The sequence below is a fragment of the Berghia stephanieae genome, chromosome 9 (assembly GCF_034508935.2).
Source record: "Berghia stephanieae isolate SIO BIC M18660-M18661 chromosome 9, UCSD_Bste_1.3, whole genome shotgun sequence".
In the NCBI taxonomy this organism is placed as follows: Eukaryota; Metazoa; Mollusca; class Gastropoda; order Nudibranchia; family Aeolidiidae; genus Berghia; species Berghia stephanieae.
The window spans coordinates 22,212,100-22,284,188 of record NC_088368.1 but is presented as its reverse complement, the minus strand read 5'-3'; the positions used below and the strand labels follow the sequence as shown (position 1 = coordinate 22,284,188).

The following is a 72,089-nucleotide window of genomic DNA, read 5'->3' as shown; positions in this document are numbered from 1 at the left end:
TTGTTGAATAAACCAAACAAGAAAAAAGAACAACTAGGAAATCTAAGACCAATTGTTCTTCTTTCAACATCTTAGAAAACTGCTCAGCGTATTAACACTCAACAGAAAAAGATCAAAGATGGAGGAATATCTGTCACCATTCTCAATGATTCTGATAATTTTGAATGTTTTCATCAATCACCATTGGACGAATTTCATTTTATGATATGGGAGATAACTGATGTATATCGTTCAAGTACATTAATTACATGATTAATTCCCTTGCCCTTCCTGATATTTAATATTGTTGTGAGGTCTTTTATTGAAGTTTTCATTGCAAAGAATAAACATTCAAAGTTGGCTTTAACCCGCAGGTTAGGTGAATAGTTTTCACAAAATTACTGTCTATCAGACTATAGATATAACAAACTTGTCTTTGCTCGTTTTCTTTTTTTATCATCTCTCTCTCTCTCTCTCTCTCTCTCTCTCTCTCTCTCTCTCTCTCTCTCTCTCTCTCTCTCTCTCTCTCTCTCTCTCTCTCTCTCTCTCTTCTTCTTCTCTCTCTCTCTCTCTTTTCTTCTTCTTCTTCTTCTTCTTCTTCTTCTTCTTCTTCTTCTTCTTCTTCTTCTTCTTCTTCTTCTTTTTTCTTTCTCTTCTCTCTTCTCTCTTCCTTTTCTTGTCTCTCTCTTCTCTCACACTCCCTTTCTCTCTCTCTCTCTCTTCTCTCTCTCACGTCTCTCTCTCTCTCTCTCTCTCTCTCTCTCTCTCTCTCTCTCTCTCTCTTCTCTCTCTCCTCTCTCTCTCTCTCTCTTCTCTTTCTCTTCCTCTCTTCTTCCTCCCTTTTCCTCTCTCTTCTTCTCTTCTCTCTCTCTCTCTCTCTCTCTCTCTCTCTCTCTCTCACACACTCTCTCTCTCTGTGTGTGTGTTGTGTGTGTGTGTGTGTGTGTGTGTCTTTTTTAGTTTCTCTCTGTCTGTTTCTCTAGAAATAAGGTAAGCTCTTTGGGTCTTATGACTTTGAAGGATTTCATCAATTGCCATTAAAAGAATTACTTTCTATAACATGGGAGACAACCTACGTATATTTTAAAAGTACATTAATGACATGATTAATTCCCTCGCCTTTCCTGATATAATTTGGATGTCGTGCAATCTCCGATGACTGGACCCATTGAAGTGGTGGGCGACAGGTTTGTCCTCGTCGTTTTCAATAGACGGTAGATGTTGTCCAAACCTGTCGCTTAGTCTCTTGCCAGTTTATTCCACGTATGTCTTGTGGCAACGTTTGCAGATTATAGCGTAAATTAGGTTATGTCTGAATTCGCCTCCCCTCTTTTCATTTAATTAATTGCGCACATTTTATAAATATATATCGGCCTTTTTCAAAAAACTGCCAAATTCCTGTCCTGTGACGATAATTTGCTCTTTGACATATTTGATGCATATATTGTTAGCAAATACTTGCTTACACACTCTCACTACACATTACTAACTTGTATGAAACATAAAAAACAAAAATCGAGAGAGATTCAGGATAGATATGACGTATTGTATTGACGGGGGTAGAGGAAAATACCCTGTCCTTTTTATTGCATGATGGCTAGAAGTCGAATTCTTAACAATATGGAGTGTCTTGTTGTATACAAATATGAATTCAGCTGATGTAAATTGCCATCTTCTAACATCCTCATAAAAGTTTGTAACAATGAGACTTTAAAAAAAATTATCATATATTACTAAAGTTTGTCCCCAAGGGGGTTACTCATTCTTGTAACGGCAGTGAAAATTAACCAATTAAAATCCTCTTAACAATAGAAGTGCAACTAACAATGTTTTATCGCCGTACCTCTTTTCCATCATGGCCGAAACTACAAACACATGGTTTTTTTCATCTAGTGTGATTTCCAGATCAAAACCGCTTCAAGAATGGAGAGTACTGTTCAACACTAGACCATGACCCTCATTCCTGTTACTGGGGCTTGTTATTTAAATTAGAAATTGAATCAAAAATCAAAAGTATCAGTATATAGCTTTTTTAAGGCTCTAAATAATAGTCATACTTTAATGTTGGAGTAAAGCATATTTTAGGGATAGTATGAATCGAAGCGAGATAAACTCATCCCTGTTACACTTATTCCTGTTACACCTTGTTTTGAAACAGGAATGAGGGATGTATCAGGAATGAGGATAACATAACAGGAATGAGTAACAGGAATGAGGAATGTGAACTTTCATAAAATGAAACACACGTTTTATTGTAACTAAGTCCTTTGGAGCATAATGGCCCATAGAATCGGAGCTTATCCCTGTTTCTGTAGCATGAAACAGACATTTAACTTATGAATACGATGTTGGTCTATAGCAAATTACATTCCCCAGCAGCACTGGTACCATAATATACACCTAGGTGAAGCAAAGTGAAGCAACCAGAATTAATTTCCTTGATTAAGGAAACCACTCTATGGTTGTGGAGATTTTCGAACCTGGTACCTCCAAGTCGGGAGTCCCTTTCGGTAACCACTCGGCCACGGCGCCTCCACATGGTTTATTGATTCATAGCATATTCTTTTGTTTCATAAGGATGTGTTTGGCAATGTGTTTTGTAAACCACTGAAGTGTTACAGGCCTATGTCCATTAAAGTGGTAACATTCAGGGTTACAATGTTACCATTAAAAACATTTTTTATTGTATACATATTCATTTCTTCCATTGCTGAAAGACTATTTTTAGTGCAAAGTTACCTTGCCAATACCAAATGCCTAATGTCCAAACATAGTTTGTTGTCTGTTAGGCTCAGATACATTTTAGATGATTACTATGATTTTAACGTCCCGGTATCGCTTGTACAAATGCAACATTGTATCACATAATAGTCTTCTTTGTTTCTTGACTTTAATTCTTGTTACACCTTGTTTTGTAACAGGAATGAGGGTGGCGAAATGGAACTTGATACCATTGTTCATTTTCAAGGGTCATAGCTTTGTTGTAACGATTGTATTATTTTGTTTTCTTCATAAAGGCTAAAAAAGCCGTGACGTCAGACAAGATGGAGATCCTATTCGACGTGCTGTTTGTCTTAAAAAAGAACAAGACAAATACCAGAGCGACAAATCGAGTGGAAAGAAAAAGTCCATAAAAGATAAGACACCAAGAGAACAACGCAAACAGAGAAAGAATTGGATAAAAAATAATCACACACACACTACAAACCGGAAACAGCAAAATCTTGATCTGAGTTACACTCCATCCTCACACTCAAAATCTCCACTCCAGTATGTCTCTCGTCAAAGATATCAAGCTACTAAAACAGGCTGTTCTCCTCTCTTTCTCATTCGAAAAAAGAAATTCAAAAAGTACAAAAAGCGCTTGGACAGGTCATTAAAAAAACACAAACTTCCGTTGACACCCCGATCAAAAACTAGAAAACTTTTGAAAGATAGCATAAAAAAAAACAAGAAAGGTGGCAAAAATTCAGTGAAAAGAACATTACAATATCATTTTGCACTCCTATAAGACATCAAACATTTGAGGAACAGAAGGCACATGTACAAATCCGTGAAACAATTTGCAGCTGGTATGACTCTCAAAAATATAAACTCTTGGAAAATTTCGGAAACGACGTCAAATGCCTCCAAAATTTCCAGATCTTGTCAAACAAATAGTACGAGATTTTTTCCTGAAAGGTGACACTTCTAAATTAGCTCCAGCAAAGAGAAACACAATAACAAGAAATAAAGTCAAGAAATAAAGAAGACTAATATGTGATACAATGTCACATTTGTACAAGTGATAAATCTTTTGAAACCCATATGTGTCATTTTCTTCATTCTACCGACTTAAGCCATTTTGGGTTGTTACTCCAAGAAAAAGGGACAGAGAAACATGTGCATGTAAAAATGTGAAAACATTAACATGCTTGCTTCAGCGCTTTGGAGAAAAGGAGTCAAGAATGTTAAAAAATGTTGTTGGTCACATCAATTAAATTTCATCCATTTCTACAAAGCGATTTGAAGCAACAGGTTTTCAAAGGTAATGATGGAGTCATGCCTGAAGTTGCACCGGTTGACTTAAACAGTGATTCAAGGGATGAACATGACCAAGATGACATAGACATTAAGGTGATGCCGACTGAAATCGATTACAATGGTTTTATCAAAAGATTGAATGAATGCAAATCATTTGATGAAGTGGTTGATGAATGTGAAAATCAAGCATTAAGTGTTTGTGAAATAGTTGGGGCCAGCAGAAGTGTAATCAAAACTCGCATTGGTATTGACAACAAGTTTACACATCTCATTCCAAATGATATACCTAGATCTCTGTGTGATGGGAAACGGTTATATTCAGTCAAGCTGAGGGCCGATGGGGATTGTCTGCCTGCCTGTGGTGCAGTGTATGCATTTGGCAAAGACACACAAACAGACGAAATACGAAAAAGATTGATACAATAGCTGGCTTTACGCAAGGACCATTATCTAATTTGTCAGATTCAAACCTTACTTCACTCAATGACAACATCCAGACAGTTGTTGATTTTTTGTCACAAACTTGGACCATTATATTCACGATTTTCACATAAGTGATAAAGATACCCTGGAAGAGTTGTTCAAACTGGACGTTATGTCATTAAGTAAACCAAAATCATACATGGGTATGTGGCAGCTTCTTGCTCTTTCTAGTGTTTTAAAATGCCTCTTTTGTCTGTTTATCAAACATTCCGAACTGCCACAAAAGAGTTATCTTGAGTCAATTGATTCAACCTAGAGTTAAGTTAACAATGTTGGTGCTCTTTTGTGGGTCTCTACTAACATAAGCCCCAAATCAATGTATTGGCGCCCTAACCATTTGGTCCCCTTCTGAGTTTCAATCACTAAGCGTATTGAATTTATAATCCTTTCGAATAAATATGTTGTAATTACTCATTCCTGTAACAGAAAACTCATTCCTGTTACGTCCACTCATTCCTGTTACACAAACTCATTCCTGTTAAGAATGACTTTTTCATTTTTTTTATGATAAATATAAATACTTGAAAGGAAATATTATTTGTAGTAGTTTAACACTTATGGACCTGGACTATGGTAAACAATTTTTATTTTTGTCATTTTCCTATAATTTTTTGGAGATGATGATTGCTCAAATAATATCCTTTGTTTTAAAAAACTGATTTCTGAATGCCTTTTGTAAAACAATAAATGTCATTTTGTTGTCAGAATTAGTATCAATGCTCTGTGTTTATTGTTTCTCAATGTTTTATTTCAATAATTGTCCAAAAATGTGTTAACTTATGTAATGTGACATAATTTTATAAGCGTAACAGGAATGAGTCACATGTGGATCGTGATTCACAAATACTTTAATAAGTGACCACTGGAAACTCATTAAGCCCTGTTATTACAATTTTATGTCGCCGCGTACATATCACAGAAAGCATACACAAAATGAGTATGTTGGAATTACTTGACTTTTTAAAAATTTGAAGACTCGAATTTGGCGTTTTTTTTTAAAAATATATTGTTTTATTTTAATTTGTTCTTCCTCACAAAGGAGCATACTATTTCCTGCCCATCAATGTTTTGTTTATTCATCTTAACAACGCCACTACCACATTATCACATTCGTTTGCAGTGTTTCATTCATCCTGTTTTGTTGATAAAGGGGAAACCCGAAACATCCATTTTATCTATTTTCGTAATTAAATTTAATCTTACATTCAATTTCACATTGTTATTTATTTCTTCGAGTTTCGAACAGCAACATTTACATTACATCAGTGATATATTGTATGTCACAACTGGAAAAGACGCGAGTTCTATTATAGGTTATTGTAGAAAACGGTAAGGGCTGCCTGAAGCCGGTGATCGTAAAATACTAACGAAAGAGTGAAAATGGAAAGGCTGCAACCACCATTGAGTACAGACGATACAAGTTATTTGTTTTCCACGTTTATTTGTGTATTGTTGTGTTGACGAAGGGTTTGTACCCGAAACGTCCATTGTCTGTTTTGTTCCCTTACGAAGCCTTTCCATTTTCACTCTTTCGTTAGTATTATAGGTTATTATAATACATGATTACACACATTTTCTAACTTCATTTTTTGACAGCTTCATTGTGCCATAAATATACGCAACAGTTCTGAACAATTCTATTGTGGATTTTGATATTGTTTGTTGTTTTTCTTGTGTCGTTATGTTGACATAGAGACCGAATGAATGGTAACGATTACATTCCCAGCCCATGATGTAATGGCGCTGAATGCTTTCATTGGTGGACACTTTTTAGGCTTCGTACACATTTTCTAACTTCATTTTTGAATTTATTTATAAATATACTATATTAAATTCTATTGTATTTTATATTTATTGTATTTATTTTTATAGTATATATATTAATAATGAATAATTAAATTATTCACCATATATATTAATGTTTATTTAATTTAGCGAAAGTGTCCACCAATGAAAGCATTCAGCGCCATTTTGTTGTTGGCTGAGAATGTAGTAATTACCATTCATTCGGTCTCTATGTCAACATAACGACACAAGAAAAACAACAAACAATATCAAAATCCACAATAAAATGTTTCAGAACTGTTGCGTATATTTATAGCACAACGAAGCTGTCAAAAAATGAAGTTAGAGAATGTGTGGAATCATGTATTATAATAACCTGTAATGTGTTTTCCAACCACCACATCATCTACTACTACAACCACCACCAGAATATCATCACTAACACTACTACTACAACCACCAGCCCCACATCATTATCACTACCACTACTACTACACCACCACCAGCACATCATCATCACTACCACTACTACAATCACCACAACCATATCGTCATCACTACCACTACTAGTGCAACCACCACCACCATATCATCATCATTACCACTACTACCACAACCACCACCACCACTACTACTACAACCACCACCACATCACTACCTCAACTACTACAACCACCACCACAATAGCATCACTACCACTACTACTACAACCACCACAACCACATCGTCATCACGACCACTACTACTACAACCACCACCATATCATTACCATTACCACTACTACTACAACCACCACTACCACCATATCATTACCATTACCACTACTACTACAACCACCACAACCACATCGTCATCACTACCACTACTACTGCAACCACCACTACCACCATATCATCACCATTACAACTACTACTACAACCACCACAACCACATCATCATCACTACCACTACTACTACAACCACCACCACATCATCATCACTATCACTACTACTACAACTACAACCAACACCACATTATCATCACTACCACTACTACTACTGCAACCACCACCACCATATCATCATCATTGAAATATTTTTTTTTAATTGAGCTTTATATAGTGCAATATCTACTAAATGTGCTCAAAGCGCTTTACAAGGGGTCCCTGGTCAACATTTAACATGTAGGACGGGACATGACGCCTGTTAGGCGATATTACAATTTTTCGGACAAAGACAACTCTGTTAACGGCCAGGTACTCATTTTACACCTGAGTACGGTGAGAGAATGTGAGTAAAGAGCCTTTTCCAAGGACTCAACTATGCGCGAGGCTCGAACCCAGGACCTTCCGATCCGGAAGCGAGTGTCATACTACTAGACCACATAGCCGCATCATTACCACTATTACTACAAACACCACCACCACCACATCATCACGACCACTACTGCTACAACCACCACCACCACCATATCATTACCATTACCACTACTACTACAACCACCACCACATCATCACTACCACTACTACTACAACTACAATCATCACCACCACCACATCATCATCACTATTACTACTACAACTACAACCACCACCAACACCACATCACCTCACTAAAACTCAGTACTACAATCACTACCATTAGGTTTTGGAGCTTTACTTCATTTGAAATAAGGAAACTTCGGAATTGTATTTGGCATTGTGTTTATATATCATAATATAATTCTAATCAGTTATCTATTTAGAACTAGATACTATACAACATGTATGCCAAATACCACCCCAATTCCCCTTTCTTGTGTGCGGGAATTCCTCTTTCGGCATTGAAATTGAGTGTGAGAGAGTCATCACTACACACATAAACAACAGAAACAATTTAAAAACAAGACTATGACACGCAACCACTCTCACCCGAGGCTATACTTTTTATCCTTTTCTCTATATAGAATAGGACAAGACAAACAATAGCTTGACTCTCGCTACACTTCGCATTGATGTTTGTCGTCTCACGAGTTCAACTCCCGGTCGACCTGTCAATATTCCTTTTTGCCTCGGACGTAATCATTAATAGAATGTTGTGTGGTTTTGACCGTGAAGAAAACCTTAAGAAGTCACATTTATATCATTTTAGAGAGATCGTTTTGAATAATTTTGAGTTAAACGAGCGAGCAGCAACTTGTTTTCATGAACGGCCGATCAGCGCTTGTTTACTATAGTAACGCGATTCCCAGCCAACATCAAAATGGCGGATATTTTTCTCATCGAGGCCGCTGGTTGGTTAGCCAATAAGAGCACCGTACGGTTTCCATTGGGTAAATTCCTTGATATATATATATATATATATATATATATATATATATATATATATATATATATATATATATATATATTATATATATCATAGAATTAAACGATGTGCTCAAAGCGCTTAAGGGGTCCCTGGTCAACATTTAACATGTAGGACGGGACATGACGCCTGTTAGGCGATATTACAATTTTTCGGACAAAGACACCTCTGTTAACGGCCAGGTACTCATTTTACACCTGAGTACGGTGAGAGAATGTGAGTAAAGAGCCTTTTCCAAGGACTCAACTATGCGCCGAGCGCGAGGCTCGAACCCAGGACCTTCCGATCCGAAAGAGAGTGTCATACTACTAGACCACATAGCTGCATCATTACCACTACTACTACAAACACCACCACCACATCATCATCACGACCACTACTACTACAACCACCACCACCACCATATCATTACCATTACCACTACTACTACAACTACAACCACCACCACATCATCATCACTACCACTACTACTACAACTACAATCATCACCACCACCACATCACCATCACTATTACTACTACAACTACAACCACCACCAACACCACATCACCTCACTAACACCAGTACTATAATCACTACCATTAGGTTTTGGAGCTTTACTTCATTTGAAATAAGGAAACTTCGGAATTGTATTTGGCATTGTGTTTATATATCATAATATAATTCTAATCAGTTATCTACTTAGAACTAGATACTATACAATATGTATGCCAAATACCACCCCAATTCCCCTTTCTTGTGTGCGGGAATTCCTCTTTCGGCATTGAAATTGAGTGTGAGAGAATCATCACTACACATATAAACAACAGAAACAATTTAAAAACATGACTATGACACGCAACCACTCACACACGAGGCTATACTATTTATCCCTTTCTCTATATAGAACAGGACAAGACAAACAATAGCTTGACTCTCGCTACACTTCGCATTGATGTTTGTCGTCTCACGAGTTCAACTCTCGGTCGACCTGTCAATATTCCTTTTTGCCTCGGACGTAATCATTAATAGTGGTTTTGACCGTGAAGAAAACCTTAAGAAGTCACATTTATATAATTTTAGAGAGATCGTTTTGAATAATTTTGATTTAAACGAGCGAGCAGCAACTTGTTTTCATGAACGGCCGATCAGCGCTTGTTTACTATAGTAACGCGATTCCCAGCCAACGTCTCAATGGCGGATATTTTTCTCATCGAGGCCGCTGGTTGGTTAGCCAATAAGAGCACCGTACGGTTTCCATTGGGTAAATTCCTTGATATATATATATATATATATATATATATATATATATATATATATATATATATATATATATATATATATATATATATCAAGGACAACTATACTGAAAGGACAATCATATGGAATCTTCAGGCAACGCTAGTGGGGGCCAACAAAAAATATAGAAAATTTACACCAAAATAACAGCAGGGGCATTATATGGCAAGATCTACCTTTTTAGAGAGTGATTGTGAATTCTGGGTCCAAAAAATAATTAATAATTATTATTATCAGCAGTGAATAGGAGTAGCCAAGAAACGGAAAGGATGAGTAGTTAGATATTCTAAAAACTGACCTTATAGTGATTGATTCAGGATGATTTCTTTAGAAGCTTGATTAATTAATGTAAATGTAATGTGATTATGAGGAAGAGGATGAACAATTAGATGAAGAGGAAAGGAGATGTACAATATCAACAAAGGGAGGTAATCTGCGAAGGATGATCCCAAGAAAAATATGAATACCGAAATATCTACTAAAGGATGCACTACATAGTAGTTGTAATTAGGATCTCTCGAATTTATTAATTTTTTGAACACTATTTCATCCCTATAAGGGACGATCGGTCTGCCAGGTAGAATTTTCATTGGAACACCTGCAGACCAATGTCTTTCACAAATAACAAATTTTGTCGGATGTAGCTCAATATCATCACCAGGAGGGATTTGTTTAACCATGTTTACCGATCTGGTTCCTCTTTATAGTCAATCTGTACACACAACATTTGTTGGCTTTATTGTAGTTACCATTGTAATTCGCAACACCACAATTTTCCCCATCTTGAATTTGCTAACAAATCACGTCCATGAACATCAGACCCACAAGAGGCAAAAGTTCATGTGAGGAAAAACATTCAGAGTACTGGTTCATTTAATATAGTCAATGGAGTAGCATCAAATTCATAGTTCCATTCCATTCCATATTCATAGAGTTAATTAATAAAGTAACATATCAGATCAATATATATTCAGAGTACAATAGTCGGATTGTTAATAAGGGGCGCGTCTTTTTCTTCTTTTTCTCAGCTAGCTGTTCACGATGTACAGCTGCAAAAATTTGTATGAAACTCTGGATCATTTTGTCTTAATAAAAATGTTTTATCACGACTTTAAAAAAAAACAATAGGAAAGTATTTCGCTTATTACAGCTATATTAAAATCGATAACGGGTGAGGATCTGAACTCAAAAATGATTTATAGTGTCGAAATTATGATTTTCCGCTTATCCATTTTTGAAAGAATTTGTTAAAATGGAATGTTCAGTTAATTGAAACTTATATGATGTTCGTACAGAATCTGAATATGAAGGAACGACAGACAAGTTTACATTTTATAACAATCAATATATGTGTTTGATGAATACAAATAAAAGTGAACATTACGCACTTCCAACATTATTTTGAGTTCAAAGTTTTGAGAAATAGCTTGGTATTTATGCCAAAGAGGATTACATAAATATAATGTAGACCAGTCAAAAGTAGAAATTCATCAATTTATGATACAGTGTTTCCACAAAATGTGCTTGTGTTCAACAACAACGTAACAACAATAACATGCAAAACAGAGTTGATTGTGAAATTCCAATTCCATAGATGTCCTCTTTAATGGCTTATCGATAGATACAAGTAGACTTCTTTTCGCAGCTTTACGAGAAAGGAACCGATAGAGATTCCGTATCATATCGTATTGTTTAAGAGCTTATAGGTTTAAAAGAAAACTTTAAACGCTGTGTAAATCGGTCATGCATAGATACAATTTTTCAAAGTTAAATATAAACATTCAATGTTAATTTGACAATTTTGAGTATTTAATCACTAGTTCAAATAAGTTAAAACTAGAGATGCATATCAGTCTTCGGTAATTGCGACATGATGTAAATAAAAGGCAATAAATTATAAAGTCAAAATTGGATGCAAACTACATAAGTTGTTACTTTATGTTAATGTGTTTTGCTTTTATTCGGAAAATAGTAATTTTTGTAATAGTATGATGTGAACTACTGTGTCACAAGATGTTTTTGAAAAACGATGAAGTCATCTCTTACTTTGTGGTGCGAAACTGTTTAAATATTTAGCAGTGTAAAATCTCTAATTGTATGACAGCGGTTTTAAAGTGGCTTTTTATAGGTTGTGAAGAAGAAATCTTTTTTTTTTTTGTGATATGGCATCACAATTCAATACGGGCCAAAATCTTTATTCAGTTTTACAAATTGATTCGGAAGTTGACACAAAGTTTTGCAACTTTTGATAGAGGGACATCTGAGAAAAACTAGAAAAACATGCGCCATTCATAAAACATCTGACTACTATAGTTCATTCCTTACAGTACAGTCAATGAGTAGCATCAGAATCAGATCCATAGTTCCCTTCCATAGTCATAGAGTTGTTTAATAGAGTCTCATCTTAGATCAATGAGACAAAACTATATATTCAGACTACTAGTTCATTCCTTTCAGTCAATGGAGTAGATCAGATCCATAATTACTTTCCATAGTCACAGAGATAATAGTAATAGAGTGAGTGAGTGAGTGTAACTGTAACAACAGTTCAGTAACATCTCAGATCAATGAGGCAAAACGATATATTAAGAGTCTTAGTTACTAGTCCCATACGATTGACAGTCATATCAGCAACACAGATCCATGTAATGGGCATAACTATATATTCAGAGTCAGAGTCCAAGTTCCATCATATATGAATATGATATGGTAATATCAGACCCACTAACTAGCAACTTCTAGATAGTAGAAATAGAAAGGACTGTTCAAGATAAAGTTGTGAAGTTGACGTGACGAGCAAATGGGCCCTCTAGACGTATACACTAGACTAAAACAATAAAGACAATATTTGTCAGTTAACCATATAGAAAAAATATATAAATATAAAACCGCAGGCCATAATTCATAATAAAATAAGGAACAGTAATCCGATTCGGATTCCGAATCAGGCGGAGTCTGATTCTGATTATCTGTGCGACTCGACAGAACAAGCACGACAATGGGCCCCACTATCGTCTGCAGGAACTACAGTTGATAATTCTTAACATGTCTTAAATAATTATTACGCAATTATTATTGGTACTTACCACTTTTCAAAGATTCTGGTTCGATAAATTAGCCATAGATATTAAAAGGTATTAAAATCAGATTCGTACTTTCGATTTCAAAAAAGATAACAAACCCAATCACTCAGTTTGTAAGAGGGCGTCATAGAAAAAGAGTTCATAGTTTCCTGTGATAATTTTGATAGTTCACTACTTTTTGTATATTTTCATATCATTCAAGACATAAGAAACATTATTTAAAACTTATGGTCGCCAATTAACCAATTTATTATAAAGTACCGAAATTATAAGAACAGAATAAATTATTGCGCATTCAAGGAAATTGTACCAAGGCAGAAAAGCGGTAGTTTGAATTGAAATTGAAATATATATATATATATATATATATATATATATATATATATATATATATTATATATATAAGAGAGAAGAGAGAGAAGAGAGAGAGAGAGAGAGAGAGAGAGAGAGAGAGAGATTTATCATGTAAAGTGCCTTGAGTTTGTGCAGACGGGGAAAGGCTCTATGTAAGTGTAATTTCTTATTATTATTATTATAATATATTATTATTATTATTTATTATTATTATTATATTATTATTATTATATTATTATTATTATTATTATTATTATTATTATTATTATTATTATTATTATTATTATTATTATTATTATTATTATTATTATTATTATTATTATTATTATTTATTATTATTATTTATTTTATTATTATTATTATTATTATTATTATTATTATTACTTTTATCATTATTATTATCGTTATTTTTTATTATTGCTCTTATCATTGTTATTATCGTTATTTAGTTATTATTATTATTATTATTATTATTATTATTATTATTATTATTATTATTATTTATTATTATTATTATTATTATTATCATTATTATTATTATATTATTATTATTATTATTATTATTATTATTATATTATTATTATTATTATTATTATTATTATTATTATTATTATTATTATTATTATTATTATTATTATTATTATCGTTATTTTTATTATCATTGTTATTATCGTTATTATTATTATTATTATTATTATTATTATTATTATTATTATTATTATTATTATTATTATTATTATTATTATTATTATCAGCGGCGTGGCGTATTGATATGGTGGTGCCATGATTAGAAAAAAAATTCTAATACAGTGAACACGGTTAAGAGGAGAGAGCACGACATATTAAAAACTCTCTTTTATGGAAGGGTGGGGGAGGGTCGATGGTTTCTACGAGTGGACAAAACTTACAAAAACAAATAATTCATGAAAACAACAAGCCACAACACTGAGATACAAGTCCCATATGAAAAGGTCTTTGTAATTATTCTTTGTCCACCGTTTAAAGGATTGGATTTGGTAGATAATGCAATCAATATGTTATAAATGTAAATCAAAAGAGAAAAAAAAACCTATGACAGAAATTACTTACTTTTAGTACTTGTAAAAAAAAATCTGCACTGCGATGTTTCATCTCTGCAAATCTTTTTATAATGTGTTTATTGAAATCTGGAATGGCACTATTTCAGCTTTGTGAATTGACAGAATCATTAATGAATTTAACCGCTCCTGTTTCATTGAATTTCGCAACAACAAAATTTCACTCTTTTAAGGGTGCGAAAACAACGTTCAGGAGGTTAAGAAATACGATGGAAGTGGTTAAGGTCACTATAGCCTATAGATGTCCATGATTTGTCAGTGTTTGTTGTATCTGTAAAAAGTAGACAATAAAAACAAAAGACTAAACTAACTGTGAGCCATTCATGCCTGTCATACCATGCCACTGAAAAAGAGCGTTTTCGAGATTTCCACACCTGTGTTAATTCAAAATCAGTTGGTTGGTGAGGAACTAGTCTTTATATTTCTAATTTGTCATCTAGTGTCAATCTCCCAAACGGTCGGTGAAGTAAAGAGTCAACTTGATTCATTGCAATTCATTGCTTAACAAAACAAAACTTCAAAGTATATCTCAAATAATGGAAATCAGTGGAATACGATTAATGATTGCACAAATAAAAGGTAGATTCAGATCTTAAAGCATCACAAAGAAAAAATCACTCCACTTAAGTACTTAAAAATCTAAAAACACACCAAAAGTATAACGGTTGACAGTCTTTGGTTTCTTTCTCTGACTGACACAAATACACACGCACAAACACACACACACACACACACAAATAAACACTCATACACACGTAACCATCAACTCGGCACTACAAGCAAGAAAAATGTTGGTAAATTCGTCCACAATGCTTCGTTGCTAAAAATTACTTTTTTCAATAATCGTGAAAAAGAGGTGGGGGGTTTGATATGTCATATTTTAAAGTTTTATGATGTTTTTCTTTGCTGCTTACAAATAAACTTGACAATGATCAGTGTTTTTGACAGTTAATGTAATATTTTGGATGGCCGAAGTTACACTACATTGGCAATTGCCTAAAATAAACGTTTTTGAACTTTGAACCTAATTTGGCGCATCCCCCCAGTCCAACGGTGGAGCTCTCAGATCCTGGCACAAGTCGAGGGGTTTTCCGCTATTTGAAGATAGTATAATTCGACCTAGTTTCTCGCTCAATCAGCTGTCGCGATACTAATGGATATAGCATTAATTGGAGCTCGGATTGCTTTGCACCACGGTGTTTGATTTAGTCACTACTTCGCGGAGTGATGTCACCAACACACCAGTCGGCGCAGTGCGTGACTCGGAATCTTGAATAGAGTGGAGACTAAAAAGGCAGTATGTTGTTGGCGAGTTGGCGAAAGACAGTGGAGTTAAAATCTCTGTTTTATTTTTAATTAAATTGTGCTGTTAATGATTTTTTAAAAGATTGGTGCGGTGCCTGGCACCATTCGACCCAATGGCCCCACGCCACTGATTATTATTATTATTATTATTATTATTATTATTATTATTATTTATTATTATATTATTATTATTATTATTATTACTTATCATTTTATTATTATTATTATTATTTATTATTATTATTATATTATTATATTATTATTATTATTATTATTATTATTATTATTTATTATTATTATTATTATTATTATTATTATTAGCATTATTATTATTACCATCATCACCATCATCACCATCATCATCATCATCATCATCATCATCATCATCATCATCACCAAATAACAATGTGAAATTGAATGTAAGCTTCTTTGTCCAAAAAACGTATAAACGCCTAACGGGCTGCTTGTATCGTCCACTAAATACATCAAGCCAGGGAAGAGATAAAATATAAAAGCTGTGACCTTTTTTTTTCAACACTGTTAAATACTATTTAAATGATATCTATTGTTACACTATTTGAAACAACCTTGAATGCAATTTGTTGTGAATATTTTCCCCACGAGGAAGAGAATCTACACACCATTACTGTAAACATTTTAAATGTTTGTCATATTTTATTGCAAACGATGAAAAGATCAAAGGAATTTGGCATTGTGAGAAAACTGGTCTATGACAATCGGAATTAAAAATTCATAATGTCACTTAAAATGCAAAAAAAACCACGGCACCGCATTTCGTAACTTTGGAGGAATTTTCGATATTCCGTACCCACAGGACTTGGGGATGAGATAATATAATTATCTCTCTCTTAGACCATAACAACCACCACATCATCATCACTACAAACATTACTACTGCAACAACCACCACCATAGCATCATCACCACCATTACAACTACAACCACCACTACCACATCATCACAATCACTACTACTTCCACCATCCCCCATCATCACTACCACCACTACTACAACCACCACCACAATATCACTTACTTACCTTACCCGGGTTCCATCTCTTTCCAGAGGTCGGATGTCATGGCCTTCCATCCTTCACGGTCCATTGCAGCCTCGTTACAGTCTGCCATGCGCCGTCCTGTAGCTTCCTTGATGCCATCTGTCCAGGATTTCCTTTGTCTTCCTCTGCCCCTTTCCTTCAATTCTTCCCTCCATTATCCTTTTTCGAGACTATCATGTCTTAGCATATGTCCAAAATATGACAGCTTTTTGTGCTTCACAGTCAAAAGAAGTTCTTTTTGTTTTTGGCCCATTATGTCGAGGACTTCGATGTTTGTTTTTCTTGCTGTCCAATGTATTTTCAGCATTCTCCTGTACGTCCACATCTCAAAAGCTTCAATACGTTGTTCTGTCTGTGCGGTTAGTGTCTTCGTTTCACAACCATAAAAGAAAATGGACCACGCATAGCATTTGGTGCATCTCATTCGTGTTCACCACTACTAGGTTACTAATACCACTACCACTAAGAGGAATACACTCAAATGTTGACATTAAACATTCAAAATAATAATTATGACAATACATAACAGAGAGAAGACTTAGAGGGGAAAAAATATAATCCCTCAAATAAATAACTATGCATTTGACTGTTTCCCTCCCAGCCAAGCACTACGATCAGGGCCGGGAAATAACCCAGTAATTTAATTCCAAGACAAAGACAGAAAACAAAGTGGAAAACATTTATAAGGGGATAGAAGACCAACTAAGAGCCTCCTTGCCCACTATGGGAGGTCAGGAACTACTCAACATGGAAACCTCGAAAACATAGAAATCTCGAAGAATATTAGCAAGTTAATGATTACGCACCCCGTACCGAAATAATCGACCAACAACAAGGAAGAAAACCAGGATCTGTCTTCAGCATCGTAAACGAACAGTATGTAAGAGCTGGATGGTCCTCGGGCGTCTATTCGCGCACCGATGTCTGAGGACAGATCCTGGTTTTCTTCCTCGTCGTCGATCAATCGTTTAGGTTCGGGGGACGAATAAATCGTTAACTTGCTAATAGCCCTGGTCCCGACTTGTCGGAGATTTCCATGCTGTAATGTGCGTAAATCATTTCACATCTTCACAAATGGGGAGACCTTCCGATCATCAATCCTCTCTCTTTTATGTCCGTAGTCCTAAGAATCTGCCTATACAACCTCATACTGAAGAAACCTATTCATTATTAGTCCTCCAAGGAACTGAGTACATACTCACTCCCCAATGATTTAGGAACCAAAAAGAGCAGAGGGTTTGATGTCATGACTTCCAGTCCTCCGGAAGAGTGATTTTACGCCTCCAATTCCAATTCAATAGGAACCAGGGTCCGTTGTCATGAATGAGGACTAGCTCCTAAGTCTCTATCCCTGACTTTAGTCAATGACATGAAAAATCGGATTTCATGTGAGCTGACTAAGCAAGTCCGGGACTAAAATCACGGAACCTTCGGACTAAGTTTGGCCACGTTTTAGTCATTTGCCGGAGCAAGACTTCATACTTTCGTCTGAGACTAGTATTACTAGGAAATGTCATAGCGTCAACAAGATTGCAGCCATTTTTAGATTGATTGCGCTTCGCTTCGGAAAGAAAATTCGTCGGTTACGAATGGCAGAGGCAAAAACTGTCCTGATGCCATTGACACTAGATAGCTTTAAAAAACTATACTAGTATAAGATAAGTGCAGATCGTCGAAAGTACACCTTTTTGAGAGTAAAAAAATTTAAAATGAACCTATCGGCTCAGAGTTGAGAGTGGACGAGAGTGAACAACAACAAAAAATTATTCGAAAGTATAGTGGAGACAAAAGATATTGTTGACATTGCAATTGACTTAAATAATGTGATTGATCAGAACACACTTTTTCTTTTGTGTAATTTATTATTATTATTATTATTATTATTATTATTTATTATTATTATTATTATTATTATTATTATTATTATTATTATTATTATTATTTGTTAAATTTCCTTCAGTTTCAATCTCGGTGTTCGTTGTCTCAATGGAACTGCTATTGGCCTAAATATAGAATTGACAGTCGACGATGAAAATCATTGCAGTCCATAACAGTCGACAGTCAATATCACGTGTGTTGCTAATTTCCTCTATTGCATTGTATGTATGAAGGCATGTGTATGTTATCCGCCTTCGTGTAGTAGAGGTGATGTTACCCGCACAAAATAGCTGAAATAGACATGCCCTTAATGACAGAACGGCAACATAACATTGCGCACACGTCTCTCTTATCAACTGGGGAAATCTATCGTTTGGTTAATGAGAAAGCACTTTAAAAATGTTATTATATACATACTTTTATAAAATAAAAATATAACCAATAAACTTATTTTGATGAAAAGTCACAGTGATACACCTTTTAAATCGTTTCTCAGCCATCTTTTAATCTTATCTGATTTACCGAACCGTGAAGTCAATGATTTCACGGCGGGCAATCTTAATCTCGGGTGCATTCCTTATTATTTTTCATTCTTTGCAACACATCACTGTGAACTTTTTATCAAAATAAGTTTATTGGAGGAAATATACTACAGGAGAGAGCATTCAGCCAGCGATATCATATCACTGGCTGAGCAACGAGGTCATGCTACGGTGATATCGAATTGAAAAAATTGATGGCATATTGGAGAGAGAGGACCTAGTTTATTAGTAGTTCGTATATAGGAGGAGAAAGGGTTGATTGACTGCAATAAATACTTCATTTTAATAAAAGAAAATTGACTGATAGATTAAATTAAAACTGATCATTATTCAGGTTACTCTTCTTTGTATTCATTAATTCTTTCTCATAGACATCAATTATTTCTCTTTTATATGGACTTGTATTCATATTTTTAACACACACCATCTACACACATACACAATACATATTATTATTATTACTCTTAGTCTTAATATTATTATTTTTATCATCGTCATTGTTGTTGCTGTTGTTTTTCATATTATCAGCGTTATTTTCATCATCATCAGTATTCCTGTTACTGTATTAATGACGATGATGATAACGATAGAAATCCCATCATCATCTCATTTTTGTCCGTTGACAATACAATAGAAAACAAATTACTTGGAATAATAATATTAAATAACAACTTCTGGCTTGTATTCAGTACACACACACAAAGAGGGATTGGGTGTTCTTTGTTAAAGTAATGATTTGGAAAGTGCGGCAGTCATTTCTGTGCTATATATGCAGAAGGGAAGGACCGAGAGATTATGAGCCATTTACACATGGGGTTCGGTCCACAGAGGGCAAATCGCATGCTCACCGGGCTGAATGCATGTGTCGAGGGATAATCACGCGGGACAGCAGGCAAATCCTCTGTCACTCTGGGTTATCAAGACTGGTTGATTTCTTGCAGACAAACCCCTTTCACCTTTCTGCTGTTGTCTAGGTCGGATGATTGAAATGATCGACATTTCTGGTATTTGTAGCTCACTTGGAGATATTCCTGAACATAAAAAATGTTTGGGTTTCTTTTTTTTTTGTTGCAACTATATCATACAAGTAATTGCAGATTCGTAACCAGCGACCTCAAATTAGTCGAGTCTATGCGTACAGATCACATTTTAATGCTTGGATTAAAAACAAAAAACAAAACAAAAACAAAAACAAAACATTTTTTAATTTTTTTTTATTTCAATGCAGATAAAGTCAATTCGCTATGGCATATCTCACATAATATTATAGTAGTTTAAAGAAAAACGCATATATATATAATAATATTATTAATAATAATAATAAAATAATAATAATAATAATAATAATAATAATAATAATAATAATAATAATAATAATGATGATGATAATAATAGTGCCAGTAGAAAATTAGATGGTTTACGTCAAAATATTTAGACCAAAAACAAAACAACCACTCTGCAATAGTGGGGCTTTTGATAAGTACTGGCCCATGGGCACCAGCGTCCATAGGTCAATACTGACCAGTAGACACTTCGTAAAAGAAATGATCATAAAGGATGATAATGATGATGATGATAGTGATAATTTGTGTGAAAAACTCATATACCATATATAGAACATTTCAGACCTGCCAACCCTTCATACTCCAAAAGTAGAATCAGATGGTCAGAAAACAAGAACTTAAGACAAAAAAAATAGAAATTTCCTAACAATGGATAATTCTGTATTGAAATGACTACCAACTTTGTCACCAAACACATAAAGACAGTATTCCAGCACAGCTGACCAAACTACATATCACATCTATTAGGTAATGGAATGGGGAAGGGGAAGGGGGAAAGGAGTGCAATTAATTTTCCTATTTCGCTCTCATTTGGTATTCAAAAAAAAAATTTTTTAATCCCCATTTTAACCCCCCCCCCCCCTCCCCCCCTAACTCATTTTTTCTTCTTATCTATCACTATCATCATTAATTTTTGAAAATCGGAATTTTAGAAACAATGGCTAAATTGTGGAAATGGAAGAGTAAAAATAGGAATGATTCCACCAAAAGCGGAAGGGTTGGCAGGTATGAATTTTATGTCATTACAACAAGTCAACATAACCCAAATTTCTTTCATTAACATTCAGTCGTATTCCAGCACTCTTGCCGATTCTAGCCTCCATGCAGCGTTGAAATAAATACGATCCTGTCCTTGTCTTCCAGTTGATAATCAAGTTCGCCCTAAAGGAAAGAATAGTAAAAAAAAAAAGGTGAAAAATGATAAGTCAACTGATAAATTAATAGACTTACAGCATTTTAGTAGATGATATACTGAAGCGGATATGTAACATTTTTTAGTCATATCGTGCACTTCCGGATAGAAGCATGAAAATTTGCACCCAGGGGTTTTTGAGTATGCTGAATTCAAAAATCGCGGGAACCAACTTGTATCTCCGGTATTTCCCGCCAAAAATTAAATATTCAAAATGGCTGCCATCAAACTCGGATTTGCCTGTATTTTAATTATAAATGCACCGATTTTAGAGATTTTGGTGTCTATATATATGTTTATAAGGGCGGGGAATACGATAAAACACTTTTAATTCCATTATATTAATAGTTTCCTCCCAAAGTGAAAAACAACATATTATAATGTTTAAAAATCCAAATTGATCTCATATTTACGAATTGTGCCATCATAGTAATCGTTCTCAGCTAATAACTGACAATAACTTTGGTTTTGTTCATGTGAAAATCACACATTTTTATCAGGAAGAGAGCGCTACAACTATTGTCTTTTCTTCCAAGCACAAAATTTCAGCATTAGCCCATGATCAAGTTCATGAACAACTAAATGCAATGGTGAAGGGAGATGGTGGTATAATAGGAATAACGGAAAGTGATATAGCCTTGAGAAGGTGGATGATAGCAGGACCAGAAATGGCTAGACTATTAATGGAGTACAATGACAACCAGTCCAAAAAGCTAAATGACACTGAGCGCCACCATGAACAAATACCAAGTGTGCAAAAGACTTTCCTGTCTCATGTTAAGAATGTCACTGACGTAATGGAGGAACTTGGTAACCCATTTGCTGATACAAGTACAGATCTGTACTCACTTGAAACAAAACAAATGTCTGAAAGGGTAATAGAAGCTGTGAGGTGTGCAGAAGACATGGGGAAAATGCAGTATCAGCAATTTCTTGAGGACCGCATCAGTAGCAGTGCAACTGCTTTCAATGACACAATACATAAGAACAATCTTCCTCTTCTGAACTCTGTTGCTACAAAGAAATCAAATGCAACCTCTAAGATTTCCAATCTTCAGAATGATGTCCAGCTCTTCTCCCGTATGTATATATCATGCCAATCTCGGGACAGTGATATGGATGCCTTCTTTGCTCACGAAAATCATGCCTGGCCTCCATCATTGGCATCGAATGGCATAATGCACCATACAAGCAAATCAGATTTATTGGAATGTTTGGAGTCACTTGTTCCGCAACCAGAATCCATCCCAAAAGTTGGTCAGAATAATTGACGGTGCTGCCCTTGTGCATATGCTTGATCCACATAGATCCAGTATTCCGATTAGGACATTCAGGGACTATTCACAGTTGTTGTTTTTGCCCTATATAAAGCATTTACTGCAAGACGTGGTTCGCATTGATGTTGTTTGGGACGTTTACAAGGAGAATAGCTTGAAGACACAAACACGACAGGACCGTGGCAGCGGTAATCATATCCGGGTTGATAACAGCACTAAGATTCCTTCAAACTGGAAAAACTTTCTTCGCTGCGATGCAAACAAAGAAAACTTCTTCAAACTCTTCTTAGCTAGTGCCTTACAAGAATTTGAAACTCCAGCACAGAAACAAGTCATCAGTACACATGGCCCGAATGCTGTATCATCTCTTATAGCTGACGTGTCAGGCTTGTTTTGCACACAAGAAGAAGCAGATACCAGACTCTTGTTCCATGCTTCTCATTCCTTCTGTCATGGTCTCAGCAAGGTGATGATACATGCAACAGATACTGATGTGGTGGTCATTGCAGTAGCAGTATCAAGTGTTTCCCATAACTGAAATTTGGATAGCATTCGGACATGGTAATAAACTACGTTACATCCCTTGCCATCTAATTGCAAGTGAACTAGGTAAAGATGCATCTTATGGACTTCTTTTTTTCCATGCTGTATCAGGCTGTGATACTGTTACAGCATTTCGTGGAATTGGAAAGAAAACGGCTTAGGCTATTTGGCGCAGTATGCCTCACCTAGATCAGGTCTTTGCCCGCTTATCCCATGCTCCAAACCAATTATTCCCAGAGGATTTATAGCAGATGGAAAGATTCGTTGTTCTCTTGTATCAGCGCACATCCCCCATCAGCAGGGTAAATGATGCCAGAAAGCAGATGTTTACTCAAAATTGGAGAATAGACAACATTCCACCAACATCCCATGCATTGGAACAGCATGTCAAAAGGGCTGTGTACCAAGCCGGGCACGTCTGGGGACAATCACTTGTAGGAAACCCTGAACTTCCATCACCACAAACGTGGGGCTGGCACAGAGAAGCAGATGATTCTACATGGACTCCGTACTGGACCACTCTTCCAGAGGCAGCCAATGTATGTCAGGAACTACTTAAATGTGGATGCAAAAAGTCTTGTACTAAGAGATGCAAGTGTGTTAAAGCAAACCTCCAGTGCACATTTTTGTGCACATGTTCAGGACAGTGTAATAGACAAATTTGAACCCAGACGCAACATGTATTGTTTAATGTTCTTAGTTTTTCAGCTATTCTTCCTGATAAAACTGCTTATTGTTACATGCACAGAACTGTTTTAACATTCTTTATGGAAGACTTAAAATATTTGTATGGTTGCTAAAGTCATAATCATGATAATCAGCTGTGAACGATACCTGTAAGACTGATAAATAATGGTCAGTTTAGATTTTTAAGCATGTTAATATATTGATTTTTTTCATTTTCATTGTAAACTATTACTTTAATACATTTGAAATATATTTTATTGCATTCCCTGACCTCAAAAACATATGAATAGACACCAAAATCATTGAAATCATTTAATTATTAATTAAATTATAAATAAATCCAGTTTTTGAAAGCGCGGGTGGTTGGATGGGAGCATCACCCTTGAATCATATACCTATGATGTTCGCATGGGTGTACGATCCGATAGTGATGTCGTTTCTTCTTCTCTTTACTAGCCTATCCTGCTTCTTTGGTTTGTGATTGTATTTTTGACAGGGGATATTTTTTTTTTTCTGTAAATCTTCTGCCTGTTTGTTCTTGGTTATTTGTAATTTAGCTTATGATATTTTTAGGTTATGATTTTGATTTACATTTGTACTATTTTTGTTAGATTGCTTGTTTTTTTGTTTCAGCGGTCTCTCATATAACCTCAATTGTGTTGGAAGAGACCTAAAGCAACAAACAAAAAAAACAAAAAAAGTTTTTGAAAGCGGCCATTTTGAAATTAATTTTTGGCGGGAAAATTTTGAAAGCTATACATTTGAAATAGGTTTTATTGTATTCTCTGACCTCTTAAACATATGAAAAGACACCAAAATCATTGAAATTGGTGACTTATTAACTATTTACAGACACATCCAATTTTTAATGGCGGCCATTTTGAATATTTAATTTTGGCTGGAAATTCCAGAGCTACAAGTTGGTTCCCGCCATTTCTGAATTCAGCATACTCAAAAACCCCTAGGTGCAAAGTTTCATGCTTCTATCCGGAAGTGCACGCCAAAATCACATATCTGCCCCAGTAATATCGATGAGGTAAGATGTAAGGCATAGTTGAAAACCAGATAGGAGGTCCAACCAGCTGTTTAGGAGGCTACATCCAACAAGGATCTGCCTTCGAGGGGAAGATGTAGATGATAGCATTAAAATTAAAATTGAATGAAAGACTGCAAATAAAACAATAAAACTTTTCATGCCACCTTGTACCTTTAGAAACAATAAAGCAGGAGAGAGAGAGAGAGAGAGAGAGAGATATATATATATATATATAGAGAGAGAGAGAGAGAGAGAGAGAGAGAGAGGGAGAGAGAGAGAGAGGGAGAGAGAGAGAGAGAACAAACTGACTTACCATCAGCTCCCAATCTGCATCATTTATGAGGACAAGGATACCAGGTCGTCTGAAAAAGTGATCAAAGATAGAAAATCAATCTTCTTATAGCTAAAAGGGTCACTGTTATCCTCAATTTTCAATTGTCCTAAGTACTTAACTTATAATAATAATATGGAAAGCTTCCAGCATATCCGCAAACACCAAGCTTAAAACATTTAACACTAATGTTAAAGCAATCCTGCTCTGTGAGAGACTTGGCGAACAACCTTGACCACATCAGCCAAGATACAAACTTTTGTCAATCGATGTCTTCGACAAATCATCACGTTGAAATGGTTTGACAAAGTGCTAAATGCTGACCTTTGGACAAGAACCAACCAAGAGCAAATGGATGTCCAGATCAGGCACAGAAAGAGGTGATGGGTTGGCCATACACTGCGGAAAGAGCCCTGTAATAAAACCAAGCAGGCTCCCGAATGGAACCCACAGGGCAAGAGGAAACGGGGTCGTCCAAAACAGACTTGGAGAAGCCTTCACCAAGATTTGTGCGTCTCCAATCTTACCTGGAGTGAGGCAAAGGTCTATGCCAAGGACAGAAGAAGATGGAAGAGTGCTGTTGAGGCCCTATGCTTTGCCAGGAGCCAAGAGGCATAAGTCAAAGTAAGTCAAGTACTTAACAATATTCAATTTTCATGACTGATGACACAGATTAGTAAAGAATTACACATGCATCCTTTATGGCTACTCGCACAGAATATCTTATATTTATCTTGCTGTCCTTATCTCGATGACACTCCTGTGTGCACAAACAATTAATAAAATGAGTATCAGCTATGGATACATGCAAGAGATTTTGTACTCTAGTGCCTTCAACCCATGGAACAGAATTTTTCAAAGGACAGTAAATATTTCTTGGTACTCTCTAAAAAGGAAGTTAGGCTGCTTCAAAATACTTTCTTCCAGCAATTATTGTAATGGTACCAGCTCCCTTCCAATCACTGCTAAGTGGAAAGAGGAGTTGGAAAAATGCTTAAATCTTCCTGGGGACCAGGGTTCAAAACTGATCCCATAGCATGTGTGTCTGAGTTAGGGCCTGGATGGCAAAATTTTCTTTGGGTTGGACTCAAACAATTTGGAATAAGTTGAATATATACTTAAGATACAAATATTTGTAAAGAATAATACAATGACAAAAGTTGATTAAAGCGAGCTTTTATAAAACGCAATATCCACTAAATTTGCTCAAAGCGCTTTACAAAGGGTCCCTAACCAACAGAAACAGGTAACACGTAGAACGAGACATGATGCCTGTTAGGCAGTATACAATTTTTTCAACAGAGACAACTCTGTTAGCAGCCAGGTACTCATTTTACACCTGAGTACAGTGAGAGAATGTAAGTAAAGAGCCTTTTCCAAGGACTCAACTATGCGCTGAGCGAGGCTCGTACCCAGGACCGAGTGTCATACCATAAGACTGTAAAAATGTATTTGGCTCCCAGTACTTACACAGTTTCCCCTTGTATAAATAGTTCTGGTCGTTCTTTCACAATGTTGTCACAAATCCAAGGTAGCAGTGATCGGATTGTCCCTATTCATACCATATAAAAGGAAAAAATAAATAAATAAATAAATGGACAGTATAATAAAAAGGTTTTGTAAAAGTTACTTGAGCCCCGTTATTATCAAATCTTATTTTATCTTCTAAAAGGCTCACTAGCATAATATATCTTTTCAATGCCATATACATGGCATGACACAATCCCATTTGCTTTTGATTTTTGGTAAACATCAATCAATTTCGTATTTGTTGACACTACAATTCCATTTCAAATTGTAATTCACTGAATAAAAATACTTTTTGGACTACCACAGACATTACAACTAGAATTTGAGTTGTCAAGAAAAACTGTAAGCTAGGGGGGATAATTTGCTTTTGTCAACAACAACAAAATAAATATGAACCTTTATTAATATTAAGTACATTTAACCTCACTCGATGCATTTCACAATGTTCCGTTTATTCCCCCAGCAGACAACAAGGAACCATATTTCCAATTCATACAGTACCAGTCCACTGTTAGACATCCTTTTTATACTAACACTCTGTCTGGCCGGGGAGAGGGCAGCTTTACAGTTGGAGCCATCCATCACTCCTTTAAAAAAGTGGTTTTAAGCTCAGTGTCTATCTTTAACCACTCTCCCGACTTCTTGAGGTCATGGGTTCAACATACATACGCCGCGAAGTTAGTTTACCAACCATATTAGCTTACTAGCCGTATTCTTGACAAAAACATATAACATAGAGACGATTGAGACATTGAGTGAGCTCCGATATTTGAGGCGAATATTAATTCAGAAAAGTAAGTAGAACAGGCAATTATGTTGATAAAAACAAGAATTGAAGTGAGTAGAAAAGTGCCATCGCGGCGATGGGGGCTTGAACCCATGACCCTACTGTTATGACAACTACCGGTCCGAAGCCATCCACCACTCCAAAAAAAAAAAAAAAAGAAAAAAAAAGTGGTTTCAAGCACCATGTCTATCTTGAAACTTACATTCACTTTCTTGTTTAGGCAGTTGTACATCATGTTTCTTCACATTCCCACATAACAACTCAGCCCCTCCACTGAAAATTAAATATAAATATGTAAAACAACACATATTAAATTGACTCTACATGGTGTTAAAATGAAAACCCAAAATTTGTGACTTAATGAAGAAAGAAGTTGTAGACTAGTTTTATAAATCTGAAAAAGGCAGTTGGATTCTTAAATCGGAAAAGAATGAAAATAATCTCTTTAAGACAACAATAAAACCTTTTTAGTACCTAGACGTCTATATTAAATCAGTGATAAGATGAAGATACAATTTATGAATGAAAATTATACTCACAGACGAGAGAGCACTTCACACAGACTCTCTCTCTCTCTCTCTCTCTCTCTCTCTCTCTCTCTCTCTCTCTCTCTCTCTCTCTCTCTCTCTCATATACACACACACACACACACACACACACACACACCATCGTCGGGAAATCGTATTTATTTGTCCTAAGCCCTAGCAGACTATGAATGAATCCAACGGCTTCCACGGTTGACATGACAATTAAATAGTTTGTCTAACTTGCCTGAACTCCAAGTTGATTGATAAAGCCATCTATGGTGATAAATTGTAGTGGCACCTAGTGACGCATGGTATAGTTTTGATGATTTTTACACACTCACTAAATTCAGAGTTCAGAGCACTCAACACACTTGCTGCTGACACATAACACACAACCTAAATTTCGAATTCCTGATTCTTATGATTTCGGTTGACTTTTTAATTTTTTTCTGCAGGCGTTCTCCACTGCGGGAAAATAAGAAGCAGTGGTACATAGCGTCAAAATGGCTGCAAAGCAACGATCAATTCGCTCTGCAAAAATGAACAGTGGACGTGAAATTATGCGTCCAATCATTAGTTCGGATGTGATGGGGAACCGCAATGTTGAAGTCGTACCTGTAGGTGCTTGGGTAGAGCCTGTGTATGACGAATGTCAGCCCGATGCTGTCGTAAGTTACTTGCAAGCCACGTCTAACAAGTACAGGCTTGTACTTGTGTTTTCAATTTTTGAATTTCAATCAATTACAATTCAATCTGCAACTGCAATGGCAATAATTAGAATTATTTATTAGATTTTAATTTTTAATTTTGATACTTCATTCGTCGATTTTATTAAGTGTTTCAGTCATCTTCAGTCTTCATCTAATGATAATATATAGCAACAACAATAATACTAGAGAGCTGAGCCGGTGTTACCAATACTTAGCTTCTATAACCAGGACAAATCATTCGTTTGGATAGAAAAATAAATAAAAACTTACCGCTTACCGTCAAAAGCAGTTTAGATTTGAAGCTACATTTGTTTTCTATCAAAAAACATTCGGTACTAGACAATCCTTGATGAATTTCAAAAGTTGTGTTTGAAATTATATCCTAAATATTTTTATGATTCATTCCTCGCGAAATCGTGTTTTTTTTTTCGTCTGTCGAATGGTTGGTGCCCCTAGTGCCAAGTGCCCTGCCGCCTGCCGCGCAAAACAAAGGTTTTTTAAAAAGTTTATTGAGAAAAAGATACGGAAAAAAGTGTCCCTAGATAGGTATGCAATTTGGTGCATTAGTGCAGTAAAAATTGGTGCGCAAAATTAGTTCGTAGCGGATGCGAGACTGTGTGTGTGTGTGTGTGTGTGTGTGTGTGCGTGTGTATGTGTGTGTGTGTGTCTCTTTTTTTTTTTTTTCGGGAGTGCCTACGTACACGGTAACGGGGCATCTAGCCTCAGGATCTACGTACACGTAAACTGGTTTACCGTTGCAACACAAGCAATAGATGGTCCTCGCTGTCGTGACCGCGCGCGCGTGTGTGTGTGTGTGTGTGTGTGTGTGTGTGTGTGTGTGTGTGTTATTTTTTAAAAAATCAAAACAATTTTAACCATTAATGGCGAGATTCCATCTTACACTCCCCAAACTCCAGATCTTAGTCTTAATGTTATCATTAAAAGACAAGCTTTGCGATGTATAGTTTAATTGAAGCCCGAGTCGAAATATACTCTTACTACTGCTCTCTTGGTGGAAACGATCTATTCTGCATAAGCAATCTGGAGAAAAAAATCAGTGTCACTGTAAAAGGTTAAAATTTCCCGAAGTACCCCCCGTGAACCCCGCTGTAACAAACCTTTGAGATGTACGTCATCAGGCAACCCATTGTTTCTTTCATCTTTTCCCCTTCCCCCTTTCTTTCCCCCCCCCCCCCCATTCCCCCGCCCATCTCTCTCTCTCTCTCTCTTCTCTCTTCTCTCTCTTCTCTCTCTCTCTCTCTCTCTCTCTTCTCTCTCTTGTCATAGTGTTATCCCTTCCCCTTCCCATCTCATTGTAAAATGAAAACGTTCTGCTGTTTGCAGATACATGTATGATTGTTTTGTTTTTTCTCTCTCACTAGGCATTTGAAAAAAAGCAAAAACCTGAAAAAAAAACAAAACAACTTAACCTTTTAAAGGCGAATATCAATCTTACTTGGACCAAAAATAAAATCTTACCGTTTTCATCAAAAGACAAAAAACAAATTACAATTTAAAAACTTGAGCTTTTATATAGGGCAATATCCACCCAACGTGCTCAAAGCGCTTTTTATCAATATTCTTACTGCTCTTATGGTGGAAACGTTTTTTTTTTCTGCGTTAAAAAATAATATAAATGACGACTATTATTTGAAAACAAAAAAAATCAATGTCACGGGCAAAGGGTTAATTGCAGTACTCCTGCATCCTGTGAGACTCCTACGGCACTTGCTAATCATAAAAAAAGAAAATAGCAATCAACAATACTAAGTTGAAAAAAAAAAGAAGAAAAAAAGGAGGAGGGGGGGGGGGGAGCAAACCCAGTAGCAATGCAACCTTTTAGCGGAGAAAATCGATCTTTAACCCAACACCAAATCTTCTATCATCAAAAGACAAGTAACGGCAAAACTATTATAGACAATTGAAGTCCGAGTTGCGATAGTCTGACTACTCTCTTGGTGGAAACGCTGTATTCCCCGTTAACAATAATAAAGATAAAAGCAAACTACTATCTAAAAGCAAAAAATTAGCTTCGCTGTTAAGGGGTTAAGAACACCTGCAACTGCAACTGCCAGCATCCTTGAGATGTCTACGTCACCAAGGTCACCAATCGACACGTCTCCCTCTCGTCGGCATGCACCCCCCCCCCCCCCCCCCCTCCACTCTCACGGTGGTGGTGGCGGCGGATAAAAAAGGCCTTTTTTTCTTTTATTCAATCAACTTGACTGCTGGTGGACCCCAGGCCTTTCTACAAGTCCAAGAAATAATACTCACTTTTTCTCTTCGCCAACGAAAATATCTACCCCCTACCGGTCTAATTATTTGTAGCAGACGACAAATTTCTCAAAAAGGTCACGTGACACTGTAAAAACAACACAGGAAGTCCATGAAAGCTTATTTACGACATTTCCTTTGAACCGTGTAAACAACAAAATTTCGTTTTCATTCGACTCAACGGGTCAGATTGGCCGGTATTTTTTAACGAACTAAAGTTCTGAAAAATCAAAATGTTTCTTAGAAAGTTGAAAGATGATAGTTTTTGAAACAGAGGTAGGTTTTTAAAAAAAATCTTTATATTTTACGTGAATGCATGCTCAAGGCGAGTTGGACGTGCAGCGGAGGTTGGTAGGCCAAAGGCGAGGCTCTCTAGACAATTGTAATAATAATAATAAGGGAGAAATAATAATAGGCAACCAAATGCATCTGCCACTATCACTTCTTCACTAAGGCTAAGGCTAAGGGATTTTTGAGCGGGCTTATTTATAAAACAGTTGGGCATTGATAAAGGAGCGAGGTCCCTATCGCCATCTTGCTTTGTTTACACAGAGACCATGGCCAGATGGTTCAAAGTCTACGACTAAAGCGGGAAAAAAAATTCTAGTTCTAGTTAGCAACCAAAAATGTAGCCAAATCAAGAATCAAAATCAAATGTGTTTAAATGTTGCCGTATACCATTTTAAAATTAAAGTGCCATTTTAATGATCAAAAATAAAATTAAAATCTTACCTTAAATCCGATGAAGAAGAAGATTGTCAGAAAAAAAGAAAAGAAGTGATGATAGTTTTTATTTAGTTGGGTTTTTTTTTCAAAATATTATGTCTCCCCCCGCCTCTCTTTCTACCTCTCTCTCTCTCTCTCTCTCTCTCTCTCTCTCTCTCTCTCTCTCTCTCTCTCTCTCTCTCTCCCTCTCACTCTCTATGTTCTGTCTCTCCTCTCGCATCCCTTCCCCTCATTTTCCTCTTTTTGCCAAGGTGCCAGTACAAAAAGCAAGTTTCTCTGCCATGGTGCACCGGTCAGCAATCGGTTCCGTACATTTACGGGATGCTTCCCAAGATTGTTAACCTAGAAACCACGACCAGTGAGATGTTTTATTTCAAATTGTAATATTGCCCCAAAAACATTTTAAATGAAAGAAACACGGTTTTTATTTTTCAAGTGAAATTTTTTTGGTGAAACGAACTAAATTAATCTCACATAATTAAGATTGAGCACATTTAGTGGATATTGCTCTGTATGATACCGAGTGAAAGCTGTTTTTTAAAAAAATTCATGCCATTTATTTTCCCAAACAGTTAGCAGCAAAGTTAGAGGAAGAGAAGATAAAGAAAATAAACCATGAGAAAGAGAATCGTTTGCAAAGTTTCCGTCGCCAAGTCAAGAAACGGGTCAGTCACGCCAGTCAAGTCAAAAGACAGCAGCAGATTCAAGAGGCGGAGAGGGCTGTAAGTAGAGAGGGGAAGGAATGGGGAGGGGGAGATGGAAAGGAGGAAAGGGAGAGGGGAAGGAATGGGGAGGGGGGGGGATATTCTTTATTGTCTGACTCTGAAATGTAAGAAAGTGAATGATAGAGAAAGAGGTAAAAAGAAGATGCATGTCATTTGACAAATATACAATTTGCATGAGAATTTATCAAAATCAAAATATACAATGTACCTCTGATCCAACAAGTGGATTTCTCAAATTAAAACTTTGAAATCCTTTGAAAGATTTTCAATCGACATCCAAATGCAAAAATACTTGTAGAATCTGTTATATCGTCAAAGATTATGTATTCTTTTCAAAATGCGGCTATATGGTCTTGTGGGATGACGGATGACTATTGCTTTTGGATCGGAAGGTCCAGGGTTTGAACCTTGCTCAGTGCACAGTTGAGACCTTGGAAAAGGCTCTTTAGTCACATTCTCTCACTGTGCTCAGTTGTAAAATTAGTACCTGACCATTAATAGCGTTGTGTCTGTCGGAAAAATTGTAATATTGCCTAACTGGCGCCATGTCTCATCTTACGTTATATCTTGTTGTTGGTCAGGGCCCTTTTGTAAAGCACTTTGAGTATGTGTAGTGGATATTGCGTTATATAAGAGCTCAAGAAAAAAAAAAATGCAAGACTTCATCATTACCACAGCAGTTGATAACAAAGCTGAAAATCATGATCAAATGATAACCATTGAAACTTGCATAACTTGACAGAAATTAAAATTAGAGATGAAACTAGCATTAGTTTCCTTTTCTTTCAGTTTGCATTGGAAAGGAAAGTCATCCAGCAATCCTATGAGATGGGAACATCCAGCAGGAAAGACACGTGTTCTTTAAGGAATGATGATTTGGAACATGCCATCAAGCTACGACTACTTAAGAAATATGGAGGTAATTTGTACGAATAAACATTTTGATGATACGGTGATCCTCTGTCATGGGCACTTTATTTATCTTTTAAAAATGATCAACAAATTCTTTCTTTGTTTTTTTTGTTTTTTTGTCTACCTCTTTAATTCATTCATTACTCCTCCCTCGGCTGTTTTAATTCACTCTCTTCTCCTCGGTCATTATTGGTTCCATATATAAAAATTGATATTTAAAATTAGCAACTCTTGGCCATATAAAAAACTGAGGGGGGGGGGGGGGGGTAATTTTTTAGAATTCTTATGTTTCATGCATTTAATTCTTTTTTTTCTGATTGTCTTTATTTTTGAGAAAAGGACTTTTATGATAATAAAAGAAAAAGAAATAGAGTATTGTTTGTTTTCTTGATTCAGCAAATTGTACGAAAACCAGGATTTTCACTTTATTTCTGTCGTTGTAGGAAGAGAGTTTGAAAAGATTGTAAGTCTAGATTAGTCTATCATATAATATAATATAGTGGAAAGATTTATGATGTTGTCAATAATTCCTATAGCAACAGGGCATGAATGAATGGATTGGAAGAAAAATAATACGTTTTAGTATTTAAATGAAGTCCCGAAAACAGCTATAATCTTTAAGAGCCAATGTCCTTTTTCTTTTTCTTTTTTGATATACATTAATGTTGAACTGATTTTCAATAACTCACTGAAACCTAGTCCCCTAACCACAAGCTGTGCGCTGTTCCTAGAAATTTTTGGCATATTTCAAATTTGAAAAAGAAATATATACTCAGTTGCTCAATCAAAATCAAAATTGGTTTTCTACATAAGTCTTATTCAACTACTACCGTGTAAAGATTAAATTTATTAGCTTCAATAATGTCTATAATTTGTCTCAGAAAAATGTAAATAATGATGAGCTAAAAGTAACACAGCTGAAAAGTAAACAGATAGTCAGTGTTTGCCTTGAGTGAGTTAATGTAGTAATTAAGTGAAGGGATTGTGAGATAAATCGTTTACAGTTTTGTGTTTCATTTGCCACTGTGTTGGAAAAACACTGTCTTTGACTCACAAACGACCTTAATAAGATATGAGTGTTCCAGGCAGATATTGGACACTAAATGGGATGCACCTAGGAAAGGTATTTTACACAAAATTTTTTCTGTCTACCCAGCAGTGACTGTTAGATCTGGCTTAAAGTACTTTGCGAGTAGACTAGCATCCTATCCAAAAGGAAGTAAGCAATTATTACGGTCAGTCAGACCTGAAAGCAGCGTTGATAAATCCAAAAATAAACTGAAAACCTATCTCTTTGGGAAGTATTTAAATTAGATTATGCCAGGAATTATTGCAAAGCGCATACGTTTGTGCATTTGTGTGCGTGCGTGTGTGTGTGTGTGCACTCGTGTATACATTCAGTTAAGTGTATGTATATGTATGTGTATATATGTTATGTGAAGCGCTTCGAAGCTTCGGCATAAGCGCTATATAAATGTACATTTATTATTATTATTATTATTTGTTAAATGCTACAAATTTCTAGGACAAGACCTGGTTTCGTTGGCCAAATGGCTTTGAAGGATAGCAATGTGTTACTATTCTATCATTTGAAAGGAGATGGCTGCCTTTATGAAAAATGCAACGTCATTGCAGTTAAGTGGAGGCAATTGCCAGAGTCAGAATTACTCAAGTGACGATGATGAAATGTGAAAGTGCTATGATGATGTGATGATGATGATGATGATAGATGCACCATTTAGATAGGTTGTATTTAATGGCTAACGTTTTTCTTTCTCTTTTAATAGAGGATGTTGATGAATGGGAGACTGAGCGTCAACAAGAATCATCTCGTGATAATGATGAAGTAAGTTTATTTGTTTGTTTGTTTGTGATTTTTTTCCCCTCATCTATGTCATATAATCTTCAGATTGTTCAGATAACTCTATTAAGCTGATTTTAAACATAGGCAACAAATCTTTACCACCCACCTTTCTTCTACACGAAAGTCATCGGTTGCTGATTGAAAAAAAAAAAAAGAACAGTTTATAATAATAATACACATCATTCATTGTTTTCAAGGCACTGAGCTCTTGGATTTATTCGAGTTACTCACTCTCACTCAGTCAATCCTCTCCGTGCCTGCTAGCACTTGAGGCAATGCAAGGGATCTCCACCTGGTCTTGGGCCATCTCGAGGGACAGACAGAGCTCTCGGCTTCTGGTCGGTCTCGACAGTACGTCTCCAAGTCTCCTTGGGGAGGCCTCGCTTCCTCTTTACTTGGGATGTCCATCATAGAGGCTTCCTTATCAGTGTTTCATCGGGTCTGCAAGAGACATGCTCCAACCATTGCCATCTTCTCCTTTTAATGAGCCTTTTATTAGAGTTAGAGAACTTGTAATTAATTGTGAATCGGAAAGAAATCTGAGCCCAAATAATGAAAAAAGAATTCTTGTGAATCCTAATTTACATCATAAAATGCATGAGTAATTATTTCAATTTTCAGAAGCCGATCTAGGAAGACCCTCCCTTCCATAGCATATTTCATTCACAGAATCCTTGAAAGCTTTTGAATATTGGTTGAAATTTTTCTGTTGTGCATTGTAAATATATTGAATTATTTCTGTGCTTTGTTTCACTTTGTACCTTTGTGTCCATGATGTTATCATAAATAGGACATCATTTGGGATCAGCGTGGCTCAGCAGTACAGTCTTTGCTTCGTTCTCGAAAGGTATTGAGTTCAATCACCCACCACTGTGATGTGTGGTCTTGAGCAAGTCACCTCGCCCTAGCTCAAGTTGAGGCGCTGCACTGTGGCTGACGCCAGGGTTATTTCAGTCTTCCCTTGGAATAGACCCTAGAGACAAATTTCCCCAATGAGGATGAATAAAGGGAATTTTATTTTATTTATTTATTTTTATTGAGATGAAGTGGCATTATATACACATGTGCTATTATTATTGTTATTATTATTATTACTATTATTATTATTATGTTTTCATCTCCACCCCTGGTCAAGGGCATGCCCTCTGCGCTAAAGGCACATCCACTCACCGCATAGAGTAGAAATAAACTATTCTTCAATTATGGCATTTGTTAGATTTTACTTGATTTACGAACACAAAATTTTCCTTTTTTTTTTTCATTCTAGAATGTTAAGGTTACAGATAAAGCCAGACAACAGCTGGTGTCCAAGAAAATTACCCCAAGATCATCTCAATCCTTAGAGATAAAGAGTTTAAAAGGCCAACAAAACACAACAAAAGTTACCAGAGATATTCAGGTAAGTGATTATAGATTAGGCTTAGAAGTTGTTCAGCACATTGTGTGATTGATAAGACATTGCTAGTCTGTATGCTCAATGGAGATGGAAAAAATATAATAACTGAAGTTTACAGATCAAAATCATTATCATTATTATTATTATCATTGTCATCGTCATCATCACTGTCATCATCATCATCATCATCATCATTTTTACTGTGATAATAATGTTGTTACTATCTCTGGCAGTTCTAAAGCGTTTTAAACCGATGACGAATAAATATTTTCTTATTGAACTAGAGTCCTATTGTGACTACAGTTGTGGAACCCGATGTTCTTCCAAGCTCTTCTAGTGGATGGAAAGAAGGTAAGGCTATCTTAGAATAGAAACAGTATGGTGTATTGTATAAATAGAAAACGGTAGGGGCTGCCTGAAGCCTGTGATTGTGAACATACTAACGAAAGAGTGAAAATGGAGAGGCTTTGTATGGGAACAATACAGACAATGAACGTTTCAGGTACCCGAACCATCTATTGTCTGTATTTTTCCCTTACGAAGCCTCTCCATTTTCACTCTTTCAGTGTATTGTATAATACATTTTATCATCACGAAAAATGAATCTTAGTAAATGCCATACTTGATGTATTTGAATAAGAAGCAATTGTGCACATAGGAGGTTCAAAAATTGAAAATGACAATAATTGTAATTTAGGTTTTTTGTTTTTATTTGTTAATCTCTACAGATCCTGAGAGATTGGACGCGGATAATGATGAAAATGATGAGTTTAATAATGAGGAGAATGGAGTAAACAGCAATGATGATAACGATGAATCTTTCAATAGCGATGATGATGATGATGAAAACATTGATGCCTTTAAAAATGAACTTGAGGGGAAGAAGAAACTCACAGTCCAATTCAGTGACAACAAACAGCAAAAGAAATCAAAACGTAACAAAAGATCAGGTGAGTCAACATTTTGTAGTTTTTTCTTCTGCGTTTTCGGACTGAGAATGTAAATTCTATGTTAATGCCTAATTCCGACCTAGTTTAGTTTATGTTTTAGTTTTATGAACAAAAACATAGACATTATAGTAGACATTTAAAAATAACGCTTTAATCTGAATCATAAACCCTATTCAGTCATCAACTTACCTGCCTACTTTTACAGATCATCCGTAATTGTTACAGAAATTTGATGACAATTACAAACTTAAGAAATTGGAAGAAATATTACAGATTTTGATTTCACAGCAATTTTGTTGCAGTGTTTCAGAATTTTTTTTTCTTTTCTTAAGTTACCGCAATTTTAAGGAGAAAAAAAAATTGTCTTAAAATTTCCTTCAAGTTATTATATAGACTAGTGTCCTATCCAAAGGGTAGCAAGCAATTGTTATTGTTCATTTCACGCTACAGAAACCGGGATAAACTCCGGATCCATGGGCCTGGTAGTTCTGAAGGACTACTTAGTATTACGGAGATGTTTTCATTTATTACTGATGACATTTGTGTTGGTTACTGATTTTGAAATTTCCAAATAGCCAGGTATGGTCAACAATAAAGTCGGTATTTATGAATTTAAAGTATAAGGATTGAATTTATATTTTATACATATAGAACCTTCCTTTATTAAAAACCATGCTAAATTATCTACATTTTTTTTTTCAATTCTCCCAAAGATAGAAAAACAAGATACATTTAAGACAAACGGATGAGACATCCATAATGTTGGGCATTGGTACAATTTCCGATTTAAGCCAACACTGTTTTACACCAAATGTCCATCTCCTGTAGGTCAGGAGGGTGGGGGGTCCTGAAAGCTCAGTTGGTAGAGCTCTAGCTACACATGCAAAGGGACAGTTTGATTCCGGGTGAAGTCCAGGTTTTTTTCTGACCCCCCCCCCCCCCCCCCCCCCTGTCCACCCCCCCTGTCCACCTAGCAGTGATTGGGTAGCTGGGAAAGCACTTTGCGATAGACTAGCATCCTCCTATCCAAAGGGTAGAAAGCTGCTCATCACCTGGGTCAGGGTATAGGCCACAGACAAATAGTTTCCATCCTTCTCTATCCTGAGCTAACTTTTTTTTTTATCTCATTCCATGTCTTACCACTTCTCTGTTTATCAGCTTCTTTAATTCTTCTCCATGTTCCTCTTGGCCTTCCCCTTGATCTTCTGCCCTGAGGGTTCCAGTCCAATACTTTCTTTGTTATAGTTTAGTCCTACTCCCTGTGTATGAATCCCGTCCCCTCTCCCTGAATATAAAATCTTCTCCCCAGACTTGAGGTGTTTCTCAAAAGAAAGCTGTTGCTATTGTCTATTTCTTGCTGAAGAAACCGGGAAAAACTCTAGCTCCATGGGCCTTATGGCTCAGAAAGATTAGGACTTTATTTTTTTATGGGACACTGAAAATGTGTGCAAAATCCCTTTGCTAAGGACACACTGTCAAAATGTGTGCAAAATCCCTTTGCTAAGGACACACTGTCAAAATGTGTGCAAAATCCCTTTGCTTAGGACACACTGTCAAAATGTGTGCAAAATCCCTTTGCTAAGGACACACTGTCAAAATGTGTGCAAAATCCCTTTGCTTAGGACACACTGTCAAAATGTGTGCAAAATCCCTTTGCTAAGGACACACTGTCAAAATGTGTGCAAAATCCCTTTGCTAAGGACACACTGTCAAAATGTGTGCAAAATCCTTTTGCTAAGGACACACTGTCAAAATGTGTGCAAAATCCCTTTGCTAAGGACCATGGGTGCCAGTTTTCCGGTTCATGCCGGAATTCCAGTTTCGCGATATCTCGAAGTCAAATACCTCCGATTTCAGTGTTTTGATAATGGTATAAAAACGGTGATGAAATAAGAGTAAAGTTTAGGCCGCATTTTCAGTAAGAACATTTTCAGGTTTGGCAAAGTGTCGAGATTTTACTTTCAGGTTTCAGCACTTTTTCCTGCTGGCACTCATGCTAAGGACACACTGTCAAAATGTCTTATCATCGTACTGTACAATAAAAAATAGCAGAGGTCTCCAGTGTTGTTTTCCTAATCGAGGGAATAACTAAATGAATAGAATATTAGTTAACAATTGGCCCATCTCTCCCTAAGGTTTACCACTACTTTTTTTTTCGGTTTTCCCAAGAAATGTACTAGAATGGCACTGGACGGTGATTTGTTTAAAACGTCGTCCCAACAAAAACAAAACAAAAAAACCCAAAAAGAAACAAACAAAAAACCCAGAAAACAAACCGACCCCCCCCCCCCCCCAAAAAAAAAAAACAAACGGGCAAAAGTGACATAAGAAATCAATCAATATTTTATAGAATGCCAATTGGATGATTCATGGATTGAATAAAAGGGTCTCTTTCTCCCTCCAAGAAAGGAAAGGTAACTCAAATCCTTCCATTTTCAGCTTCATCCAAGCGTCCATCTTCAGCCCAGTTAGCAGCCTTACTGTCTCAGTTCACGGAAAGCGAGGCTTTAGCAAGGCAGAAGCGGCAGCAGGCAGCCATCTCACGGCGGATTTTCATGGATAGAGAGAGGGAAGCTGTTAGAGAGAACTTGAGGAGACAGGAACATCGGAAAAAGATTATAAGGTTTGCTTATCTGTTTGTTGTAGCACTCATAATAATAATAATAATAATAATAATAATAATACTAATAATTAATAATGATAATAATAATAATAATTAATAACTTTAAATTTATTATAATAATAATTATCAATATTATTTTTGTTATTATTATCATTATTATAAAATTATTTTTATTATTATCATTATCATTATTATAAAATTATTTATATTATTATTATAAAATTATTATTGTTATTTTATTATTATTATTGTTATTTTATTATTATTATTGTTATTGACTTACTTGACTTATGCCTCTTGGGTCCTGGTGGAGCATAAGGCCTCAACAGCACTCTCTCATCTTCTTCTGTCCTTGGCACAGAACTTTGCCTCACTCCAGGTAAGATTGGACCCGCACAAATCTTGGTGAAGGCTTCTCCTCCAAGTCCGTTTTGGACCCCGTTTTCTCTTGCCCTGTGGGTTCCATTCGAGTGCCTATCACTATTGCTATTATTATAACTTCTTATTTAGGAGACAAGAGATTATTTTTATTATTATTGCCTACCGTTCCACAGTTTAAAGAAAGAGAAGGAGGCGTACAGACAAGAATTAGAGGCCCTGGCCCAGAAGGAAGTGGAAGTCACAGTCACAGATCAGAACACCATAGATTTGGATGACGAGAAGGAGGATGAGGAGTTGCGTCAACGACTAGAGGCTGTCCACTTCCAGGAACTAGTAGAGAGGCGAAAACAAGATCTGAGACGAAGTCGGGAGATGGAAAGGTTTGTACTGAAATTCTCACCTTCCATGAGTCTTGGTGCAGAAAAATGAAATTTGACCCAACTCTGCATACTATTATTATTATTATTATTTATTATTGTTATTATTTTTATTATTATTATTATTATTATTATTATTATTATTGTTTTTATCATTATTCTGTAGGTGCTGTATAAACTTTTAAGCACCAATTTTGAATGGATTGAAAAGTAACTTCCTTTTCTTGGTGATAGTTTAGTAAATCATGATGACCGGCATAATAAATGCTCAGGAAATGAGGGAATTTTTCTCAAGGTTTTCGAGAATAATAGTTTTTACTTTTCCTCAAGAAGTCTGCAGGGGTTCTGATAGCTCAGTTGGTAGAACACTCACTTCACAAGCAAAGGGACTGAGGTCAGTCGCTGGTGCAGTCGAGATTTTTTTCTGACCCTGCTGTCCACCAGCCGTGATTGGGTAGCTGGGTCTGTTAGATCTGGCAGAAGTACTTTGCAATAGACTAGCGTCCTATCCAAAGGGTAGCTAGCAATTGCTATTGTCCGTTTCACGCTATAGAAACTCAGATAAACTCTGGCTCCATGAGCCTGGTGGCTCTGAAGGACTACAAGAAGTCTGCCCAGAGATCCAGACGGAGATCTAGTAACTGCCCTTGGAGACAATGCACCATCCATACAAACCACTAGGAAGTGGATTCTAACGATTTCTGAGATGGAGGAAAACATATTTATGGATATTTAAATTCTAAATTGAGCTTTTATATAGCACAATATCCATTAAACATGCTCAAAGCACTTTACAAAGGGTCCCTGACCAACAGCAACACGTAACATAAAGAATGAGACATGAAGCCTGTTGGGCGATAATACTAAATTTTTTCCCCCACAGAGACAACACTGTTAACGTCCAGGTACTCTCCGTAGGAAAAAATTAGAATATCACCTAACAGGTGCTATGTCTCATCCTCCATGTTAAGTGCTGCTGTTTGGTAGGGACCCCTTGTAAAGTGCTTTGAGCACATTTATTGGATATTGTGCTATACAAATGCTTAAATACTTTCCCATGCATAAAATTACTATAAAATCCAAGCCACATCACTTCAGTGTGATTTCCAGTTAACTAATAAAATCAAACCCTGATGTAGAAGGTTACTTATTACCAAGAGCTACGAGGTTCAAATCCCATTACAAATGCTTTTTTGAAAAGATGTTTTTGTTTGTGGACTTTTAAAAAAGATCATTTTGGTTCTCTGATTTGTAGTATATAATATATAATATATTCTGTTTTTGTCCATGACAATGGGAGGAATAGTGAAAATCTACAATCCATTTTGACTCAATCTCTAGGTACTTGGATGCCCTGCGCCACAAACTAGTGGAGAAAGCCAGACGTTTGGGCATTACATTGCCTGCCCTTTGTGCCTGTGGTGAAATTTGGGACACCCATCCGGAGACCTGCGCCAACAACTGCTTCTTTTATAAGAATAACAGAGGTAGATTTGAATAAATAAATAGACAAATAAATAAATAGATAAATAAATACATAAATCAATCAATCAATAAATAGATAAATAAATAAATTAATAAATAAAGATAAATAAATAGATAAATAATGAGAAGCAAATTAGTATGTGCAGTGAGCTTCCGGTCTCATAATGCTCTGTACACTTCACATTTATAAAAGTGAGTGGAGCAGGCACTAATGTTGATTATAACAAGAAATGAAGTGAGTAGGCGATAATACAAATTGACAAATACAATAATATAATTGTCCCAGAAGACAATAGAGAATAAAAATGTTTGCGGTGAAGGGGAGGGGGGAACCAACAACTGTAATGGCATCTACGCCGGGCCACGAGGGGGATGCTCCACTGTACAATCATCATCATCATCCACCACTCAATGGAAAAGGAGGTCTTAAATGTAGTCCCTCATCTGGTCCCACGCAGACCATCCCCAATATCACTGGTCGTAAAATGAAATACCTTACTGCTATTCATCAACACAACGCATTTTATAAATAATAACGTGAAGTTGAATGTAAGCTTCAGTTTAATTACAAAAACAGATCAAATGAACGTTTCGGGTTTCCCCTTTATCAACAAAACAGGATGATTGAAACACCACAGATGAATGAGATGATGTGGTAGTGGCATTTTATATTACAATTGATGGTTCCTCTGTGACCTCTAGTTGCTATGCCTGTCTAGCTATTGATATGGATACCTTTTTAAATATTATAATCTTATAGTATGAGCCTTTAGTTCTTCAATCAACATACAGTGCATACACTTTTGAAAATTACGTCAGTTATCGTATATTTTATTAAAACTAGTCGAATAAACATTTAAGTTGTTTTATTTTTCACTGGAAAATTTAAAATAAAGTATATTTTGGCCCTGAAATCAACCGAAGGCCCGCAGCCACCTTAATTGCTTGCCTATCAACCAGAGTAAACAGCTCACAGATCCTGAGCATCACTCACAATTTTAATACAGATGATTTAAAAATTTGCACAGATTGCTGAATTCAAACATGCAGTATGAAACAAAGCAATATGATTCTACAGTGTTACAGATTTTTTAGAAATGTTTTAAGATGTTTTTAAAACAATTCTGCATCATTACTGTCTCTGATATATCTTGGAAGGGAGTTCCAGATAAGGGGTGTCGAATATTCAAACGCATGCTCGCCAATTTTGAGAGTCATTTTTTTAAATTTCAAAGTGTACAGAAAGTAGAAAGAATCGTTTTTGTCAATTTCAGTATCATGATATCAGGACTATTTTCTCATTCACCATTAACACCTTGTATTCAACCTCTCTATATTTTCAGCATACGCAAGGGCCCTCCAGTCTCTCCTGGCATCAACTGAGGTCATGTGACAACTGAATCCCATGACCATGTGACAGCTAGATATTAAATAATTTTATAAATGTGACCTATCGATTAAACACAGTATTAAGCCAGCAAGACTACTACAGAGGAAATCATTGTTCTTTATAGGGGTAGTCATGAAATGTAAAGTTAAGATTTCATATTTTCAAAATCATTCATAAAATTCTCCCTCAACAGGCATCCTATGGCAACTCATTTGACATCTTCGGAGCCTTTTAAACATTCTTTAAACCATTAGGTAAAATATAGACTACATTCAAGACACACATTTGATTGTTTGTAAATTTGAACTCATGAAGAAGCGATTGATCGTAGCAAGAGAATTATTTTGTACACAAATTGAAAAGGGGCTCACAGGCTAGCCAACCAGTATGATTTCTTATTTTTTGATACGCTTTGAAGTCCAAAATATGATAATATGGGGATGTTGACTGAAATATGCCAAATGCAAAAAGTCGAGAGTTTGTTACAAAAAGGGTGAGAATGATAAAAGTGGAGTAGTTACAAGTACTTAAATATCGTCTCTGTAACAAATAGGGTGAGAATGATAAAAGTGGAGTAGTTACAAGTACTTAAATATCGTCTCTGTAACAAATAGGGTGAGAATGATAAAAGTGGAGTAGTTACAAGTACTTAAATATCGTCTCTGTAACAAATAGGGTGAGAATGATAAAAGTCGAGTAGTTACAAGTACTTAAATATCGTCTCTGTAACAAATAGGGTGAGAATGATAAAAGTCGAGTAGTTACAAGTACTTAAATATCGTCTCTGTAACAAATAGGGTGAGAATGATAAAAGTCGAGTAGTTACAAGTACTTAAATATCGTCTCTGTAACAAATAGGGTGAGAATGATAAAAGTCGAGTAGTTACAAGTACTTAAATATCGTCTCCACCTAGATGAGAATCTGACATACCGTATACTAGCTTGATAAGTGAATTTAATTGTTATCGAACACACCGTATACTAGCTTGATAAGTGAATTTAATTGTCATCGGACATACCGTATACCAGCTTGATAAGTGAATTTAATTGTCATCGGACATACCGTATACTAGCTTGATAAGTGAATTTAATTGTCATCGGACATACCGTATACTAGCTTGATAAGTGAATTTAATTGTTATCGGACATACCGTATACTAGTACTAGCTTGATAAGTGAATTTAATTGTCATCGGACATACCGTATACTAGTACTAGCTTGATAAGTGAATTTAATTGTCATCGGACATACCGTATACTAGCTTGATAAGTGAATCTAATTGTCATCGGACATACAGTATACTAGCTTGATAAGTGAATTTAATTGTCATTGGACATACCGTATACTAGCTTGATAAGTGAATTTAATTGTCATCGGACATACCGTATACTAGCTTGATAAGTGAATTTAATTGTCATCGGACATACCGTATACTAGCTTGATAAGTGAATGTTCAATTTGAAATGTTGGATGGTCCCACTCCTACGTTTTGATAATATGATTTTTGGAGAGAAAAAAATATGAGAAAAATTGCATAAATATTGGGAAAAATATGAAAAAGCTTTTCAAATGGTTGGGTGTTGGCAACTCTGTCTGGGCTCATTTGAATATAATAATAATATAGCAAATAGCGGGTAGCATGTTGTAAATATTATTTCAAATTCATTGGTCACGCATTTAAATCCCATGATCAATGTGTAGAATAAATTTCTATCGGATTCATTTTATCTACATGCTCACTAAAATGATAGACCTATGTTATTCCACTCAATTGTCCATTCCTTAGAGGTGGGTGTTTCTCATCTTAACATTGAAATATATATACACACAAGTCATAATAAATAAATGATATTCATTTTACAACTGGAGAGTCTTTATTTTCTCATCTATTTCACAGTTTTCCTTTTTTCTTTGTTATTTAGATGAGAAGCCTTTCAATATAAGTGTGTAAAAAGAATTTTCAACATATTTTGGCCTACAAAAATAAAAACAGTGGATCTGTTAAAGAAAGCTGACTGCATTAACATTGAAAACCAAATAAAAAGAAGATGGTACTGGCTGAGTCACGTGCCCAGAATGGGAAAAGGGTCACTTCCCAAGACAGCCCTGTACTGGACAGCAGATGGGAAGAGAAAGCGAGGGAGGCCCAAAGAGACCTGGCGAAGGACGATGGAAAAAGAGATAAAGTAAGTAGGCCTGTCCTGGAATACAGCCGACCACAAAAAATGGAGATGTCTGATGGATGCCCTATGTGCCTCAAGGCCTAAAGAGGATTAACTTAACTTGACTTATTTAGATGAGTTACCTCCCATGTGCTATGTGTATTTTTAGTCTTGACTTCAAAATGGAAGGTCCAAGGTTTGAGTCCTGCCTTGAGTGGCATATCGTTGAGTCCTTAGAAAAACTCACATTTTCTCACCGTACTCAGGTGTAAAATGAGTACCTAGCCTTTAACAGCAATGTCTCTGTCAGGAAAATATTGTAATATCGCCTGACAGGTGTCATGTCTCGTCCTACATGTTAAGTGTTGCTGTTGGCCAGGGACCCCGTCTATAATGCTCAGTTTTTCTCTGTCTTTGTATTGTTTAAAAATTATTTTTTTTTGCTTAAAGGAGAATTTCAAAATCAAAAGGTCAATGGGTTTTTTTCTCTCTTCAATGTCAATATGGAAGTATATCTATTTATGAAGTGCACTTCATTTTGAACACTAGCTATATGTATATAATTTAACCAACTTTACATTTCATAAAGACCAATTTACCTGTAAGGGGTCTTTTGTTTTTTGTACTATCACGATCACTTTTACAATACCCATTACACTGGCCAAAGCCAGTTACTCATTCATACCTTTGTTGAGTGGGGTAGTTTAGGTCAATTGTCGTACCCACGGATATAAAACTGGAATTTTATGTTCATTGTCACTAATCTTGCTTTTGACCACTGGAAATAGAAGATAAGGAAATTAATTTGACCCTTTACAGCAGAACTGAATTTCTTTCGAATCACATAAGTTATCTCAATTTATTTTCCTGGTTATAAGAGCAGACTTCAGTGTGTAAATGGACACTACAGTGACGAGGCTTGAGTGTCACTGAAGTCTTGACTCCCATCACTGTTGGTTTTGTCTTTGTGCCGGGTTAAATTCCAATCAGACACTGCAAAAAGGGTTAAGAAACGACTGCAATCCACACGGATATACCCAAACACCTCATCCATCTTCAGATATAAAAAAGTAGATAAAACAAATTATGACTAAGAATTTTGCACTTCATTCAAACATTTTTATTTAAATTATTTGAGGGTGTTTTTTTGTTTTTTTAAATTTTTAATGCAATGATGTGAAACAAATTATCACAAGTCTTTAGTTCTCAACAGTTTGAAGTAAAACTTTAATATCTACAAATCAAACAATCATAAATAAAATCAACAACCTATGACCAGAAACAGGATCAACTTTTTTTGTTTTCTTTATCCAAAGTTGCACACTTTTTCAAACAATTATCCGCCATTTTGAAAGCCATCTTGTGATCAAACTGCTTAGCGAGTTCTGATGCTTTTTGACAAGCTCTACTCGCATCCTTAGTAATGCCTCGTCTGATATAAACAGCACCTAGATTACAATAAAGCATGGCTCCTTCCTCTAGCTTCTCTCTCTCCGATATCGCTACACCCATTTTCAGTATCTCCTCTGCTTTATCGTAATCCCTGGAAACAATATGTAATGTAGCGATATCATTCAGCATAACAATATATTGATTTGAATTTGTACCTAATGTATGCAGGGCATAAATACGAGCTCTTTCAAAATAAGGTAACGCTTCGGCGAAGCGTTTTTCATGAAGTAAATATCGTCCGTAGCTCCCGAGTGCCATTCCCATTAACACTGCAGTATCTTGATCTTTTCCCTCCAATTTATCAGGTAAATGGTACATCGTTTTATTCCCTTGTTTAGCATCCTGTTTCACCCATTCCTTCTCTTTGTCCTTCAATTTTCCCGTCTGGGCGTGAACACAGAATTTGAAACCTTCTTCTGCTTCCTCTTTTTGCCCCATCATGGCGTAAATACTGGAGAGTTTGAGAGACATCTCTATGATAGCATTGTGGTCCGTCTCCATGCCCTGGTGAGAGAAAACACGAATGCTAAATTAATAAATCTATATTTATACATGGGCTTTTTTCTCATTTTTTTTTTTTTCAAAATTCCTTATAAACCATTTTAATACTAATTTTAGTGGAGTAAAACATCCTTACACTGCCATATTATCGCAAAATAAGCGACAAATGTTGGTGGTTTAAGGAATTAATATATAGCATAAATTTAATAGGGTCATTGCCAATCATTATATTGGTGGTATAGCAAACATGTATAGCGACGTTTCATTGTAAAGTCAGCGCTATCAGTGATAACATCACCAAATATTTCAAATGAGTGTGGGAGGGAGGTTAAAAACTTACATGGAGGTATTTTGAGAATATGACAATGACAGAGAAAATAAAGAACAATTTCCTTGGTTCAAAGAAGTAAAAAAATGTTATTTATCATCCTATTTGTTTTAAGGATCTATCCCCAAAAATTTGAGATAACTTTCACATCAGCCGCAATTCAATCCCATCAAAAGGGCAATAGGGGCTAAATGTTTCCCTACATAAAATCGATTTGATCATGTTACCCTACAGTGGATATTGTGCTATATAAAAGGTCAAATTGATCTTGTTGGTGTTTTTAAAACAAAACAATCCCCTTTACGGAGTGGGTTGTGCAGTAGGCAATTTATAGCCTTAGGTCGTGTGCTTGCACAAGCTCAATGCATCAAGCTTTCCTCTCTTTCAATCCCTCTATGACTAAATTCTTCCTCTTTCGCGATGTCAGTTGCATTGGGTTGACTTTGAGTGAGTGGACTCTCTTTTTATTTGTTGTAGCTGTTGACTTCATCAGAGATTTGGTTACAGAGATAAAGGAAAAAGTTCAGGAATGTTGTCAAGTGTTGACTATAACTGAGAGTTGACTTCTTATGGATCATTTCTTACCATTTTGAGACAGTTGATGGCATACAAGTAAATGCTATGATATCAGTGCTGCCAACCCTAGCCCATGTAAATGTGTGCAATGGAAAGCCAAAATGAGTAAGATTTAGAAAAAATGTGTACAAGTACAATCCTGAAAACCATAACAAGCTCTAATTCTGATGATGGACAACAAGACCATAATACTAGTAATATTATAATTGATATTTAATTAATGAATAAACTTACTCTTTATAGACGACAAAAATAGTTTTGATTTCCAGACTCACTCAATATATAAATCAGATATGACCCGGTCAGATATTTTTATTGAACTCCCAACATAAACTTCCGGTTCATAAAACAAATCAATGTGTCTAAGTACACTAGAGGAGTGTATGACTATGACTGCTTAATCTATAGAAATTCAACAATGCATAGGATCTTCAGCAAAAAGCGTAAATGTAAGAAAATGCATTTTTACGTAAGGTTGGCAGCATTGTGATATTCAATGCAATATCAAAACAAAACAAAAACAATAATTGGATTGAATCCAGATGGGTGAGGCTTGAGCTCACCTGTTGTAAACATCCTTTCATTGTTTCTATGAAAAGGGCCCTTGCCGTCTCCAGTTGTCCAGTCTTGAGGGCAATGTCAGCCAAACCATCGTACATCATAACTCTTGCCGTGATTGCTTTATCCTTGGTAATCTCTTCTTTCTTCAGCTGTTCATCAGCAATCTGGATTGTCACCACAGCATGATTGAGAGAAATGATCAATATAAGCATACAAGTATTAAAAAATCCCCAGCAATTTATTTCTTTACATTAAGATCATGCTAAAATTAAAATAGTTTTAGATAAAAGCATGACAAAACAAATGTCTTAATTAAATAGAAGCTAGTCCTTCACAGTCAGATGTCTTGAATTTGAAGAACTCCCCTCACTTTTCACCCTGTCTTTCATGAGAATTGAACCCATAATCATTCATTTATATGCAAGTCACTCGACTCCTTAGTTAAACTTAAATGATCAAAAGCTGGAATAAAAATGCCATCATTCTGTTTCAAATGTGAAAGTGACATACAGCCAGACATGTGATCATCAAGTCATTCCAATGCTTAAACGTATATACGACTAATTTTGACAAAGAAACTGTGATTTTCAATATGAATTTTATAAAGTGTGCAGAACATCAATTTCCATAAATCAGATATATTGTGAAGGCCTTTTAGGAATGGTTGAAACACTCGACCCAAACAGACTCAATTGGAGAAGAACTTAATTCAAATGTCATTGATTTGACCTAGTTTTAAAAAATCCATCATTTATTTAGTAGCTGGGTATATTATATCGGATAGATAGTACTTTAATAATAATAATAATAATACTAATAATAGACTCTTATACAGCGCCCAGTATCCTCAACTATGAGGCTCTTGGTGCTTTACATCAACACAAAACAAAATAGTACGACATCAAAAAAGGATTTCTTACACACAGACAATGATTTGGAATTCCTGATGCTCTGTGAATTGTGTTCCATACAGACGGACCAAAATGAGAAAAGGACCTTGATCCTCTGCCTTTGTATGAATGTGTAGGATATACCAGTCTCTTTCAGAAAGTTATAGCAGAAAATTTGACTTTTGATTTAAAATTAAATGCATTAGGGATTGGGATAAAGCTTCATGGGTCCTTAACTCACTCAACCCTAACACCGACTATATATATATATTTACCCGGGTTACTTTTACCCCATGCCTATTTATTACATTTTCCTGAAACAAATTCTTGGCGTAGTATCAAAGCTAATGTTTTTATTTTTTACATGTTAATGGTAGTTGAATAACAATAATAACAATAATATGCACATGCTCGTTTTCAATAGGCTACTTTTTTTCCAATTTTGAAAAGTAGCAAAAATTTCTAGGATTGAGTGAGTTAAGACTCTGAAAAAATCTACTAATGCAAGTCAAACAAGAAACATGACCACAAAATCAATGACATACCTTCAAAGCTTCGTGATATAGCTCATCTGCTTTCTGGAAATCTTGTCTGTGATGTGCAAGTCGGGCCAGACGATAAGTTTCAGTGAGGATGTCTACATCTTCCTCTTCTTCTTTCTTTCTACCAAATCCTAGAAATGCATAAGACGTGAAACCACCTACGGTCCCTGATGAAATGAGTTTGAGAAGTCTGGAAGGCCTGAAAATAATAAATTGTAAATATTGGGGAAATATGTCAATTATTTATGGTTCTAGTCCTCCAAACTCAAAGTTTAACTCTTGCTTCCTTCTTCTTCTTTCAGCTTATCCTGTATTCTGCAGGGTTGCCATAATGAATGCACCTAGGTTATATGCATCAGCATTCTCCAGACTCAGTACTTTCATTTCATCTTTTACTCTATCCAACCATCTAGTCTTCGGGCGTCCCTTTTTTCTCTTTCCAGCTAATTGTATATCTAATACTTGCTTTCCCACATACTCCATCTTTCGCCTTTTAACATGTCCAAACCATCTCTCATCTTTATCGACTCATTCTTCACTTCAGTCAACCTTCAAATCCATTCATTTTTCACTTTATCTTTCCTTGTTCAGTGAAGTGACCATCTCAAAATCCTTATTTCTGCCACCTCTTTTTTCTTTGTCATAGCTACTGCTGTATCTAATCAATACAACATTGCTGTTTTTACAACAGATGTATATATTTTTTCCTTCAACTTTTCAGAAATTTGTCAGTCACACATAACTCCGCTTTCCTTCCTCCATTTATTCCAGCCTGCATGGATCCCCCTCTTAATCTCCATCTCATTGCCCCCTAACTCTTATACAGTACTGACATGTAAACAATATTTGTAATTTCCAAAACTATAACTGATCAAAATTTAATAACGTTAAAAACAAGCCAGAAAGATTAATATAGCTTGGTCTTATTCTTATACTTAACTACATGTCATTGGTTATGAATTGATGTCATTGTTTTATTTATTCAGTCAGTAGTCAGAAGAAGCAAAATTATGCCCTTCCACGCAGCATCGCCTAGGCTTTCCATTCAGTCAGAAAGGGAACTGAAACAAGAGACATCACAATGAAAATAATCTACGCAGTTGTGCGCGGAGAAGATCGGTTCATTGCTTTTTAGTGTTTTAGAGTTAGAGGGAACGCCTTTTAGAATTTTAGAAGTTAGAAGAAGCGCACATCTTCTGTGCGCCTATGCGGTCTTGTGGTATGACACTCGCTTTCGGATCGGAAGATCCTGGGTTCGAGCCTCGCTCGGTGCATAGTTGAGTCCTTGGAAAAGGCTCTTTACTCACATTCTCTCACCTTACTCAGGTGTAAAATTAGGCAGTTTAGTGAGCAGCAGTCTCATCTCATGTAGTTCCATATCTGAAGCAGACGTCGGAGGTCATCTTCCGCCAAGCTGATCTATCTCTTGCCAATTCTATTAAAGCAGCGCCACCTTTCTCAGCTTCATCTGTCCAAGTTCTTATCCCTTTCAAATACGTTATTCTTTGTCTTCCTCTTATTCTTTTTCCATTCATCTTTCCAGTCAAGGCGAGTATTTCCAAACCAGGGTGGCGGATAATGTGTCCTAAAAATTCCATTTGGCGTTTGATGATTTTTGTTATCAGTGATCTTTTTCTGTTTGCCATTTCTAAAATTTCTTCATTTCTTTTCCTTTCCATCCATGACACCCTCATCATTCTTCTGTAAAACCACATTTCCACTGCCTCCAGTCTTTTAACCATGGTCTTGTTTATGGTCCAGCTCTCACAACCATATAGCAGCACAGACAGTACATAGCAATCCAGGACTTTGATTTTTGTTTTCATGCTAATATTCCTGTTTTTCATAATTGTATGCAGCTGGTTGAATGCATTCTTCGCCATACCTATTCTTTTCTTTATTTCACAATCTGATTTTCCATTGGATGTTACATTGAAGCCTAAATATTTGAAACATTCAACTTGTTGTATTGTTTGTCCTCTGCTTGTTATTACACAGGCTGGTGGGTTATTATTTTTAGATACCGTCATACATTCTGTTTTAGATATATTCAGTTCCAGTCCCATATTTTCACTACTCCTGACTACAACATCCAGTAATTCTTGTAGTTCATGTTCAGATTCTGCCAGTAGAACCGTATCATCTGCATACCTCAGATTTGTTACATTCTTTCCTCCAATACACACCCCCTTCTTATGTTCGATATCTCTTAATATCATTTCACTATAGAGGTTGAATAAATCTGGAGACAAAACACACCCCTGCCTAACTCCTCTTCTAATAGGTGTAAAACTGCTTAGTTCGTTGTCAACACGCATTGCTGCTTCTTGTTCCCAGTACAAATTCCGTAATATTCTTAAATCTTTACCATCAATGTCCAAGGATGATAGAATTTTGAATAGTTTTTCGTGTTGTACTTTATCAAAGGCTTTTGAATAGTCGATGAAACACATATACAGATCTTTATTTACTTCAATACATCTTTCCATCAGCATTGATAATGTGAATATTCCATTTCTGGTACCCTTGTCCTCAACAAAACCAAATTGCATCTCCCCAATTTCAGGTCGTATTTTATTTCTTATTCTTAGTAAAATTATCTTCAAAAGAATTTTTGTGAGGTGGCTCATTAGGCTAATAGTTCTGTGTTGTTCACAATCAACTGCCCCTGGCTTTTTTGGTAGTGCTATAAAAATGGATCGTTTCATATCAGTTGGCATTTTTCCTGTGTCATACACTTGATTTAGAAGGTTTGTGATGAATTCAATCCCCCATTCACCCAGGCCAGTCAAGGCTTCAATTGTTATGGCATCAGGTCCTGCAGCTTTTCCATTTTTCATGCTTTTCATGACGTTCCTAACTTCATCTTTCATTATAGAAGGCCCTTCCAGTTCTTTTATCATAGGCATTTCTCCTCGATTATCAAAAAAAAGTTCTTCAATATATTCTGACCATCTGTTTAGAATGCAGTCTTTGTCCATGATGGTGTTTCCACGCTTGTCTTTGATGCATCCACTTTTAGCACCTGATTTAGTTTTGTTTGTCACTTCTTTGATTTTCTGATGGAAGAATTTGCCATTTTTTTCTTTGCAGGACATTATATAGTGACAATGTTCATTTATCCAGTCTTCTTTAGCTTCGTTGCATTTTCTTTTTATCTGCCTGTTCAGAGTCTTGTATTTTTCTTCCTGATTTTTGGCCTTTCTTCTCTCATTCATTAATTCTAATATCTCTGGAGTAATCCATTTCTTCTTCTGCAACTTAAGTGTGGTTGGAACATTTTCTTCTAATGATGCAGCAACACTGTCTTTAAACTGCTCATATTTCTCTTCTATATCTGTTAGTTCTCCAAGCACTTCAAACTTGTTTCTTACTGATAGTTCAAATTTTTCTTGTATCTTCTGTTCCTCCCGGAGAATGTCTAGTTGGTATTTAGGTTTAGCCTTTGCTCTTTTGCAGATTTTCAATTTAACTCGTATGGGGCATAGCACAGGTATATGATCGCTGTTACAGTCAGCCCCCGGCATAGATTTGGCATACAAAACCGAGTTTCGGAAACGTTTGCTGATGAGTATGTAATCTATTTGGTTTCTCACTCCATCTCCAGGACTTTTCCATGTCCACTTCCTTCTATTGTGGTTTGTTGACCAAGTATTTGTGATTGTCAGATCATGTTGACGGCACCATTGAATAAGACGATCACCTCTGTCATTTTTGTCTCCCAGACCATGTGGGCCCACAATATCTTCTATTCTTTCTCGGCCCACCTTGGCATTAAAATCGCCCATGATGAGTTTTATGTCTGAAGACTTAAACTGATGCATTGCTTTATCTATTTGTTGATAGAAATTTTCCACTTCTTCATCATCGTGACTGGTGGTTGGGGCGTATATTTGTAAAATATCAAAATCAAAAGGTTTTGCTTGTAGTTTGATTGCCATTACTCTGTCTGATATGGGCCAGAATCCTTTGACTGCTCGCGCCGTTTTATTATCTAGTATAATTCCAACTCCCCTTTGGTGTTCTCCTCCTCCTGAGTATATAATTTTACAGTCATCATAATTAAGTTCTCCTGCTCCTTTCCATCTAACTTCTGATAATCCTAAAACATTGATATTCAATCTCTTCATTTCCATAACTACATTTGCTAATTTTCCTTTCTGGTACAGACTTCTTACATTCCATGTTGCTGTTCGTAATGTTTGGTGGTGCACAGTAGCTGGATGACGGTCGAGAGTCACCTGTTCACCTGCATGACTATCTCTACCGGACGAGGCTGTAATCGAGTTGCTCGAAAAACATCCATTGACGTCGTTGACTAGATTCGCTTGGACGGACATCATGACGATCTTGGGATGATACGTCAGTGGTTTCCCGTTGCCTTCTGACGGATTTTTATCTGGTTTACTCCATAGCCTTTTGACCTCCCGGTCATAACCCACAAGGCAGTGGGAGCATTTGGCAGGTTTTAAGGCGCCTCCCATTCACCTTGATAGTCCCTTCATAGAGTATATGAGGCATTTTGTATGTGTAGCTGTGCTGCCAGACTACCCAACCTCACTCTCCACGACTATCGCCAGTTGGTCCGCGGCTTTACAGCTAACCTATAGATCAGGATCTGTAGGCCGTTCCACGATCCGCCACCTGTGGACGCGCTGGGTTGGGGATGGTCGCCCCAGCTGTACCCAGCAGTAGTGGCAGTCAAATTGTGACCCAACTCGCCCATAGGAAAGTTGTGACTGGAAATTGCCGTTCGCGTTTTGGGGGGTTCAATTAAAGATGCATAACTTCGTTATAAAGAGGAATATCGCAGATATTTTAGTATCATTATTTTCGTCTTTCAATTTCCTTTTAAATGGTGCCAATTAAGTAAAAATCCATTAATAATTCCAGAAGTTATATGAAGTTAAAATTTGGCAATTTTCAATTGCATTTATTTTTTTATTTACCGCGTGTGTTTTTAAAATAAAAACGCTTGTTTTTAGAATAATATCTAAACTTTATTCATGCCAAATTTCAGGGCTCTATATCTATGCGCAGACACTTTTTAACTCTGCGCCGAAATGCCATGTTTACATTATCTTCTCATCATGGCTGCCCGACGATATCGATATTCATATCGATATTTTAAATTTAGTTATGTACTATTTTAATTTTAAATTTAGTCCATAATATTTTCAGTACTATTATTTACTATGTATTTATTTTTAATACATACTTTCCAACTTTATGGGCATTTTATAGTTTTTGTTTTAAAAGTTGGTATATACTTCTTCTCTTTGTGAAATCCGATATTAATAATATCGATATTTTAAAAATACCAATTGCTTTAATTTAATTTTATTTTGCTATCAAGTCATCAAGTTGTTTAGATTTGTTTAGATATGTTTGTTATCATTTGTATCCATATTCTAAAGGCCTTAGCCTTAATAATTATTATTATGGTAAGAAGTGTTATAAATTTTGACACTCCACACATTGAGAGAGAAGGGGGGGGGGGGGAATAAAATTATATTAATTGTCAGTTCAAATGATGTAATAGCAATAAACCCAAAGTGGTTCAGCATAATTTTTTAAAGTATTAAAAGTAAAAGCCAGAACTTTCCTTCTAATTAAAATAGGGAATCCATTTCAATTTATTTGAACTTTTTCAATCTACCATTTTATTTATATGCAATTAAATTGCCAGAGGTAAAAATAAACTCATTATGTCATTACGCAACATGTTTATATCTTTTCATTTAAATACTCTCAAACCCTTTTTTATTCTCTATGTATTAAATCAAAGAGGGAAATTATTTGAAATTGTTTCAGTGAGATATTGGGGATAAATCCAGAAGTGATATAGCAAATTGTTTCTCACGTCTAGCCGAATTTTTAATTATGTAACATTTGCGTCATATTATGTAATAATGTGTTAATTTGAAATGTTTATCTTCCTCTTTATTAATGTAAATGCATTGTCCTCGATAAGACGAACATTTTGGTATACAATATATGATAAGAACTCCATATTGACTGTTTTAACCATTTTTTAAATTAACATCACGCGATTTCGGTCATAACTTTGCAATGGTAATTTTGGGGTAAAAATCGGTCTGAAATTTCAGACTCTGAACTGCCGTAACTACATTTCTAATCAAGATAGAAACAAAATCCAAACTGTTTTGTAATCTGTGTTGCCAGCTCTTTCATATGACATTGGTTTCAAGTGTGTGGGTTACATTTAGAATTTCTATTAAACTCCCAAGTAAAATGGTCGTTAACAGCGTTGTCTCTGTCCGAAAAAAAAGTTTAGAGAGCTGCGCCGGTCTTACACCAATACTCTAGTAATATTGCCTAACAGGCGTCATGTTTCGTTCTACATGTTGCGTGTTGCTCTTGGTCAGGGATCCATTGTAAAGCGCTTTGACCACATTGAGTGGATATTACGCTATATAATATAAAAGCTCAAGTTTTCACCTACCGGCTACCACTACCGGCACCGGTCTCCTCCCCAAGCCTCATTCATTCTCAAACACCCTAGTAATGAATTACCAAAGTTATTTAAAGCAACAATTGTTTAAATAATTGGCATGCAACAGGATACAATACCTTGGTGGTTCTAATTTCGTTTTCAGTCCTGTTTTCTGCCATAGCTGTATTGTGTGTCGAAACTGTCTTTGAGTTACAAACTTGAAGCAACGAATGAAGGACGCAGCCATCTTGTTTATTGTTGTGAAGACGAATCGAATCTTTTATGCACAAGAGTACTTTCGTCCATGTCACCTTTTTCCATACACACCACGAGTAGTAGCCGTAGTCGTAATAGCAACGGCAAGAGCAGCAGCAGTAGAAGTAGGAGGTAGGTAGTAGAAGTAGTAGTAGTAGTAGTAGTAGTAGTGGCATAGTAGTTGTAGTTGCAGTGGTAGTAGTAGTGGTAGTAATAGTGGTAGTAATAGTAGTAGTAGTAGTAGTAGTAGTAGGAGTAGGAGGAGGAGGAGGAGGAGTCGTTGTAGCAGTAATAGTAGTAGTTGTAGTAGCAGTGTAGGGAGAGAGATGAGATAAGGCTGTATGCCAATGAATGGTCCACGGATCCGCACTGAATGTTTGACACTGTGGGCTGTAAAAAAGTAACGTAAATTAAAGAATATTATAACAGCTTTTAAAATAAAGAACTAACTAAATGCTGAGCACATAATGTTTCGGGCTCAAAACCATTCTTCAGCCAATAACAAAAACAGTAAAAACAGCGTATCCTGTATTCTACATAATGAATGAACCTTGGTTAAATGCATCACAATCCTCTAGGCTCAATTCTTTCATATCATTCTTTACTCTATCCAACCATCTAGTCTTAAGGGTGTGTGTGTGTGGGGGGGGGGGGGGGGGGGGGGGTTACATCACTTGCGACACGTTTAGGTCATTACACAGCCAGCAAATGAAACCCATCTGAGCCTGAAGGAATAGGCGAGTGGAATATTGATAGATGCCAACACTGTGTGTAGCCCGAAACGTTTCTTGTTTGGGAATTGGTTCTTTTTTTAAGCCATTATATTCATTTTTGTATATACACATCACCTTCACAAAGGGGAATTTCACACACTGGACCACTGCCTTCCATAATATGTGTGTGCTCAGCCTGAGGTCACCCAAAGTCTCACAAAGGAAGACAGCCAAATCATTTCAAACATAAAACTTAACAACAGTCGGAAAAAAAAAACAAAAAGAAAAAAACAAACAACAAAGTCTTCAGCATTTCTATAGTACAATCTCAACTAAATGTGGTCAACGCGCTTTACAACGGGTCCCTAGCTGACAGAAACATTTAAAATATAAGACAAAACATGATGCCTGTTTGTAGACGTTATATTTTTTTCTCACTATTAGCGGCCAGGTACTCATTTCACACAATGAGAGAATGTGACTTAAAGGCCCTTTCCAGGGACTCAAATATGCACTGTCAGAGCAGGACTGGGACTCAAACCCTGGACCTTCCGATCCGAAGGTGAGTGTCACACCACTAGACCATATTAAAGTCGCACATAATGCTATTAGTAATTGAATAAAAACTGGTGCAGAAAAATCAATTCAGTTTGAAGAGCACAGGCTTTATTGGCCGAACCAATAGTTTATTTTGTTTTTAAGGGTTTTACGGCGCTTGCAACACATTTAGGTAATATCAGCGCCAGTAAAAATGAATAAAATGGGACCGTAAAAAGTTCTAGAATTACAATTAAAGCACCCAAGAGAAAGTAAGACAAAGGGGAACTGGGAACAAATAGGGATCAGATGTAGATTCCAAGAGCATACCACCAATGTGCTTAGTTTGAGATCACCTATAAGTCTCATCCGGACAAAAGCGCAAAATCCAACAAAGAGAAATACACTCAAACGCTTACATTATACATTCAAAATAGCAAATATAATAATACATAACAGAGAGATGATTTACAAGGAAAAAAATATCATCTCCCAAAACTATAACTATACATTCGGCTGTTTCCCTCCCAGCCAAGGAACTCCGGCAAGGGTCAGGACAAAACTAAGTAATTTCATTCCAAGACAATGACAGGAAACGATTGGAAAACGGGTATTGGGGGATAGAAGACACAGCATGTACCTCCCTGCCCACTATGGGAGGTCGGGATCCCCACCCAGAAACTGTTGCAGAGAAATCAATTCAGTTTGAACAGCACAGGCTTTATTGGCCGCACCACTTCAGGTTGCTCAAAATAACGCAGCCAGGCTCATTGTACGAAATAACAAAAAACACCCGTCAGCAACTTTTCTTCTCCGTGAGTTACATTGGCTTCCTGTGGAAAAAAGAGTTGCCTATAAGATTGGTACTGTTGTCTACAAATCCCTGAGCACGAACAGTCCCTCCTATATTAAAGACCTTCTAAACATATATGTCCCCAATAGAAATTTGAGGTCAAGCAATGACCAATCAATGCTTGTCAAACCTAAGCCATTGTGTAAAAAATAGGTGAACAATCTTTTCAATTTTCGACCCCCCATTTTTGGAACTCTCTCCCACCACACGTGAGATGCTCGGATTCGTTGACAACGTTCAAATCTCGCTTAAAGTTTTATCTTTTTACGTCATAATGTTGCCATATTATTTTCATATTTTGTTGTAGTTAAATTGAATTTGTATCACGTTTCCTTCACACTTATCTCACTGTAATATGTTTTGTTTTATATCACTGTAAAGCGCTTAGAGCCTGTGACAACGGGGTAAAGCGCTAAATAAATGCCATTTATTTATAACATATTTTATACCATGAATTTAGTCTTTTACCATCTGGGAGAAGGTTTTGTCAGATTAAATGTAGAACTAACAAGTATAAATCAACGTTCATTCCATCAGCAATAAAAATTTTGAATATTTCATATGGTACAGAAAAACCAAGGATTGATTCGTTGACTTATTAACTGATTAATTTATTTAATGTAAGATTAACTGACCAATTGATAATGATGATAATTTTTGGTGTCGAATTGCCACAATCGTAACAAATTGAAAACGAAATGAATATGTTTATGTTGTGTATATCGCACGTGTGAAAGAGAGAGAGAGAGAGAGAGAGAGAGAGAGAGAGAGAGAGAGAGAGAGAGAGAGAGAGAGAGAGAGAGAAAATAAGGAGGAGTGAAATATCTGTTCAATCTTACAGTTATCGTTTAACATTATAACAAGTGTAATGTTTTTTGTTTTTAAGGGTTTTACGGCGCTTGCAACACATTTAGGTTATATCAGCGCCAGTAAAACGGAAGAAAATGGGATAGTAAAAAGTTCTAGAATTACAATTGAAGCATCCAAGAGAAAGTAAGACAAAGGGGAACTGGGAACAAATAGGGATCAGATGTAGATTCCAAGAGCATATCACCAATGTACTTAGTTTGAGATCACCTATAAGTCTCATCCGGACACAAGAACAAAATCCAACAAAGAGGAACACACTCAAATGCTTACATTATACATTAAAAAATAACATATACTAATACATAACAGAGAGATGATTTACAAGGAAAAAAATATCATCTCCCAAAACAATAACTATGCATTTGACTGTTTCCCTCCCAGCCAGGACTCCGACCAGGGCCAGGAAAAAAACTAAGTAATCTCATTCCAAGACAAAGACAGAAAGCATGTTGGAAAACAGATATAAGGGGATAGAAGACACAGTGTGTACCTCCCTGCCCGCTATGGGGGTTAACAAGTCTAACTAAATGACAAATTGCCATATTCATGGACAATAAAGATCTATTATTATTATTATTATTATTATTATTATTATTATTATTATTATTATTATTATTATTATTATTATTATTATTATTATTATTATTATTATTAATAGGACTAGGTCTGAAGGATACTGGATATACACCAAATTAATGTTGCTGCTTGACGTTTGGAGAAATAAATAACAAAAAATGCAATGGAATAAAAGCTTCAATGTCATTTAAGTAGGCAGATGGTGTGGACGTTTCGGGGTTGTTTTTTTTAAGGGTTTCCGGCACTTACAACACATTTAGGTCATTTGTTTTGGTTTTGAGGGAAACAAATATCATCTCTCAAATTTTAACAATACATTTGACAGTTTCCCTCCTCGCCAAGAACGAAAGTAGATGTTTGTTTTTGTTTTTAAGGGTTTTACGGCGCTTGCAACACATTAAGGTTATATCAGCGCCAGTAAAAAGGAAGAAAATGGGATAGTAAAAAGTTCTAGAATGACAATTAAAGTTAAAGCACCCAAGAGAAAGTAAGATAAAGGGGAACTGGGAACAAATAGGGATCAGATGTAGATTCCAAGAGCACACCACCAATGTACTTAGTTTGAGATCACCTATAAGTCTCATCCGGACACAAGCACAAAATCCAAAAGATGTTGTTTTTTTGTTTTTAAGGGTTTTATGGCGCTTGCAACACATTTAGGTTATCAGGGGTGAGAATGACTGGTCACAAAAAAGGAGGAAATTTTTCATCGTGAAGATCATGACCCATCCATGCGACCATAATCTATAAATTTGAATTTCACTCAAATTTACTGAGATGCGATCCAAAATTTGTCTTGCAGCAATTTCTGACACAATTCGGTGGAATTTCAAAAGTTAAAAGTGTATTTACAACATTTGGTGGTTGTAGTAGGGATGATGATGTGGTGGTGGTTGTAGTAATAGCAGTGGTAGTAGTGTGGATGATTGTGTGGTGGTGGTTGTAGTAGCTGTGGTAGGAATGATGACGTGGTGGTAGTTGTAGTAGTAGTGGTGGTAGGGATGATGTTGTGGTGGTTGTAGTAGTAGGGATGATGGTTTGGTGGTGGTTGTAGTAGTAATGGTGGTAGGGATGACGGTTGTAGTAATGATTGTGTGGTGGTGGTTGTAGTAGCTGTGGTAGGAATGATGACGTGGTGGTAGTTGTAGTAGTAGTGGTGGTAGGGATGATGTTGTGGTGGTTGTAGTAGTGTGTGGTGGTGGTAGGGATGATGGTTTGGTGGTGGTTGTAGTAGTAATGGTGGTAGGGATGACGGTTGTAGTAGTAGTAGTGGTAGGGATGATGATGTGGTGGTGGTTGTAGTAGTGGTAGTAGGGTTGATGATGTGGTGGTGGTTGTAGTAGTTGTAGTAGGGTTGATGATGTGGTGGTGGTTCTAGTAGTAGAGGTGGTAGGGATGATGGTGTGGTGGTGGTTGTAGTAGTAGTGGTGGTGGGGATTATGATGTGATGGTGGTTGTAGTAGTGGTTGTAGGGTTGATGATGTGGTGGTGGTTGTAGTAGTAGAGGTGGTAGGGATGATGGTGTGGTGGTGGTTGTAGTAGTGGTAGTAGGGTTGATGATGTGGTGGTGGTTGTAGTAGTTGTAGTAGGGTTGATGATGTGGTGGTGGTTGTAGTAGTTGTAGTAGGGTTGATGATGTGGTGGTGGTTCTAGTAGTAGAGGTGGTAGGGATGATGGTGTGGTGGTGGTTGTAGTAGTAGTGGTGGTGGGGATTATGATGTGATGGTGGTTGTAGTAGTGGTTGTAGGGTTGATGATGTGGTGGTGGTTGTAGTAGTAGAGGTGGTAGGGATGATGGTGTGGTGGTGGTTGTAGTAGTAGTGATGGTAGGGATGATGGTGTGATGGTGGTGGTAATAGTAGTGGTGGTAGGGATGATGATGTGGTGGTGGTTGTAATAGTGGTAGTAGGGTTGATGATGTGGTGGTGGTTCTAGTAGTAGAGGTGGTAGGGATGATGGTGTGGTGGTGGTTGTAGTAGTAGTGATGGTAGGGATGATGGTGTGATGGTGGTGGTAATAGTAGTGGTGGTAGGGATGATGATGTAGTGGTGGTTGAAGTAGTGGTAGTAGGGTTGATGATGTGGTGGTGGTTGTAGTAGTAGCTGTGGTAGGAATGATGATGTGGTGGTAGTTGTGGTAGTGGTGCTAGGGATGATGGTGTGGTGGTGGTGGTGGTAGGGGTGATGTGGTAGGGATGATGATGTGGTGGTGATTGTAGTAGTAGTGGTGGTGGGGATTATGATGTGATGGTGGTTGTAGCTGTGGTTGTAGGGTTGATGATGTGGTGGTAGTTGTAGTAGTAGTGGTGGTAGGAATGATGTGGTGCTATTTGTAGTAGTAGTGGTGGTAGGGATGATGATGTGGTGGTGATTGTAATATTAGTGGTGGTAGAGATGTTGATGTAGTGGTTTTGGTGAGTGTTTTTTTATTCAGTGATGATAATAGCAATTTGTCAAAAAGGAGGAGAATTTCTCGGGCTATCGATCAAACACAAGCAAAGAAACCTAGTAGTAGTTATTTAGCTTATAAATACAACCCAAGAATCTCTCAAATTTAAAGCCATAGAATAGTCCAAAGGTAAAAAGAAAAAAGATTAAACTAAGCCAATCACCATTGCTTTGTTCTAATATATCATCTCTATATACCAGATGATTTAATGTGGTTGCGAAAGAAAGAAAGAAAGAAAGAGAGAGAGAGAGAGAGAGGAGAGAGAGAGAGAGAGAGAGAAGAGAGAGAGAGAGAGAGAGAGAGAGAGAGAGGAGGTAGTGGGGGGGGGGGGGAGGAAAGACTTCTTTACCAGAATAACTTATGTATGGACCTTTTGAATTCTATATCCAAAAAAAAAAAAGAGAAGAAAAGAGAAATAGAAAGAAAGGCAAAGGAAAAAAAAAAAAAAAAAAGAGAGAGAGAGAGAGAAGAGAGAGAGAGAGAGAGAGAGGAGAGAGAGAGAGAGAGAGAGAGAGAGAGATTAAAAAGGCAATAGGTACCTACAACAGGGGGGAAAAAAAACCCAGACCCATTTGTCCCTCCCCTTCCCCTTCAACCATCAAATAACTAATCAAAGAACACTACTGGTCTTCTGTGTCAATTGTGACATCTGGTGCCATACTGTCTGGCCCAACGTCATAAAAACGGGACCGTCACCAAATTTCACGAGACTGAGCACAGGTGTCAAAATATAACACAAGACATAATGGTGATTTTGTAGGTTTGAGGAAAATGTTTGACACGGCAAATTTGAAAAAGGAGGAAATGTGATGGGATGGGCGGAGATAAACTACCATTTAGGCGGAAATCCGCCTTTAGGCGGAAGATTCTCAGCCCTGGTTATATCAGCACCAGTAAAAAGGAAGAAAATGGGACAGTAAAAAGTTCTAGAATTACAATTAAAGCACCCAAGAAAAAGTAAGACAAAGGGGAACTGAGAACAAATAGGGATCAGATGTAGATTCCAAGAGCATACCACCAATGTACTTAGTTTGAAATCACCTACAAGTCTCATCCAGACACAAGCACAAAATCCAACAAAGAGGAATACACTCAAATGCTTACATTATACATCAAAATAAAAATAATAATACATAACAGAGAGATGATTTACAAGGAAAAAAATATCATCTCCCAAAACAATAACTATGCATTTGACTGTTTCCCTCCCAGCTAGGACTCCGGCCAGAGCCAGGACAAAACCAAGTAATCTCATTCCAAGACAAAGACAGAAAGCATGTTGGAAAATAGATAAAATGGGATAGAAGACACAGTATGTACCTCCCTGCCCGCTATGGGAGGTCAGGATCCCCACCCAGAAAATCCAAAAGAGGAATACACTCAAATGTTTACCTTATACATTCAAAATAACAAATATAATAATACATAACAGAGAGATGATTAAAAAGGAAAAAAATATCATCTCCCAAAACAATAACTATGCATTTGACTGTTTCCCTCCCAGACAAAACCAAGTAATCTCATTCCACGACACAGACAGAAAGCATGTTGGAACATAGACATGGGGGGATAGAAGACACAGTATGTACCTCCCTGTCTACTATGGGAGGTCAAGAACCCCACCCAGGACACAGCAAATGACCTATCTGTCCACTATGGAGGGTCAAGAACTCCCGCCCACACAGAAATCACTTGGGTTGTCCAAGGGGGATAGAAGAAGACACAGCAAGTGACCTATCTGTCCACTATGGAGGGTCAAGAACTCCCGCCCAGACAGAAATCACTTGGGTTGTCCAAGGGGGATAGAAGAAGACACAGCAAGTGACCTATCTGTCCACTATGGAAGGTCAAGAACTCCCGCCCAGACAGAAATCACTTGGGTTGTCCAAGGGGGATAGAAGAAGACACAGCAAGTGACCTATCTGTCCACTATGGAGGGTCAAGAACTCCCGCCCACACAGAAATCACTTGGGTTGTCTAAGTGAGCAAAAGGAAGAAATAAATAAGAATAAACAAATTTTGATTGACTGTTTTACTGTTTAATAGAACGTTGTAACAAGGCCCAAACTTGGAGGTAAACACAATGAAAGACATAGCAACTTGATCGATTTCAATGGAAGTACGTAGTCATAATGAACCGGTATGAAATAATGAAAAATATTACATATATACACATATTTACATTAAAATTAATCATTGTGGGCAAAAGATGCATATGTATGGTTTTATAAAATAAAGAAAGAAAAAAAAAAAAAGAAAAAATGGAAGAATAAAAGAAAAAAAAAAGGAAGAAGAAAAAAGAAAAAATGCAAGAAAGAAAGACCCACACAGTATAATAATGTACGTAAATGCTAGAGTTATGTATTACTTTTCTTATAAAAAATATGTAATGCCCGATATTTAAAACAATCAAATCTCATCTTCCTCGATTCCACAAATAAAAAATAACTTTTAAAACATAATAGATATAATCAAACAACATATTGAAGGAGAGTACGTGATAATTGCAACCAACTAATATTTACCCATAAGTGTTTTTCAACTGAAGAAATTATGATAAATGCAATTAACAATAATCAAAATAAACTTCAAAGGTACACTGTATTTTCTCAATATAAAATATGATTACCAAAAAAAAGGCGTCATTTTCATCATAACGATTGTCTGCAATGAGACAGTTTGGGACAAGCTCTATGCCAATGATTGCATGATTGTCTGCAATGAGACAGTTTGGGACAAGCTCTATGCAGATGATTGAGCGAAGCATTTAACATAGTGAGAGGGGAAACAAATCTCATTAAGTTTGGAACGCAGGTCACTTTGATCCAAAGGCTTGCCTGCCTTCAAGTGAATTTTTCAAACAAAAAAAAAAATCAAAGCACAAAGTTGAAAATGTCTGCTCCGTGAAATGAGGCCAATAATGCAAATTATATAATTCCTCTCCTAATGTTATTAATAGGAACCAATCTGGATCAACGTAAGAACTGATCAAAAATAAATTCAAAGTAAATTCATGAAAATCTGGCAACATGAGATAACAATCGATAGATTTAGATAAAATACCAAATCAATCTGTTTTGAAGTTAGCACCAAAAAAGGAGAGAAAAAGATGATCAAAACAACAACAAAAAATCCTGAAAACTTGTTTAAAAACATTTCCTTTTGTTAACTACATTTGAATGTTTAATTCATGATTAAAACGTTAAATTTTATACCAAAATAATTCCGGTCAATGAAAACAACACAAAAAAAAAACAATTTTAAAAATGGTAGGATAGCCTTTAACTCCAACAACTGCTACCTCAATCAACGACTCTCGAACATAAATACTCAGAATTAAATCAGCTTTGAGTAACATTCTGATTTAGGATGCTGGCATAGAATCCCCTAAGGAGGGAAACACACAGATAGTTTATAAACTATTGACTCTCTCAAGTTCATATGTGGGAACCCGATCAATTTTGTTTTGATCTTTAATTATGGTGAACTCAAGAGTCAATGCACAGTCACTCAGAGAGATAATTTACAGAAAAGATGTCTCAAACATGAACACACATACTAGCATCCTACTGCTTCCCCCACAGAAAAGGACTCCAGCCAGGTAAAACAAAGTCGTCTCATTTTAAAACAGAAAGTCACAGACAAAGGAGACAAAGCGTTCATAAATGATCAATATCCATTCTCCATACACAGGGTATGGACTTTTGGCTTTTTCAACCATTTCCCATTATTTTGTCTTGTTTTGTTTTGTTTTGTTTGTATTTTTATACTGTTTTTTTTTCTTTTTGTTTTGATTTTTTGAAATTTGGATTACGAATGAGGATTGAGGAAAATCATTGATTACAGTAGTTTGACAAGACTGTAATAGTAGTATGTAAAAAATGGTATACTTCGTTTTAAGTGCCATCAATCTTAATGAGAAATGGATTGTGTAGTTTATTTACAATACAACATTGAGCTTAAGACAAATACTTCGATTGGATTTCACTAATTCCATGCCTATTTTATTCTGTTCAACACCAGCTCTTGGTGCCTTTAAATTAAAAAAAATAATAATACATCATTTAATGCAGTCGGGAGGAGACCCCCAGTCAGATCCCCTCTTTTCTATCGGGGCGGGGGGGGGGGGGGTAAACCCCTTCACCCCTAACTTGGGATACTATAACCTAATGAAACATGTTTGCCAGCGCTTGCAATATCGAAACTCATGGGAAACACAGTAAGTAATAATGGCGTTGGCCAGAGTCGTAAAAGACAACTGACTCAGCAAATTGTTTTTGAAATTAGAAAAATCACACCATTTATAATAATTAAACTTATCTTAAATAGTCATATTTATTGGACAATACAACTAATTGAAAGTCCATTATGGCTAAAAGTTTAAGTAAACTGAGAACTTTGAACTGTATGTGTGTGACATTGCCTCTATGTGTGGATACTTACTGGCGCTATATTAAATACTAATAATAATCATGATACTACTACTACTACTACTACTACTAATAATAATAATGATGACGATAATGATGATTGTGCGGCTATGTGGTCTAATGATATGACACTCACTTTCGGATCGGAAGGTCCTGGGTTCGAGCCTCGCGCTCGGTGCATAGTTGAGTCCTTGGAAAAGGCTCTTTACTCACTTTCTCTCACCGTACTAAGGTGTAAAATGAGTACCTGGCTGTTAACAGCGCTGTCTATGTCCGAAAAATTGTAATATCGCCTAAGAGGCGTTATGTTCCGTCCTACATGTTAAATGTTGCTGTTGACCAGGGACCCATTGTAAAGCGCTTTGAGCACATTTAGTGGATATTGCGCTATAAAAAGCTCAATTTTTTTTTTATGATGATGATGATGATGCCGTTTGCATGTAGCATGTAGGGCAAATAATGTACACGTGCCGTCTTGCTCGACTTCTTTCAACTCAAACAAAACAACTTAAATCATTTATTCCAAAATTCGTTGACAATGCCAAGATCTAATTCAAGAATCACATAGTTGTGTGGTTGGACATCTTGAAGCAAGTGCACAGTGAGGTGAGAAATCTGATGAATGTTTACAGATAGAAAGTTTATTCACAGATCTCTGTCTGATTGGCCTGGTGAAATTCCATAAATGATTAGAATAGAATAGAATAGAATAGAAGGTATCGACGTCGCTTGATTAGGCCACTGGCCTGTCGCCGAGTCTTTCCAGTCACTGATTGTCTTGTTCACAACTGATCTAATGCAATTCCCTACCTGATCTTGTGATCAGGGGCTAGCTACACTACACTTTCTCTACTGATATTTTGATCATAGCTATTTTGGGTGGGAGGCACTTCTACACTATGCATATTACTTTCCATCACAGCATCTAATCTATTCTTGAAAGCATTGACGTTCGGCGCTTTAACGACATTTGCTGGCAATGTGTTCCAACGTTCAATAACTCTCTGTGTAAAAAAGTTAAATTATCCATTTGGTCAAATTTGACTGTATAAGCTTGATACCTTAGTGACTGAGGCACCTGCTTCGCGGTGCCCAACCACATGACAATGTGCTTCTAAATTAGGGCCTCGCACTGTCAATGAATATTAGAATAAATTATTTAAGATGTCATTTGAGTTTGTTGGAGTCAAGAAAGACAGCAAATAAACTATACATTTGATTGTGTCCCTCCCAGCCAGGGCCAGGACAAAACCAAGTAATCTCATTCCAAGACAAAGACAGAAAGCATGTTGGAAAACAGATACAGGGGGATAGAAGACACAGTAAGTACCTCCCTCCCCACTATGGGAGGTCAGGAACCCCACCCAGAAGTGATGAAAATAAACTTCAGTTTGCATATAGTGCGTATCGGATGAGACAGGACACTCATTTGTAATGAACAAACTCACTTGTAATGAACAAAGACAATCTTTTTTTATCAACAAGAGAAAACACTGCAACTGGCCAGGTACTCATTTTACACCTGAGTACAAAGAGAAAATCTGAGTAAATCTGAAGCAGAATGTTAAAGCAATGTAATGTTATTGCACACAAAATGAGTTTCAATAATGCACATCTGTCACAGATAACAACCCTTGGATTGTGTACTTTTGATTTAAAATCATTTTAAAAATAAATGAGAAATGTACATAGTGTAATTCAACTTGGACATAGACGTGAATTTAAAAAGTCTCAAATTGTTTTGTTTTTTTTTCCACTTGTGTTCCTATCGAACCTAAATTTAAAAAAAAAAAAAAAAGAATCCAGAAATAGAATCAATAATAAAGATCGAATTTTGTCAAATAGAAAAACCCGCTTACATCAATTTTATCTGTAAAATGTGACAGGTCTTGATATTGATAATAGCTTCACCATTCTCAGGATACCAATAACCATAAACAGTATATTGGAGCTCGGAGCTCCAAGAAAGAAATAACACTGATGGAATGGAATGGACGCTTCAATGAAAATAATAGAGACAGATAATGTGGATGTTTCTGGTATCCCCTTTGTCAATAAAACATGAAGAATGAAACAGCAAAGACAATTGAGATATATGAGGATGGAGTTGTAAAGGCAAAAAAAACCATGTTTGTTTTTGTTAATTTGGCTTAACTACGTCCTGAATGCTTCATTCATTGTGTTTTGTTGACAAAGGGGAATTTCAAACATTCCACATCATCCGTCTTTTTACATTTTAATTAAAGCTTCCATCCCTTTGATAGTGAATGCTACTGATTTTATCAAGTAACATTTTATCGAGAGTAACACATCATCGTTTGTTGAGGTTTCCGGCCAGGTTCGTGTTGCCATTACCTTGACCCTCGTCATTCAAAGCAGAGGACAAAACGCGTCCTAGATTAGCACAAAACATGTTGCTGCTACCAGGAAGAGGGGGAGGAGCTGTTGCTGTTGCCTTGGGTATGGAGGCAGCGGTACTCAGTAATTCATTTTGGTCGGTAAAGCCAGGGGCTTGTTGCGGTATGCTGGACGTTGACGATAATGAAGGAAGGTTGGATGAGGAGGAAGGAAAGAATGATGGCCTTAAAGTTTGTTGTTGCTGCTGCTGTTGTTGTTGTTGACAACGCAGCAGTAATTGTTGTTGTTGCTGTTGTACCAACATCTGCTGCTGAAGAAAAGCTTGTTGTTGTTGCATTTGTTCCATGCTTAGAGGAAGTGAGGGCATCATGGGCTGGAGATGTAAAAAAAAACAACACGAGATATAAAGTAAATATATATAAATATAAACTACAGACAAATAAATACACTACAGTGCAACCTCTGGATAACAACATCCCTGAATAACGACAACCCCTGGATAGCAACATTGACTTCTGTTCCCAAATATTTTGCTATATGTTATTTGTAATAAAAAAAAACCCAAATAGTAACATACACTTCAGTAAAACCCCCGTTTAGCTACATCGTTATAGCAACAAACGGCAGTTGAAACCGATGCTTGAAATCTGACCATCGTCATCTCATACTCTCAATCGATAAAAAAAAAGGCCTTTTTTCCTCCCAGTGAAATCGTTTGTTACCGACCAATCAGAACACAATATGTGGGCGTCCCTGAGATAATCAGTCGCATGGTGAAAAGTTTGAACAGAGATATTGACAATTTAAGTCAAGAGGTCAATTTTTATGGAAAATGAGTTATCAAAAATCTTCTCAAAATTAGGGTTTCACACCCTAGCCCATGCATATGACCATAATAACTTCATGAAAAATCACCCGATTTGCTTTCAATAAAGATTAAAATGCTTAGGAGACATTTGGGCTTTCATGAAATTTAAAAAAAACAACGCAAAACCAAAATTTTCACCATGCGACTGATTATGTCAGGGACGCACACATATGTTTACTACACTGCGTGGAATCAGCACCAGTTTGTATGGAACCACAGCAAAAGAAGATTATTTGTGGATGGAACTCCATTTACTTTCCCTGTTAACTAACTGTCTGAGGTCAGTGATGGATGGAGGTTAATTGATATCAGGCAATGCTGTGTCCAATGGGGGCATTTTTGTTGTTTTTATGTTTTTAAGGGTTTTACGGCGCTTGCAACACATTAAGGTCTTTTGTTGTTTTTTTTTAAGGGTTTTACGGCGCTTGCAACACATTTAGGTTATATCAGCGCCAGTAAAAAGGAAGAAAATGGGATAGTAAAGAGTTATAGAATTACAATTAAAGCACCAAAGAAAAAGTAAGACATAGGGGAACTGGGAACAAATAGGGATCAGATGTAGATTCCAAGAGCATACCGCCAATGTACTTAGTTTGAGATCACCTAAAAGTCTCATCCAGACACAAGCACAGGTCCCAACTAAGAGGAATACACTCAAATGTTTACCAATTATATAATATAATATGTAAACTAAACATAATACAATGTATAACAGA

General features: G+C 36.3%; 4 protein-coding genes across 5 annotated transcripts in view; 1 reads left to right on the top strand and 3 right to left on the bottom strand.

The window, feature by feature from the left end:
* Window positions 1-20,623: 20,623 nt before the first annotated feature.
* Window positions 20,624-28,592, bottom strand: LOC144979866 (ubiquitin-related modifier 1-like). Its single transcript, XM_078927091.1, has 5 exons — window positions 28,429-28,592; window positions 27,860-27,930; window positions 26,811-26,892; window positions 25,323-25,371; window positions 20,624-21,435 (listed from the first exon to the last, which is right to left on the bottom strand). The coding sequence occupies exons 1-5, from the start codon at window positions 28,455-28,457 to the stop codon at window positions 21,367-21,369; spliced, it is 300 nt and encodes a 99-aa protein (XP_078783217.1). The 5' UTR covers window positions 28,458-28,592; the 3' UTR covers window positions 20,624-21,366.
* A 60-nt stretch (window positions 28,593-28,652) lies between these two features.
* LOC144979864 (uncharacterized) lies at window positions 28,653-45,857 on the top strand. The gene is made up of 11 exons (XM_078927088.1): window positions 28,653-28,852; window positions 32,467-32,616; window positions 33,409-33,538; window positions 35,319-35,377; window positions 36,663-36,794; window positions 37,076-37,142; window positions 37,520-37,741; window positions 40,181-40,364; window positions 40,919-41,125; window positions 42,464-42,609; window positions 43,951-45,857. Exons 1-11 carry the CDS (start codon window positions 28,688-28,690, stop codon window positions 43,998-44,000), a joined length of 1,512 nt encoding a protein of 503 aa, XP_078783214.1. The 5' UTR covers window positions 28,653-28,687; the 3' UTR covers window positions 44,001-45,857.
* A 1,505-nt stretch (window positions 45,858-47,362) lies between these two features.
* Window positions 47,363-57,733, bottom strand: LOC144979865 (tetratricopeptide repeat protein 19, mitochondrial-like). The gene is made up of 4 exons (XM_078927090.1): window positions 57,604-57,733; window positions 51,013-51,208; window positions 49,580-49,741; window positions 47,363-48,115 (listed from the first exon to the last, which is right to left on the bottom strand). Exons 1-4 carry the CDS (start codon window positions 57,711-57,713, stop codon window positions 47,447-47,449), a joined length of 1,137 nt encoding a protein of 378 aa, XP_078783216.1. The 5' UTR covers window positions 57,714-57,733; the 3' UTR covers window positions 47,363-47,446.
* Window positions 57,734-67,521: 9,788 nt separating this feature from the next.
* Window positions 67,522-72,089, bottom strand: part of LOC144979863 (uncharacterized) — a 99,864-nt gene continuing 95,296 nt past the window's right edge. For both annotated transcript variants that reach the window (XM_078927086.1, XM_078927087.1), the window contains exon 24: window positions 67,522-70,878. In XM_078927086.1, the coding sequence (XP_078783212.1) occupies window positions 70,459-70,878 (420 nt within the window). In that variant the 3' untranslated portion in view covers window positions 67,522-70,458. The remainder of the gene's footprint in view (window positions 70,879-72,089) is intronic.

Excerpts from the sequence above, each read along its gene's own strand:
- LOC144979866 (XM_078927091.1), bottom strand. The coding sequence starts at position 28,457 with ATGGCTTTATCAATCAACTTGGAGTTCAG. Across the intron at positions 27,931-28,428 it reads TCAATCAACTTGGAGTTCAG|TGGAGGGGCTGAGTTGTTAT; the intron begins GCAAGTTAGACA and ends TTTAATTTTCAG. Across the intron at positions 26,893-27,859 it reads GCCTAAACAAGAAAGTGAAT|GGACAATCCGATCACTGCTA; the intron begins GTAAGTTTCAAG and ends TGGTATGAATAG.
- LOC144979864 (XM_078927088.1), top strand. The coding sequence starts at position 28,688 with ATGGCTGCAAAGCAACGATCAATTCGCTCTGCAAAAATGAACAGTGGA. Across the intron at positions 32,617-33,408 it reads TTCAAGAGGCGGAGAGGGCT|TTTGCATTGGAAAGGAAAGT; the intron begins GTAAGTAGAGAG and ends CTTTTCTTTCAG. Across the intron at positions 37,742-40,180 it reads AAAACGTAACAAAAGATCAG|CTTCATCCAAGCGTCCATCT; the intron begins GTGAGTCAACAT and ends TTCCATTTTCAG.
- LOC144979865 (XM_078927090.1), bottom strand. The coding sequence starts at position 57,713 with ATGGCTGCGTCCTTCATTCGTTGCTTCAAGTTTGTAACTCAAAGACAG. Across the intron at positions 49,742-51,012 it reads TATATCACGAAGCTTTGAAG|ATTGCTGATGAACAGCTGAA; the intron begins GTATGTCATTGA and ends GTGACAATCCAG. Across the intron at positions 48,116-49,579 it reads TGAAAGGATGTTTACAACAG|GGCATGGAGACGGACCACAA; the intron begins GTGAGCTCAAGC and ends TTCTCTCACCAG.